General features: G+C 44.1%; 1 protein-coding gene across 1 annotated transcript; it reads right to left on the bottom strand.

The window, feature by feature from the left end:
• Positions 1–21,891: 21,891 nt before the first annotated feature.
• On the bottom strand, positions 21,892–45,845 carry CCND1 (cyclin D1). The gene is made up of 5 exons (XM_089684573.1): positions 45,518–45,845; positions 42,765–42,980; positions 41,540–41,699; positions 30,249–30,397; positions 21,892–26,244 (listed from the first exon to the last, which is right to left on the bottom strand). Exons 1-5 carry the CDS (start codon positions 45,707–45,709, stop codon positions 26,086–26,088), a joined length of 876 nt encoding a protein of 291 aa, XP_089540699.1. The 5' UTR covers positions 45,710–45,845; the 3' UTR covers positions 21,892–26,085.
• Positions 45,846–72,089: the final 26,244 nt, after the last annotated feature.

Here is a 72,089-nt window from a genome sequence, read left to right as displayed (position 1 = left end):
CCGTTGGACCTATCAAATGAGCTGGATGGGATCCCAGAGTGTGTGCTGACATCTCTTGAGCCTCCTCCTAGTGACCGGATGTTGTCTGCAGTGTGAACCAGGCTCTTCTGCCCACTGATGATACACCAGAGTATATGCATACAACGCCTTGTTTGTATGCCCTTGTGGTAAGCGCATCATTTTGTTGGTTTCTTCAGGATTGCATACTGATGCCTTGCTGTTATGAACATTTTTTTTCACTCTAACTGATATGGTTTAATTACCGTATTTGGAACCTGAACAGGCTACTAGCATCATTATTTCATTTATACGGAACTATTGGGAACTCAGCTTTCTTTATATTTTCTGTCTAGCGCTGCATACCGTTTGTATGTGATTTTTAGTTTCAAGGTGTTGAGATTTACCTTGTATGCCAGCTGCTGTGTTGTGGTTTTTCTCATTTTATTTTGCGCTCACTTACCCTATTGTAATAAAGTGCAGTGTCACAAGGTGAAAACCCACCTGGTATAAAGACAGCCTACCTATGAGCAGGAGGCCCTGTTTACTCCTACTCCTATTATATGTCTAGGATACTCCAGTAGAGTTATCTCCTTTCCATAATCCTTGACTGTTGCTGTCCTCCTGGGGATCTTTAGGTGTCTCCATCCAGCATTGTGTGTCCAGCCCCTTCTGGTGCACTCCCAAGCCACCAGGCTGGGAACCCCTCACCACAGCAAGTTCGATGACCCAGAAACTCAAACACAGAGTTCTCCCCAACAGAGTGCCCGAAAGACATAACAAACAGCCATGTTGTTTAAGGTGGTGCTAAACAATATCCTTATTCTCCAAAAATAATCCATACACATCCACAACTTAATGGTCCTGTAATCTACATGTCATGAAATTGGTTCTTACGGTGTTTTTCTGCCACCTTGTAATGTCCTTTTTGAATTCCTGAACCTCTCCTTTTTCCCTCTCACTACCTTTTGTTTGGAGCATGTCAGTTCACATGGTCCATATTTTCTAGTCAATCTTGAGAGCAAGCAAGAGAGGGTAGCTACATTCCTACATAAAGTAGGGCCATAGAGAATGAACATAGAAACCCTCTAACAGGAAGTCATATCACAGCAGCGCAAAAAAAAAAAAAAAAAAAGGAATTTTCTTCCCCTCACCCACTGTCATAATTATACAAAAATGTGGCCATGCAGGGCTACACCCGACTGGCCGTGTCATTCATTCACAGAGTTCTGAGCCATTTCAGCTGACGGCTTGTAGTTCTCAATGAACTACCATGGTGCTGGTGAGCGCTCTAGGTAGTTCATTGTTGCTTCCTGTCATTCAGTAACTGCCTGCCTGTACGAGGTAAAAGCAGACAGATACACTGACAGTCTGCAGGAGCCTGAGATTTTACCTGCAATCTGCTGATCGTTAGCGCAATGCTTTACAGGCTCCTAGTAAAATAAAATAATAAATGCACATTTTTACCTGCAAAAAGATTTTCATTTATTATTTATTTTACAAAGGTGAAATCATCTAGCAAACACAAAGGGGTCAGTTTGTGGGCAGCATAGTGGCTAAATGGTTAGCACTTCTGCCTGGCAATACTAGGGTTGTTGGTTTGAATCCCAGCCAGGGCACCACCTGCCTGGAGATTGCATGTTCTCCCTGTGCCTGCATGGGTTTCCTCCCACACTCCAAAGACATGTTGGTAGGTTAATTGGATCCTGTCTTAATTGGCCCTAGTATGTGTATGAATGTAAGTTAGGGACCTTAGGTTGTATGCCCTTGAGGGTTAGGGACTAGAGGTTGATACCAAGTGAAAATTCAGTGAAAAACACTGTTTGCGTTAATAAAAACATTTATTTATGTAATAATGAATACAAAGCTGCATTTATTGCAGTCTTTTATATCTGTCCAGGGTTCAGCTCTAAACCAGTAAAAGGTGACATCCAATTACACACTGTGAGCTGATGCACTTTGCACACCATAACTGCTCTGCACACTTCTTGTGATCCAGACAGCTCAGCCCAGTTCATGACTTCCACTGCAGCAGGACAGCATGGTTAGGAAGACACCCCCATCCTGGTGATTGGACAATGAAGAAGTAGCAGCACTCTGATAAAGCCATCCTTCTACTCTTTTCTCCTGTTGGTGAGTTCACCAAGGATAAGCAAATCTGGAACCTGAACCTGGATTCAGTTCTCAAATGGTTTTGAAATCTTGCTTAAAGTTTGACATTCGCAAACTTTCAGGCAATCCCCATAGCGGCATTACAATTTCTTTTTTAAAATATACCTTAGATTGTACACCCCTTGAGGGTTAGTGACTGATGTGAATGTACAATATATATGTAAAGCAGTATGTAAATTGACAGTGCTAAATAAGTACCTGAAATAAATAAAAAAATACATTTACAAAAAAATTGCTTTACCAACATGACAAACATTTGCACCACAACAAGAACAACAAAAAAATCAATGTATTTAGTGATATATCACTAAAGATATCACCTCAGTTAAGATGGCCACTCCGCTACTTCCGGTCAACTGAGGTGATATCGGTATTAGCGTTCCCAGAAGCTGCTAGAGAGATGGTGTTATGGGAATATATGTGTTTTTAATGTAATTTAATTATTGTGTCATGCTTGAAAATATGGGATATCCCGGCATCTGGTATAGCGTTTGTGGGATAATCTTCAGGATTGGTGGTTTATTGGATTATTCTCTTAGAAGGCTTTTTGATCACGTATTTAGGGTAAGAGTATTTATTCTAGCCACAGAGAAGTGTTCACGGAGAAGTGTTCGAATAGAAGTGTTCACGCAGTGCTCACGGAGAAATGTTCATATAGAAGTGTTCACGGAGTGCTCAAGGAGAAGTGTTCATATAGAAGTGTTCACGGAGTGCTCATGGAGAAGTGTTCATATAGAAGTGTTCACGGAGTGCTCACGGAGAAGTGTTTATATAGAAGTGTTCATGGACTGCTCACGGAGAAGTGTTCATATAGAAGTGTACACGGAGTGCTCACGGAGAAATATTCATATAGAAGTGTACATGGAGTGCTCACGGAGAAGTGTTCATATAGGAGTGTTCATGGAGTGCTCACGGAGAAGTGTTTATATAGAAGTGTACACGGAGTGCTCACGGAGAAATGTTCATATAGAAGTGTACATGGAATGCTCACGGTGAAGTGTTCATATAGAAGTGTTCATGGAGTGCTCACGGAGAAGTGTTCATATAGAAGTGTTCATGGAGTGCTCACGGAGAAGTTTGGATTGGTGGTTTATTGGATTATTCTCTTAGAAGGCTTTTTGATCACGTATTTAGGGTAAGAGTATTTATTCTAGCCACAGAGAAGTGTTCACGGAGTGCTCACAGAGAAATGTTCATATAGAAGTGTACACGGAGTGCTCACGGAGAAATGTTCATATAGAAGTGTTCACAGAGTGCTCACGGAGAAATGTTCATATAGAAGTGTACACGGAGTGCTCACGGAGAAATGTTCATATAGAAGTGTACACGGAGTGCTCACGGAGAAGTGTTCATATAGAAGTGTTCACGGACTGCTCACGGAGAAGTGTTCATATAGAAGTGTTCACAGAGAGCTCCCGGAGAAATGTTCATATAGAAGTGTACACGGAGTGCTCACGGAGAAATGTTCATATAGAAGTGTACACGGAGTGCTCACGGAGAAGTGTTCATATAGAAGTGTTCACGGACTGCTCACGGAGAAGTGTTCATATAGAAGTGTTCACAGAGAGCTCCCGGAGAAATGTTCATATAGAAGTGTTCACGGAGTGCTCACAGAGAATAGTTCATATAGAAGTGTTCACAGAGTGCTCACGGAGAAGTGTTCACGGAGTGCTCACGGAGAAGTGTTCATATAGAAATGTTCATGGAGTGCTTACAGAGAAGTGTTCATATAGAAATGTACACGGAGTGCCTCACTATTTCACGTGTTTTCACATTGCGTTTTTATATTGTATTTTCACAATTTTTCACATATTAGTTATGTATGTATATCTAGCTCTTATTTCATTTTTTGGAGGTATATGGTGGAAATGGATCATACTTTGGGACTATTACACTGAAGAAATATTTGGGATGATTCACTGACACTAAATAGGATTTATTATTTATATTTTTGGACTTTCAAGTGTGAAAGTGTGACTTTTAAGTGTCAACATATAGGGTATGAATTAATTCACATTTTATTATTGATTTTTGGACACCGATTTTGTATTTATTGAGTGCCATCTAGTGGCCATAATGTGATATTTTCCTGATTGACGTTTTTCAGAAAAAAAATACTGCATCATGGCCACTAGATGGCCAAATAATCAGACAAAATACGGTGATTTTTGTTGCTCGCGTTCATACACCAATTTTTGTTTTCAAACAATATCAGAGTAGGCTGGACTGAGTTTTTCTACATTTGTATATAGAGATTAGTTCTTTCATTCCAAGTTGCACTTATAACCCTCTCATCTACCTCCCCGTGTCCGAATGGCTTTTCTGGGCACTTTTGTCCGGAGATATAAGAATGACATAGTGTTAACCTTCAGCATCCCTGGAGCAGCGCAGGATAATGAGCACTGCCAGCAGTTTCTTGTGAATGTAAGAACTGTGAGTCAGCAACCGTGTAATATTTAGGCTGCTATTGTTCCAACGGAGGGCTTTGCTGCTATTGTCCAGTGTTGGTCCAGCTCACGTTTAGTGGACTGTGGGAACGGATTAGAGTTTCATGCTTTTTCTTCCCCCTCTTGCATAAACTCCTGATCAAAGGCATTCCACAGATGACAAAACACTGTATACTGTGTCACATGGCCTGACCAGACTGAACTAGCAGTAGTTTAAAAACACACGCTGCCATTGTTCCCCCCAGCCTGTACATCTTACAATATAATTGCAAGAAAAGTCCTCAGAGTTTGCAAGAAAGAGAAAAGAATCTGCCTGCTCTGAGATGACCAAGTAAGGGCTTGCAGCTGCCTTCAGCTTGATGAATATGTAGGGGGAAAAAAAAAAATAAAAAGAGTGAAGAGCAGAGTTACCAGCGATTGTCTCAGTAACAGATGGTATACTTTATGACATATGCAAAAGACATGCTAGGCCCCTCGGACAGTAAAAAGAGTAGGTCACTTTGAAAAACTTTCAGATAATCCTAGGGTGCCTCATTGTCCGAGTGTCACTTCGCACTCTGTTTTATTTCCTAAGCTTGGTTTAATTTTTTTCTTTTTTTTTTTGTTTCATGCTGCCTGCATTTAAAGCTAAGCTCCAGGATAAGTAAATATTGCCTAATACAAGAGGTATGTGTATTGTTAGCTGAATCTTGGTGTGCTTTGTATATTTCTATCAGATCTGTGCAGTCTCTGTGTTGGAGCTTCCTGTAATAAAGACCGGTCACTGCTGCGCTTCCTCTTTGTGCAGGGTGACTGGTCTTGTCTCCACCCCTCCTGTAGTTTTCTTCAGGCAGCTTGTAGTGGGTGGGGATTGCTTGGTTCCTCCCACAGCTCTGCCCTCTGCACAGGATATAAACAGCATAGTGATGATGTCACTGCAACTTTTAGATGGCAATAACTGGGTTTGCAAAGGCATTTGTTGCACACAAAGTAGATTTATATCCTATGTGGCTATTGAGAAATAAATTTACAAAAAAAAATGTTTGTGCTCAGATTTCAGCTTTAAATTTAAACTATTAGACACATTGTAATTTTAAAGGTATCCAAAGCCAAAACTTTCTAAATTTCTAAGTAGTGGTGAGGGGTTAGAAGCTGCGTTGGGTTCTTATTGTTATTTGCATCTCAAAGCCCTCTTTACTGTCTTTTGTAGTGGGTAATTTCAGCTCTCTGACCCTTTTTTCTGAACTCTCAGACAAGCCTTATAAATTCTGTAATTTAAATGGATGTAGAGAGGAGGAGACTGCAGATAAACAAGTACAACTTTTGAAGGGAGATTTTTTTGGTCTCTGTGTATCACCTGAGGCCTGTTGCTTTACTGGGTATATGTAAGGGTTTTGACCACTTTAATCATAGAGACACTATATTTAAGCACTCTATAGCGCTCAATAAGCTGAAATGGTGAGAATGAGACTTTGGCGGTTTAAGGCCCGTGACATAAGTTGGATGGTCCCTAGTCTAACCATAGTACTGGGAGATAGGCTGTAGCCAGCCTGTGCACTAAGTGTTATTTTTTTCTGGGTTCTTTGGGTTTCCCTAAGGCCAGGACATTATTGGCTTCTGCCTGCTAATGGGCAGTGTTACCCAGTGAATAGAGTAAGTGTGCCAACAAGATATCTTGTTGTAGGTTATAAAAATGTGTTTTATCCATTAATGTGAGCTGGGGAAGTGGATAACTATTTAGGGAGACCTTCTAAAATGGTCTTTCCCTGAATGACCCTAGTTCTTGCCTACTGGGCTCTTCTTAGGAATGGAGGTCCTTTGACCCCAGGTCTGCTGCCTAGGAAGGACATAGCTCCAGAGCCAAAGCGCTCAAATATATATTTAAAATAAATTAAAAAGTTTATTTATTTATGGTACTTATATAGCGCCATCAATTTACGCAGCACTAAAGTGCTGCGTAAATTGATGGCGCTATATAAGTACCATAAATAAATAAACTTTTTAATTTATTTTAAATATATATATTGTACATTCGCATCAGTCCCTAACCCTCAAGGGGCATACAATCTAAGGTCCCTAACTCACATTCATACATACTAGGGCCAATTTTCTTACCAGCATGTCTTTAGCGTGTGGGAGAAAACTGGAGTACCCAGAGGAAACCCACGCAGGCATAGGGAGAACATGGAAACTCCAGGCAGGTGATGCTGTGGTTGGGATTCAAACCAATGACCCTAGTACTGCCAGGTGGAAGTGCTAACCATTTAGCCACTGTTTGCTTATACCAGGGCCTGGGAACAAAGGAAGGTGGCTACTAAAGGAGAAAACCTTTAGAAAAGTTCTTCTCAGTCCATTGTCAGTCTTGCCTTAAAGGTCCACAACTACAGATTGCCAGTCTTAGCCGAAAAGTTAATTGTTAGCTTGTCAAAGGGGCTGAAGATGTGTTTACTAGAATCTATTACTGTGTGGAAAGAATTTTTGTTGTTGCTTTTGGGTATCCTATAACCCCTAACCCTCTCTCCCCTAGACAATGAGCCAATAAAATCTGCAGAAAGAAGTTTAATGGTGTGGATGTCTGTCTTTTGCCTGCCAATGGTGGGTTGGTGAGTGTTTTGAGGTATCTGTAGGCCAGATCACCACTTAAAAGGCCAAGAGGACCCATAAGACATACCTCCCAACTTTCTGAGATGGGAATGAGGGACATCTATTAGCAAAAGTATGTAGGCAAAGGACACACACCCCACCACGCCCCCTTTAAAGAAAAATTATACAAAAAAATTGTTGGTTAAACCCACAGTTAGTTTTTTGACCACTACTATTCCTTTATATTGGCTTTTGAAAATTACAGATGCAGCAATTTAGAAATAGTGTGAAAAGTTTGAAATTGTATTTAGAAATTTAGAAATTGTATGAAAACACATTTTGATAGATAAATACTGCATTTTATATACAGCTATATAGATCAGACCAAAAATGAGGGACAAATGATGAGGAAAGAGGGACAGAGAGACTTTGTTCCAAATGAGGGACAGTCCCTCGAGATCAGAGACAGTTGGGAGCTATGCCCATAAGATCCAGAAGCTCCTTTAGGGGTGAGTGCTACAGTGGGCTTACAGGAAGAAGAGACCTCAAAGTCAGCATCGCTTTTTGGTTTGATTTTCTCTCACAGCCCAAAAGTCAAATAGGGAACAGAGAATTGGCACATAGTTATTGCCCTCTTTATACTATGCAGCCACAAGGTGCAACAAGGATGGGAGGTTCAAAATATAGGCACCTTACTTCAAAAATTATTAGTCAAGTGCATTGGCTAAATGGTTAGCATTTCCAGCTGGCAGCCCTAGAGTTGTTGGTTTGAATCCCAACCACAGCACCACCTGCCTGGAGTTCTCCCTGTGCCTGTGTGGGTTTCCTCCCACACTCCAAAGACATGCTGGTAGGTTAATTGGCCCTAGTATGTGTGTGTATGTATGAATATGAGTTAGGGACCTCAGATTGTACACTCCTTGAGGGTTAGGGACTGATGTGAATGCACGATATATATATATATATATATATATATATATATATATATATATAAAGTGTTGTGTAAATTGATGGCACTATATAAGTACAGATACCTGTAATAAATAAAATAGTCCTAGCCATATGTTTTAACTGTTTTCTTAGTTATTTGGGTAGAGTTGCCTTTTAAAGCACTCAGGAAGCTTTTTTTCCCCTTTGTCTAAAGCACGATGCTGCCCCATAACCTCTGTCTTCCAAAACTCAGGAGGAGGAAAACAAAAGAGACAAAGAGGAAACCAGCAAAGCAGAGGCAGACAGGCCACAGAGAAAAAATGTGATGCAGGGAATGCTGAGTCACATTGCAGGATTTCAGGCCAAGTAAACTCGGTACAGTTTCAGCAGAGCTACAAAATCCTGGGTAGAGCTCAAGAAAGTGAAGGTAAAAGCTAGGACCAAAGCCAGAGACCTAGAGTAGCACTGATGTTTTTTTAATCTTTACAGTTGGCCTGCTAACTAGAGGACAAACTCGTCTTCTTTTTTCAATCTGCTGCATTCCAAACTGTTGTTACTGTAGCCCATTTGTTTTTAATCATCTGCCAAAGCACCACAAGGCGAAAAAATCTGGATGCGTTTGTTTTTTTTTAACGTGCAGCCCTACAATCTATGCTGTGGTGTGCTGCAATACACGTGCTTAAAGGTACATTTGGGTGCATGAATGACACCAAAAACAATGAAAAAACCACACATTCATTAACACCCAGGTCACATCGGGTGTGACTTGGCATGCGATTTGTATGCCATGCGACTTGAAAATTGTATGCCTCCCTATTGTCCGCTATTAGAGCGGTCATATCGGTGCGGTTCTGACTTGGTTGGGCCTACACCGATTCCTAAAGTAGTACATGCACTACTTTTGGTGCGATTTGCATAGACATCTGTGTCAGACGTCTTGCAAATCGCATCTGAAATCGGCAAGTCAGCCGACTCTGAAATCGTGCAACTTCACTGTAAGTCACACAATTTCAAAATCGGGCTTGATGTGACCGGGGGGGGGTTAAAGGGTTAGCTCATCTTTACTGAAAAACTACCGATACAGATAAGGGACATCTGTAGATAAAAACAAGCTGTACAACTTTAACCAAAGTAGAATAATGCCCTTGATATAAGTGTTGGCCACTTACATAGCTCATGAAGCTTGACTGACCGGTGAACTACCACCATACATTCCCCCCCACTAGTTCCCGCTGTACTTACCTCCATGGATACTGAGCTGTCAGTGCCCATGCAGCCAGTGCAGCAGTTCAGAGATATGAAATCCACACTCTTCTCTGCGCAGGGATTCCTGGACGTATCAGAACGATGCTGATTGGTCAGTGCCATCCAAGAGCATTCCTCTGATCCGTTCTGGAAAACAGAAAAGAAATAAGATGGAAAAGTGCAGGGATTTCAAATCTCCAGACTGCTGCACCATGGGGTGGGGAAGGCGCACAACAAGGGTCTCCAAACTTTCTAAACAAAGGGCCAGTTTACTGTCCTTCAGACTTTAGGGGGGCCGGTCTGTGGCCATTGGGAGTTGAAATTGTCCTGGTGTCGGTGGGTGTAAACAACGCATCTTTGGTATTAGGGGGAGGAATAGTGCCCCATTGCTGGTGCCAGGGGGAGGAATAGTGCCCTATCCTTGGTGTCAGTTTGAGTGCCTCATCATTGGTGTCAGTGGGAGGTATAGTGCCCTGTTGTTGGTGTCAGTGGGAGAAATAGGACCCCTTTGTTGGTGTCAATGGGCTGCATTGCTGATGTCAGTAGCAGGAATTATGCCCCATTGTTGGTGTCAGTGGGAGGAAAAGTGCCTCAAGGGCCGGATAAAGGCAAGCAAGCCCCCGGGCCACAGTTTGGAGACCACTGGTGTACAGTGTAAGTTCATCTTTTAATTTTTCTGAAAAATATCAATTAAACTTTAAAAAATAAATATAAATGTGCACAATGTGCACATGCACTGCATGCTTCATGTAATCCCAGGGAGACACTTCTACGCTGACAACGATGCTCCTGCATGGATATACAGTAAACGAGTGTTGTCACCCTAGGGCAGAAAGTGCCTTACTGGCAGGATCAACAGGTGAAAATTAAACAAAAGAAAGCCTGCATAACAGAAGTCCCTTAATATATGTGAGAGGGGGTTGGCTGCTATAAGGGTTTTTTCACATCTTGGGTTATAAAGTGTTCGTAAAGCATTTATAATAAAATAGTTTTCAGTAACATTCAGAAATAAATATGCAAATTGTTCAGGAGATTATAAAAACGGAATGCAACTTAAAAAAAAGGTATGATTACTAGATTTTTACTTTGAAACAAACTTTTATAGGCTTGTTGAAGTTTACCGAAACATTTTTGTTATATTGGATTTATATAGCGCCAACAGTTTGCACAGTGCTTTACGATATAAAGGGAGTTCTATTATAAACTACAGTTACAATACAACTCAGTTCAATACAATTCAAAACCAGATACAATGCAATTCAAGACCACAGGGTTGGCAGGGCCCTTCTCGCCAGAGTTTCCGATATCATTTTGCACCGGAGCATAGACCTAAGTGGGCTCTTTTCAACCATCTAACCACAATGGCTTTGCAGCTGGATTATGGTGATTGCACTGAAGATCTTTTTAATAAAAGAAATCCTAGATGCTTCCAGTAGAGGGAGCCTCCCTCCATTAAACGATTGTCCTTTGTTGCGGCATACACCTGCCTAGTAACAGCTGAATATTTCTTGCTGGTAAATAAAAGTAACCAGGCAAACTTTATGCCTCAACATTATGTAATCCACTGTTTTATGGAATGAATATGGTCTCTGTTTTATGTAGCTGCTGTAAATTCAACCGTGCAGCCTACAAACATGTTTTTCTCTCTTGGCTTGTCATTGTGAATCTTAAAAATTCCAAAGTAACAAAGAGATTTGGTTGTGCCAAAAAAAAGGCCCAGATTCTGCATATAAATGGCGGAAAGCTGACACCTAAAAATTAATTGAAAGCAGAACTCCAGGCAAAAAATCATACCCTAAGGATCTAAATGATATTCCCGACCTGTATGTCCTATGTTGTTCTAGTTGCAAACATCTTCCATGTGCACAGTTCAACATCCTTCCTTCCCTGAAATCATTGTGATGGCACCCACCAATCTCATGGGTGACTACAGACAACAATGGTTCTTGATGTTCTGTTTTCTTAGTCACTTCTCCACCCTAGCCTGCTTTAGAAGTGAGGGCATGATTGACACGGACATCTGTGCGCTCTCCTCTCCTGCAAGCATGTTCGCAGTGTTTTATCAGAATTGGTGATTGGCAGAAAGATCAGACGGAGTAACTTGCATATTACTAAAGACGTACAAAGTTAGAATAAATAATGTGAAATTGGTTCAGGGTGGCACCATATAACAGATAATAAAGCTGCACAAATATGGACTCTTCACCGTCTTTGTGACTCAATCAGGGTAACATGTTGTTGCGTAGCATAGTCTCTATGAGACTCTATAGCAACAGAGAACCTAGCTGAGAATCACTACTTTAGTAAAACAGTTCATACCAAACACAACTTGATTATCCTCATATCCTCTCTTTAGTAGCTCTGGTAACACAGGCGAATGGCTGGAGAGATCCAAGATGCAAGGACATAGGGCCACTCCTCTAGTACTCAGGTAGCAGTTCGTAAGGTGCTCCCCACAGTAACTGGGTCCTTCAGAGAGTCTACATGCCATTAGGTTCTGGGCCCGATGCCCGCACACCAGTTCTGACAATGTAGGGCCTCTCACCTGGTTGCAGATTGCTTTTCCAGCTACCTCTGCCTTATCAGGTTTTGCTACTCTGAGCTCCCAAGGGACAGAGGCAGACAAGCGTATCTATCCTGGGTGTCTCCAGGAACCCAAGGATTTGAGGAAAATAAGTTAAAGTTTGCTGTATCTGCACCTGAGCATGGTGAGTAAATGGGCATTCCGCTACAGTGTTAGGCAGACAGCACTGTGCAAATAAATATAACCCTGAATGGTTCAGATCTCTCACCTTCCCTTTCTCAGTCTGAGTGCTGCAGTACAGAGGATGGAAGCACACACAGAACACATTAACAGTTCCATGTAAACATGAGAAACAATTTCCACCACAGTCAAATAAATCTTAGTCAACAATATTAAATAATATAGAATTGCCCATATAACAAAACAAACCTAAGAAAGGAAAAGATGTCCATGGAGATGTAATCTGTACTTTGCTAACACAACACAGTAGGATGGGAGCCGGTATAGCTTGAGATGAATTTCAGGGTTGAGTGGACTGGTGATAAGTAAATACATGTGGAAATTTTTATAGGTGAAAGGTGGGAGAGGTGGTTTGAATGACATTAGGCTATATGAGCTTTAGTGTTAGCAGTAGGCAACATAAATTTCAGACTAGGCCATGTGCCCCCCCCCCCGGTGATCATGCCGCCCTAGGCCATGTGCCACAGTCAGAAATCTAGCCCAACTAAGGATGAAAAATCTGGGCTGTGCCTGCAACCTCCTGTAATGGCTGTGACCTCCCATGCTGTCTGCTGGACATTCAGTAAAAATCTATTGTCAGGCCAGCTGCACCTGCCTACTTACATCCCATAGACCTGAATGGGATTTGGCTCCTGCAGTATGGGTACTACCCATTCAAATCTTTAGAATGTGAGTGGCATTGCCAGACCAGCACTAGATTTTTACTAGTTGGGATGCACTGGAGGCGACATCTATTGGAGGAGGCAAGTATGGATCTGTTGAAAAGTGCAGGGGGGGGGCTTGTTAGTACAGTTGTCTGTATTGAGGCGGTAGGGAGGGGGCAGGGGAGATTTTTTTAAAGGTGAACAGGGCAGCACAACAGCTTAGCAAATAGCACTTATGCCTTGCAAAAATTGGGTCCTTTGTTTAAATCCCAGCCAGGACAGTAACTGCATAGTATTTTCTCCCTGCACTTGCATGGGTTGATTTTGGGTACTCCTACTTCCTTGCACACATGCTGGTAGGTTAATTGGCTAGTAGGGCCCTAGTATTTGCTTGGGTCTAAAAATCCCAACTGCAGATTCCTACGCAGTTCCTGGTAACACTCTTTCGAGTGCCTAATTCAGCTCTGTATGCATTTCAGGCATGGAGCCATGAGCCATGAAAGGTAAGGTTCCAAGCAGGGGCGGACTGACCATTTGGAAACTTGGGCACTGTCCGAGGGCCCGGGGTCAGTAGGGGACCCCATGAGATGCCACTGGTACCTTTTTCATAGGCTTTTTTGAGTTTGGGCAAAGACACAGGGGCCCCAGGATCCCCTATTGCCCGGGGGCCCCATGAGTTGTCAGTCCGCCCCTGGTTCCAAGGTTGTATGTGCACCAAAGATTGCAAAGTAGTCATGGCAGTGGGGACGTGATGGGAGATTGTATTCTACCAATGATAAGCTGTCATTGCTGAGAACTTAAATACTGTACCCCACAGGGATAGATGAAAGGTAGGGAGGACAGCTACCCTGGGCTCAGTGCTTTCAGTTGGGGGGTATCAGGTTGCAAGAAGACACTTGGGTCAGCCAGGTACAATATATGTGTTTGTATGTATGTGTGTGTATATATATCCATGTGTATATACAGTACTCCTCCTGATCTCTGCACTGTACTTTACCCACTCTTGACCCCTGCACATTGTATATTACATACACCTTATCCGTGCACTGTGTGAGCTACCCACTCCTGACTCCTGCATTCTGTACATTACCTCATTACTTTTTCTCCTGCTTCTTTTTCTGCACCATGTATGTTATCCACTCCTGACCCCTGCACTAAGTATATTACAGACTCCTGACCCCTGCACTTTGACATTTATCCGACCACTGAACTCTACATTTTATACATAGGTACGATGCTTGGTTATTGGGTGTGGGTAAGATTATTGGTTGTGTGAAACACAGAGGAGGGTGGTGCAGTTTGCCATATTTGCCTTTGGTGTTGGGTGACTTTGTTCTGAAACTGCTTAAATCACAGATTTGTTGCCTGCAGTATGGAGGTAACATTGCTGGGAAACATATCATGAATAAAGTGAGAGACAAACTTTCCAGTAGGTCATACCATCCCCACAAAATGGTTCTGGATCCAAAAATTAATCCATTTTCTTTTTTATTTAAGCTCCTAGATGCGTTCATTTGTCAGAACTCCTGTGAACAAAAAATGAACCGTGAAACCACAGTGCACAGAGGGTACAGTACGGCCAATCCTCTGAATAGAAAGGGCCTATAACCCTGAACGTCCTGGAGTGCAGGGCTCCTGACAGAGACAAGGTATGCCATTGTCTACCTTGGCCCAAGCTTGGTGGACCCCACTCCATAGGGACCAGCTGAGTCCAGTCCACCAAGTACTTGGTGAGGGGTTCTCCCGAAAAGAGAACCCTATGGATGGGGAGAAGCAAAAGACACAAAGGTCACAAAACCTCCCCCTGACATCAGAGCAGGACCCAGATGACCTGCACCTTCCTTTTCTATGCACAAAAAAGAAAAAAAAAGTGACACACTCAAAACAAAAAAGCGCCATGTGCAACACACAGCGGGCCTTTCAGCCCATATAAAAAATTGCCCTGGCTAGCCTAAAGGCGTAGTGCAAGAAAAGCATAATGTGTCATGACCTAGCGTCAGTGAAACACTAATGGTATGGTGCAGCCCAAAAGTGGTTTTCTGCCTGAATTCTATATAGGGCAATCTCTTGGATGAACAGCAAAAGCTGCAAATAAGAACAGTGCCAAAAAAAACAATGAAGTTCCAACCAGCAATAGGGTGCACGTGGGAGGGAAAATAAACAGCATGCACATAAAACATTCATTTCTGTTAGGGAAAGGAGGGAAAGGGACCTGATATAAAACCTGCTTCTAAAAAAGGCACAATCCCCATTCACAGGGGTCCATGCTTTGCCTGTAGAGTGAAATATATCTACATACATCTGCCTAGCAACTGAGCCAGCTCTCATTTGCAACTGTGCTTCTCAACATCCCAGCTGTTCAGGGGCTTGTATTCAGAGCCCACACATTTCTGCTGGTGAGCCATTCACAAAGCCAGCAGCAGTATGAAAAATGTGCATTCTTCCTCTGTGGGCAATTGGACAAGAATCCAGCTGTCACATCCCAAGGGGAATATATATATATATATATATATATATATATATATGTAAGTATATAAGTATATTTATATTTATTCTGAGGGCTATGTGGGTATTGGTCTATCAGTTGTCTAAGTCAGGGGTCTCCAAACCTTCTAAACAAAGGGCCAGTTCACTGTCCTTCAGACTTTAGGGGGGCCAGACTGTGGTCATTGGGAGTATAAATTGTACTGCCGTCACTGGGAGAAAACAATGTATCTTTGGCATTAGGGGGTGGAATAGTGCCCCATCGTTGGTGTCAATGGGAGGAATAGTGCCCCACCGTTGGTGTCAATGGGAGGAATAGTGCCCCACCATTGGTGTCAATGGGAGGAAAAGTGCCCCATCCTTGGTGTCAATGGGAGGAATAGTGCCCCATCATTGGTGTCAATGGGAGAAATAGTGCCCCATCATTGGTGTCAATGGGAGGAATAGTGCCCCATCATTGGTGTCAATGGGAGGAATAGTGCCCCATCGTTGGTGTCGCTGGGAGGAATAGTGCCCCATCATTGGTGTCAATGGGAGGAATAGTGCCCCATTGTTGGTATCAATGGGAGAAATAGTGCCCCATCACTAGTATCAATGGAAGGAATAGTTCCCCATCATTGGTGTCAATGGGAGGAATAATGCTCCATCATTGGTGTCAATGGGAGAAATAGTGCCCCATTATTGGTGTCAATGGGAGGAATAGTTCCCCATCATTGGTGTCAATGGGAGGAATAGTGCCCCATCATTGGTGTCAATGGGAGGAATAGTGCCCCATCGTTGGTGTCAATGGGAGAAATAGTGCCCCGTTGTTGATGTCAGAAATCTAGCCCAACTAAGGATGAAAAATCTGGGCTGTGCCTGCAACCTTCTGTAATGGCTGTGACCTCCCATGCTGTCTGCTGGACGTTCAGTAAAAATCTATTGCTAGGCCAGCTGCGTCCGCCTACTTTTATCCTATAGACCTGAATGGGATTTGGCTCCTGCAGTATGGGTACTACCCATTCAAATCTTTAGAATGTGAGTGACATGGCCAGCCCAGCACTAGATTTTTACCAACTGGGATGCACTGGAGGCGACATCCATTGGAGGAGGCAAGTATGGATCTGTTGAAAGCTGCAAGGGGGGGGGAGGGGTTTGTACAGTTGTCTGCATTGAGGTAGTAGGGAAGGGGCTGGGGAGATTTTTTTTAAAGGTGAACATGTACTCGACCAGGGCAGCACAACAGCTTAGCAAATAGCACTTATGCCTTGCAGAAATTGGGTCCTTTGTTTAAATCCCAGCCAGGACAGTATCTGCACAGTAATTATGCACCTTTGTTGGTATCAGTGGCAGGAATAATGTCTTGCATCAGTGGGAAAAAAAGTGCTTGAAGGGCCAGATAAAAGCAAACAAAGGGCCACATCCGGCCCCTGGGCCGCAGTTTGGAGACCACTGGTCTAAGTGGTTCTTTTACTTGAATCTTTTCCCTGTGCACACTCTAACCTTCTATTCATTATATGGTCGGGTTGGTTCTAAACAGTCATAGCTTTTGTCAATTTTTAGCAAAAAGGTCCATCCTCGAAGCTGTACTGAAAAGACCAGTAAATCCAAATTACACTTTAAAATACACAAAATAATCATATAATCCTAATAAAATGATATTAATTTGGCTAAAGCACAATCATAAACAATTAACAGTTTTAGTCCTTTCCCGCCTGCCCTGGTGTCTCGGGGGGATGGAAAGGTCTGCCTAAACATGTGACCACTGTGATTGGCTGTCACATTGGCCACATGATCAGGAGACGGTCCCGATCATTAGTGCAGCCTGAGAGCTGTCTTTGACAGCTCAGTCTCTGTGCTCCTTCCTACTTCCTTAGTGACATGTAAGCACTATTCAGTCAAAGAGTAATGTGAACGCAGGCACTACCGCACATGTTAGCTCATTGCAGTGTCATTCAACACAGCTGCAAGGCACATGCTTTGCAGAGCTCCACGTCACACCGTAACACAATACTGTGCATTGTAGTGCACTGAAAAACATGGCACATGTCTAATTTTTATGGAGGTTTTGGTGCATTCCAGCCCATTCCTTCCAACAGACTGTCTTAATGCAACACGTTAAAGTAGAACTATGGGCAAAACTTTTTTTTCCATTTTGGAGAAAGTCAGGGAGGGTTATAACCTCTATCAGATTTTATTTCACCATCTGTGCCCATTGTAGAGATTTACCTTCACTTCCTGTCCCAAAACCAAACAGGAAGTGAGCGGAAATCCCTGCAAATTAAGGGAATGCCTTGGGGACCCCCAGGTCACCAGAACTAGTGTCCCCATTGGAAGAGTTCTCCTCTATCACTTTTCAGGGGCCAACCCATAATTTGGGATTTTCATTTATTTTCACATTCAATGATAATGGTAAACATGACAATTGGAGAGGGTGAATCTCCCTGACGGGGACACGGACAGCAATGAAACCTGATATCCAATACTAAAAAAAAAAAAGTGAAAAAGAAAAACAGGCATTAACGCAATGCACTGGCACAAACAGGTGTGAATAGGCCCCAAGAGAATTCTTACTGCACAGGGGAATGATGAGTGGGCAGTTACTTGAAGCTGGGGAAGCCTTAGGAAGTGAAACCAATCTCAAAGGGGTGCAAAGAAGAAGCATTTCTGGCTCATGGGGCTAAAGTTCAGGCCTCATGCCTCCATGATCTTATGCCAGACATGCACTTCTAAAAGTGTAAAGGTTAACTCCATGCATGCCGCAAAAATAGAGAGTTGAAATTCATTTATGGGGGCTATTGTACTTGTATTTCTGTTCATCCAGTCCTGAGATCTATACAGACCTGCCTGATGGTACGAGCAGCCGAGTGAACTGACTTTTCTTTGTTTTAGGCGAAGTGGTTGTAAAGGCAAGACATTTTTCATATTTTACTGCATTAGGGTACAAAATGTCACTGGGTTTGAACGCGCCCCCCATCCTAAATACATTCCTGAGGGCTCACTCGATCCAGTGATGTGCCCGTCTGTAATGGCTCTCTATTCTCTCCCTGCATTCACAGGACACTGAGGCATTGGCTCCTGCTGCTGTCAGTCAAATACTATGATAAGCGAGTGGGGGCAGGATCAAGCTTCACTGTGTGTTTGTCTATGGACACACACAGCTCGGGCTCGGGAGTGAGCCCACACATGCATCCCTATTGCAAGTGGCAGCAGCAGACCCCAGAAGAGGAGGTTCGGGGCCGCTTTTTGCAATACCATTGCACAGACCAGGTAATATATGTATGTTATTAAAAAAATATATATATATATTGTATGTGTTGGCCTTTATAACTGCTTTATGCAACAAAGCTAGGTCACCACCCAGGGGCGAACTGACAACTCATGGGGCCCCCGGGTATTAGGGGATCATGGGGCGCCTGTGTCTTTGCCCAAACTCAAAAAAGCCTATGAAAAAGGTACCAGGGGCATCTCATGGGGCGCCATACTGACCCCGGGCCCTCGGGCAGTGCCTGAGTTTTCAAATGGTCAGTCCACCCGTCACCACCCCATCCCCCAGCTTGTGATTGGATATTGAAGCAGAGGCAGACTGATAAACTCTCTCCCCCTGCCAGTGAGGTTGGTTTACTAAAGGCAAACTGTTTACTATTGCAAGGGAATTTTTCCCAGAGCTCAGTGCATGTGGTGAACTTTCACTTTCTGAAGAATACCGGAGATGGGATGGGGGACAGGACCTCATTTGCTATGTTCTGGGGAAACTTCCCTTGCAAAGTGAACACTCTATTTGCCTTTGGTTAATCAGCCCCAATATATGTTCTTTGTCAGCAAATGTAAGTGCAGGACACCTGATTGGTCCCATGTACTGACACTTCCTCTCCCAGTTTAGGTATGGCTGTACAGGGACTAAGAAAAGTCAAATTCAAGTTTGAACTCGTTTAATTTACAGCTCATATGAGGATTCACTGGAAATTTGCATACCACATGTCCTACTGACTTTTTCCCAGTGTGATTTAACAAGGGACCCCAAAAACCAAGCGAATTCTAGTGGGATTAAAAGGGACCCCTAAGATCAATTCAGCAGGGAGGAAACAACCACCTACTTTGCTCCCTCAGGGAGACCCACCAGCAGCCCAGTGCCTGCCAGCATTGGGTTATGTCACTGGGTAAATTTTCACTAATTTGGTTTGATACCTAGATGAATGTTCACCAAATAACTTTGGGTGAAATGATTGATAAACCTCCTAGATTGTAAGCTCCAAGGAGCAGGGCCCTCCTAACCCTCTTGCATTGAACTGTATTGTTGCTGTATTGTCTCCTGTTATATTGTAAAGCGCTGAGCAAACTGTTGGAGCTATATAAATCCTGTATAATAATACTAATAATAATAAACATAACCTAAAATGTATCTAAACCCAGAACCAAAAAAAAAAAATAGATATTTCAGTTTGCCAGTCCATAGCCCCGGCCCACACTGGTGCTACTTGGCATGAGACGTAGTCTCACGAAAAGCCAAAACACATTAATTTAAATGGTGGTTGTTCCAATCAATGCAACTCAAGTCACATTGCAACTTTTAAAAGGGTTCCTTCATTACTCTGATGCAACTTCAATGCAACTCGAGTCCCATAGAGACTCTCAAGTCGCAAGAAATTCACACTGGAAATCACACAACAATGGGGTTGCAGCACTGTGAATCGAGGTTAAGATGTGGTGGCTGCACGTGTTTTCTTTTTTTTTCCCCAGACTTTTTTCACCTAGTGATCCCACCAGTACCATACTTCCTGTCCTAGGTTGACATTGCTCAAAGTACTTTAGTTATGAAGTGTTCTCACCTTAGAACGGGAAGTCTGTTAGGACTGCAGAACACCTCACCTTCTCAGATGGTTCCTGTAATTCATAAAGACTGGCACAGATTTTGCAAAAGCGTCATGCATGTGTTCTAAAAGTGGCTTGACACACCAAAAATTATATACCTGTCTAGAACTTTTAGAAGACATGCAAGGCACTTTCGCAAAATCTATCTCAGTATGCTGAGAGTGCTGGTCTTAATTACATAGTTTGTCTGGCTCAAAAAAGACAAAAGTCCATCCAGTTCAACCAATAAAAAAAAAAAAAAAAAGTTATAATCCTATACCCACAGTTGATCCAGAGGAAGGCAAAAAACCCAGCAAAGCATGATCCAATTTCTCCTGCTGGGAAAAAAAATTCCTTCTTGATCCCCAGAGAGGCAATCGGAGCTTCACTTTTGTAAGATAGGACCTGTCAGCATTTTATCTTGAATTTGTTGCAAGTGTTGCACCACAATGTGAAAGCAGAGCAAACTAGAACTACCTGATTTTGGCGCACGAGTCGCTGTCAGAACCAAAATGGTTTCAGATATTTTTAATCACCTCTACATCTGAAGCCATCCGGCTTGGTACACGAACCCTTGTTTCCAGGTTGCTAGAAAGTGCCCCAGTTCTGCGAATATAGCGCCTTAAAGGATAAGTTCACCCTGTTCCACCCACACGGATGAGCCATTTATTCAGTGTTCTGTGAACTACAAGTCCCGACTGCCTTAGCGGCTGTCAGTGTGTAGATTTCAATAAACTACCATGGAGCTGTGTGACATCCCGTACGGGCAAGAAGATATATTGACAGATCTGCATGGCTTCAGCGATCTGCTGATTGCTGGTGCAATGCTTTTACAGGCTCCTGGAGCCCAATTTTTTTTTATTGTTTTTTGCAAGTAAAAAAAACGTAAGTGCATTTATTCTTTTTGTGCAAAAGGTGAACTTATCCTTTAAGTCTTGGGTACATCCAAGTAGGAGTAGGCATACTAGTCTAAAGTTAAAGGCGGCTCCCAGGGCTCAACAAATCTCAGGTGCCAGGTCGCCGTGGCAGAAATTGCATCCTGGCATCTGGGTTCACACACTGCCTCACATTGTCAATACAGAAATGCCTCCCATTGACTTCAATGCAAAAACTCCTGTCAATAGCAATCATATGTGAACACTTCTCTCCGCTTGCCACTCCACTCTCACTTCCTAGTCTGGAACGCACCGATACAAACTCGCACAGGACCCTTTTCATAATGGTACTCCAAACACAATGATTGTGGATCACATCTGTGTTAACCAGCTCAATAGAAACACAAAATATCTAGCTTGTCTGCGAATCTGCATCCAGAATGGCATATGTGTGAACCAGGGCAGCTCCAGTCACACCTGGGTGTTTTGGGTTCGTGGCAGAATCTATTGCAAAACTCAGGTTCAGGTTTCACTTTTAGGACCCATTCACATGTGCGGTTTTATGTTCAGATCAGCAGATCCGCTCACAGATCCCCTGCTGATCAGGAGAGCAGCGAAGATGACAGGTCCATGCCCATTCAGTTTCTGCAGAGCAACCCCAGCTTTGCTCTATGCTGTCCATTTACACCTGGGTGCCTCTGATCAGGTCAGCACAAACGGAAGAGGGTGCAGTCCTCTTTAATGGGCCTTCAGGTAGACAGGTGTAAATGGGCACAAATCTATTTACATCTGCCAGTCTGTAGGAATGCATGGATCATCGATCAGGTCCACCTGAAAAAAAATGACAGGTGGACTCGATTGGATCGCCCATGTGATACTTTTGTAAATACGCTAAATAAAGAATATTAAAAACTTAAAAAAAAAAAAGAAGGCAAGAGAAAGGCTTTTAAATCGCAATTTATTTCTAGATTTTAATTCGCATTATAGTTTTCATACGACTCATAGTTGGCGAGTAATGTGTTACATGCAGGTCTGGCGGTGACAATGTGCGTTTCAGACCAGCCATCATGAACAGACAAAGAAAAAAAAAATGCACAAAGATGAATGATACTAAATGACATTTGAGAACTGTAGAAAAAAAAAACAAAAACCATGACATTACTCTTAGTACATGAATCGACCTTAGGCTTTGGCCTTTTAGGAGTTACAACGTTTAAACAATGTTTTTTGTGCTTCCCAATTAACCAACAACAGAACTGGGAGCCACCAAAGTTATCACATTTTGGTCCAGGAAAAGAATTGGTATGGATGACATGGACAGAAGAGTTCTTGAGGTAAACAGTGAAACAAATATTAGAAAGAAACAGAAGTTCCTGGAATTTGGACAAGATGTGTCAAGTACTCTTGGACCCTGACAGTAAAATGTTTGAAGTGAATCCATAAATCTATGGACTTTATTTTATTTCTCGCAAAATTTGGATTTGGTTTAGCAGCGTGCAGAATCCAGCTAATCCATTCTTCTGAATAACAGCATTAGCCAGTTTTGCTATGTATTCTATGCCATTACAAAAAAACAAAACAAAAAAAAAAAAAATACTTTGAGTGCAGTTTTAGCACCAAGCGCCTCCCAGCCAGTTTTGCAGCAAAGATATGCTACTTTGCAGCCACTCAGAAACTGGGAGGTAATAAGTGACGTGCAGATTTCCAAACAAGGAACCTCAGCCAAAAGGTTCAATCAAGTGGTCTAGCCTTTTTTAAACATTTAACATTCTATGAACAAACTAACATTTTATTTTTCCAACAGAGGTGCTATGACAGCCATTCCAGCAGATTTTGTATTCATCATTGACATCAAACCTTTGTTAGCCCGGATGTAGATAAATATTTTAAACTTCCTCTACTGTTGCAGAATTCTAAATCCCAAAACACACCCTTGGGGTTATTAACTGCCTTTGGGCTATTCAATCCAACCAATCACAGAACATCCCTCAGAATCAAAAGGTTCTTTGAAAACATAATTCTACCAAAATTTGCCAGACACGTTCAAAAAAAGCAAACTTTCCAAATTGGTAAGGCACAGTTACTAATCTTTTTTTTTTAATACCTGAACAGGCTGGAGGTCGTAAGGCAGCAGTTTAGATTTTGCTGGTTGCCCTAGTAGGACTAGAAAGGTCATCTTTGTAAAAACGTACCACTAGGCAGTAGGAGGGCTTCCCATGGCAATAAGCAAAAATTGTTTAATCTTCTGTTGAGACCAATGGACCCTTTAAAAGGCCTGCACATGCATAACAGAAGAACAGAAGAACTGGCTTCCATTTATAAAATTTGCAATCTTACCACCCTCTCTTTAACTGTGCCTGAATGGAGAAGTGATGATTTATGTTAAGGTTTTTAAGACTGAGAACCCTGTAAAGGGTTTAAAGCAAAAGCTGATCCCCCTTGGTCACACTTCTCCCAACAAATAGTTAATATCGAAACCAACTTTGCATACACATTCCAATACAAATGAGAGCTGATCTGAAAGGTCTGTAATTTTTTTCCTTCCAAAATATACTAAAAATAAAAAAAATACATTAAAAAAATGTTTTTTTTTTAAAATAACGCAACTTCTGGCACCCAACACAACTTGCAGGTCTAAGAATGACTGGGACAATTTAGACCTTGTCTAACGTGACAACAATGTGACATGAGGTATTGTGAAATAGGAACCTTTTTTTGGAATAGAGCAGTAATCACATTAAAGTAAAATTGACCACATACAAAATCTAAAAGAAAAAAAACAAAACTAAAACAAAAAACATGGAAGTCAACAATATAATTTTCTATGAGAAAATTAAATTCTAGAAAATGGCAGTATATATCATAACAAAACAAAAAAGACTACAACATTATAGCAGCAAAATAAAACAATGACAAAAAGATACAGAAAAGCACTGTATGTTTTTTTCCAACTTTTTTTTTTTTTTTTTTAAACTTTGCTGGGAACTTAAATCCATAGCAGCTTTAATAAAGATGGGAGACTAGTCTCCATTTACATGTTTTTTCCATTTTTTTTTCCTTTTTTGTTTTTTTTACACAATCAAAACCATAAGGGCACCTTACATACTCAGTACATTTCCCCTCTGTGAAGTCTGTCTTTTCCCTTCAATCTAAATTTTTTTAATTATATATAAATAGAAAACGTTTGAGAGGTTCAATGTGCAAATTTCATATTTTTCTATTTTTTTGTGTGTTTTAGCTAAGAACAAAATAAAGTGGGTGGAAACAAGTCAAGACAACCAATTTCAAGTACGCCATTGTCCACAATTCATTTACAGTGCTTTGCGTAACGACAATGTAAAGCCATTGTCAAGGGAACCTCTAATTTATTTATTTTTTCTCTCCCGCAACAGAATGGGACCCACAAAAAAAACAAACATTTAAAGTGGAAATTGCATTATGTCTTGTTTAAAGGTGATACTGGCCTTGTGAGGATTTCTCGCAATAAATATTTATTTAGCCTTAGCCATAAATTATATAGTTTAGTGTTAAAAAAAAAAAAAAAAGTTCCATTTAACATTAACTTTAGATAAAGCCATAGTTCTAACTTGCCCTTATGTGACGTTATAAAGTTAAACACAGCGGACTCCCGGAACATTGGTAGGCTTCCTTATATTTCACAAGAAGCACGCAAAAGGGAATCTATGTACTGTGCCAATGCAAAATATGTCTAACCACACTTCTAATACCTGGATAGGTAGCCTGTGGCTTTCAGGCTAAAAAATGAAGTGCACTTGTCAGCTATATAATGGGAAAGGGAACCATTTTGTAAGTTGGTCCCCGCAAACTTCACTATTCCCTAGTGAATTGATAGGCTGCATCTTCACAAAACAAGGACTGCTTAAGAGGTGCCTATTAACTCCCAGAATACTTCAAGCCACAGATTGCCTAAGCCAAGTTGAGCTTAATAGTAGTTATCACTTGCCATGCCATTCAAGACGCAAATACCAAAAAATATCAATGTAGTTCCAAACCATTCCATTTGTTTTTTGTTGATTCCCACATACAAAAACCTATCACTAAAACTTAAAAAGGACCCAAAGTGCTTTGAAATGGAATGGTTTTAGAATCTTAAAAAAACAAAAAACAAAAACAAAAAAAAAAAAAAACACAAAACTAGGACTGTGGATTGAACCCAATAGTTTAGGCTTGCATCCTCTAGGGTGATAACCAGTTTTGGTTTCTTTGTTTTTTGTTTTTTTGTTGAAAGACTGAGGCAGCTACAAAAATACAAAGATTATAAAAATATATTATGTTCACTATGTCCGTATCTCTTTATAATAGAGTAAAAATATGGGCAGTAAACTAGAGCCTTGAGACAATGCAAGGTGGGGGGGAACGAAAAACAAACAAAAAAATTAAAACTGGGAGCACCCAACAAGCCTCAGGTATAGACAATCCACATTGATACATAAATGATTAACATAGTAATGCACTATACTAAGATATACTATTGTATGGGTTACAATAACCATTTATAAAGTGAAGAGGATACAAAACTAAGGAGGTTAAAAAAAAAAAAATTGTAAAGAGAGAATATAAAGTGACTACATGCAATAGCAAGCAGAATACAGAAACGCTTAGACTGCGCAAAAGCGATAGGCATTTTAAGAAAATATAGAAATGTTTGTTATTAATCTAACTAGAAGCCTCTTCTACATTAAAAATGGCTGTTTACACATAAGGACACCAAATTTTAGTACCTCCCCTGGAGACATTTGTCTTGTGTTAATGCCTATTTTTACAACATACAGACATAAACACCTTTAATATAAAACTAGCTCATTAATGTCTTATAAAAATCCTTTTTTTCTAGCACAACACCGGTGAAGGATTATGCAAATACTATTTTCTCTTTTTGTGTTTTTTGTATGAGTTTTTTGGGGTATTATTTTAGGTCACAGGTATATAGGAGAAACAGCGGGTTTTTAACCCTTGGTTGGTATGAATGTCCATAGGTTTGGCTCTTTGTCTTTTTCCCCATAATGGGGGGTGTGTGGGAGATATTCACACTGCAGAGCTTTTTCCACACATTAGGCTCCGTAGAAAAGGAAAAGCCACCTAGTGAGTCTCTGTTGGATCAGCTTAATCCACCATCAGATGTTCACATCTCTGACGTCAGTTGGGGTGCAGGAAAGATCCGTTTCCTCCACCCCGGACTTTGTGTCTGAGGTGATGTTGATCTGTTGGGATGCTTGACGCAAACTTGACTCCAGGAGTAACTCAATCTGTTCTTGGCAGGCCCGCAAACAGTCCTAGGATGAGAAAGAGAAAAAAAGAAAGAAAAACCCATTAGTGGCTATTCAACATTTGTTGCAAAGTTATGTCACCCACCGTGTTCAACCCCCTTAACCCTGGAAAGGAAATCTGTCCAATGTTCTACCATACCCTGCAAGCCATAGTAACGGATGGCATCTTGCAACGTTATCAACAAGATATTATCTCTCTAGTTAAACATTTCTCTTGAATCAGCCTTAATACATTAGACAACCTATTCTCTAGTAGAGTGGACAATCCTATGTTAGTTGTGTGATTGACCATCTCAACAGTCAAAAACAAGTTGTCCATAAATTGCCCAATTCAAACAGTGGTCCAGTTTTTCACCTGTTTTAAGAGAGCTTATCGCAATGCTAGATAAAATTTGTTGGGTGAATCAATGTATCAAGTGTTTCATTCATTGATGCTTTCCCCAAACATGTACAATTTTCCAGAGCTGTGATAACCAGATTCTCCAGGATAATAAAAACTCTGATGAGACTTTAAGCAAACTGTGAACTTTAATTTATTTCTCTATTAGGCCTTGTTGATGTGTTCAGTCCTATTTACAAATTATCAGTTTCATGTCCAAAAGTATTAATGTATACTTGGAATTAGGTCAACAGAAAATTGACCAAAAAAGAAGCCTGGCTCTCAGGTTCTTCTGATGGCATTTTTTGAGGGTTCAAGAGGACGGTCCAGGATTTCCACTGACTAAGCCCAGCTATCTGAAGCTTAAGCCCAGCTTAGGTTCATTAGGTTTCGTCATGGAGAGACAAATGAGGGTTGTATGAGCTTTGTGTGCAGCTCTGATACCAACCCTTTAGACCAGCGGTTCTCAACCTGGGGGTCGAATGACGCTTTCACAGGGGGCGCCTAAGACCATCGGAAAACACATATTTCCGATGGTGTTAGGAACCGAGACACCGCTGCTCTATCCGTCTCCAGGTGTGGGCGGGATGACATGCCGCCCCTGTCATCTGGACACACCCTCGGGATCAATCCTCGCCGGTGATTGGCCGCCGGAACTGTAGCTCAGGAGAGGCACACAGGCGGCCAATCACCAGCGATGAGGTGGAGCTTGGAGAGGAGGAGCCGAGCGGAACCGCGAAGATCGAGCGGGTGCAGAGGAGGAGAGCGGCCGGAGAAGGAAGACAGCTGACAGGTAAGTGTCTGTACCATGGGGGAGGGAGGGAGCGAGCGAGCCCAGGCTGGAGCAGGGGTCAGCAAGGTAAGTATCATTGGTGTCAGTGGGAGGAATAGTGCCCCATCATTGGATTCACTAATACCAACGATGGGGCACGATTCCTCCCCCCACTGACACCAACGATGGGGCACGATTCCTCCCCCCACTGACACCGATGGGGCACTATTCCTCCCCCCACTGACACCAACGATGGGGCACTATTCCTCCCCCCACTGACACCAACGATGGGGCACTATTCCTCCCCCCACTGACACCAACGATGGGGCACTATTCCTCCCCCCACTGACACCAACGATGGGGCACTATTCCTCCCCCCACTTACACCAACGATGGGGCACTATTCCTCCCCCCACTGACACCAACGATGGGGCACTATTCCTCCCCCACTGACACCAACGATGGGGCACTATTCCTCCCACTGACACCAACAATGGGGCGCTATTCCTCCCACTGATACCAACGATGGGGCGCTATTCCTCCCACTGATACCAACGATGGGGCGCTATTCCTCCCACTGATACCAATGTTGGGGCGCTTTTCCTCCCACTGACACCAGTGATGGGGCACTATTCCCCCCACTGACACCAATGATGGGGCACTATTCCCCCCACTGACACCAGTGATGGGGCACTATTCCCCCCACTGACACCAGTGATGGGGCACTATTCCCCCCACTGACACCAATGATGGGGCACTATTCCCCCCACTGACACCAATGATGGGGCACTATTCCCCCCACTGACACCAGTGATGGGGCACTATTCCCCCCACTGACACCAGTGATGGGGCACTATTCCCCCCACTGACACCAGTGATGGGGCACTATTCCCCCCACTGACACCAGTGATGGGGCACTATTCCCCCCACTGACACCAGTGATGGGGCACTATTCCCCCCACTGACACCAATGATGGGGCACTATTCCCCCCACTGACACCAATGATGGGGCACTATTCCCCCCACTGACACCAATGATGGGGCACTATTCCCCCCACTGACACCAATGATGGGGCACTATTCCCCCCACTGACACCAATGATGGGGCACTATTCCCCCCACTGACACCAATGACGGGGCACTATTCCCCCCACTGACACCAATGACGGGGCACTATTCCCCCCACTGACACCTATGACGGGGCACTATTCCCCCCACTGACACCTATGACGGGGCACTATTCCTCCCACTGACACCAATGATGGGGCACTATTCCTACCGCTGACACCAATGATGGGGCACTATTCCTCCCACTGATACCAATGATGGGGCACTATTCCTCCCACTGACATCAGTGATGGGACACTATTCCTCCCACTGACACCAATGACGTGGCACTACTCCTCCCACTGCAAAATTACAGTTATGAAGTAGCAACGAAAATAATTTTATGGTTGGGGGTCACCACAACATGAGGAACTGTATTAAGGGGTCGCGGCATTAGAAAGGTTGAGAACCACTGCTTTAGACACTAGAGCATTTCCAGGAGAGCTGCTTCCACAGATTAAAGCTCTTGAATTACCTATGGTGGGACCTATCCCAACAAGTAGTCTTTATCAGAAACCAAATGTCGGTGAAGGGCTTTGCTTCACACTTACTTTGCTGTCCTCTAGAGAAAGTTAACGAACCAAGGGTTCACCATCACTGAGCAGTAACCATCACTTCAGAAGGAACCAGAAAGATTTTCACCCTCTCCTGTCAAACCTCTATTATAAACTTCAAAATGCCCTAGCAAAGTTGTTAGCTCCAACTGAACTGATAAGAAAACAAAACAAGTGTTTCTGATCCTTGCAAATATAAATAGTAAAGGCAAGAGGTTAATTTTAACAAAAGGCCACCGCAAGTACTCTATAAATGACCCTAAATGATATTTACCAGAGAGCTAATGAGAAGGAATGGATGTGTGCCTAATGTGGAAAAACTACAGGAGTTCTCAGAAAGAACGTTTTTTCAGCTTATGTACCTACTGATCGGAACTTGTCAATAGGTTGGTTTGTGGTGTTAATGACTTTTTTTGTTCGGCCAACTCACTGGTCAACCAACATCTGCTAGTTAAGTTCACTCGGAGCAATTTCGGGTTAATTACTTTGAAATAACTAGTACTCCTGAGAATTGAGAATGCTTGTTTTGCAGGGAGAGATGTTTTAGCTTGTTGGGGGAGCTGTGGATTGACTACATTGCACCCCTTCAAAGGCAACTTTAACCAGTCATGTGGGTGCTGCATTCTGCAAAGGTAGAAGGAATCACTGTTTGCCATGCTGGTGCTCTCTTAACGACAGTCAACTCCTCTCAGTGAAAGATCTGGGCTACTTTACACAGCCTAAAGTGATGCTAAAGTTTTTTTTGTTGTTTTTTTTAATAACAAACTATGTCTATACTCACCTGCTCTGTGCAGTGATTTTGCACAGAGCAGCCCTTATCCTCTTCTTTTCAGGTCCCCGCCAGTGCTCCTGGCTCCTCCCCCTCAAGCAATGCCCCCAGGAAAAGCCACTCTCCCTGGGGTCACATCTGCATACACATCCCCAAGCAGCTCCTCTATGCGCCCATAAGACACAGAGCCATGCCTTGGCCCCACCCCCTTTCTCTCTTCATTGGGCGCTGCACACAGGTTTTTATCTTTATGCATCGAATACATGAAGGTAACAAAAAAAAAAAAACCTTAAGCCTTAAAAAGTATAAAAGGGCAGTATTACAACTATGTAGGATGCCACATGGTTATTAACACAATAAAGGGTTCTGTAGTTCTTTAATGCATGCCAATTACTGATGATACATTCAGCTGCTATAATATCTACTTACCGGATCACATTTGATGATTTGTGATAAGAAGACTGTAAGGCACTGAGAGGAGAGGTTGCTGTCTGTGTTCCCCAAATTGAGACCCTGCATGGCGGCTGCTACGCTTCCAGCTGCGATCATTGAAGGAGGGTGTGATATGAACTTTACATCTGCAAAAAAAAAAAAGAATGAAAAATAAAGTTTAGAATACTGCTACAGCTCAAGACTAGGGTAAGGAGAAACAATGGATACAATGATAGTTACTTCTCTAATCAAAGCTAATGACTGAACCAACATAAACTGTGTCACTGCCTATTTTTAGGCAAATTTGGTCAACACCCAGTAAAAAAAAAATGTGTTTATTGAAACCTGAACTAAAAATACATAGGCTGCCAGGACTAGCCACTGCTTCTAAAAATACTAGCTGATTGGCCATCATGATGGTACCAATGGGCTTTGCCCGATTCAGCTGAGACTCATGTCAAGCTTGTAGGAGTAATTACAAGGACTGTCCAGATTACATCTTTTTTCAGTTGATGGTATCAATGTCTGCTATTGCCTGAAAGAATTTTACAAGCGGCCAAAATAAAAAGATGACCCACAACTGCAATTACCTCAAGTCAGGATGAGCATATTCTAATGTGCTAAAGCAATACTGACAACAGAAAAACAAGATGCAACGTAGTTTACATAGCAATAGTTTGTTTTAGGACAGTATGCCATCTACTTAGTTAATTATTTAAATGAGTAATCATTATATTTGATTATTAATTCTCCTACATTTGCTGGCTGAAAGTCCATTTTGTTATTAGAAATTACAGCATACACCAGTATCTTCAGGTCATATACTTGACCTGCCTGGAGTCTGCATGTTCTCCCTGTGCTAGTATGCGTTTTCTTTGGGTATTCTGGCTTCTTCCAACACTATAAAGACATGCTGGTAGGTTATTTGGCTCCTATCAAAAATAGGCCCCAGTATGATATTCTACTGAGCAGGCTCAAATTGGCTGCCATCTACCTCAACAGCACATAAAATGCTTTGAGTCCCCAGGAATAAAAGTGCTATAGATATAAAGTTTGGATTAAAACTTTATTGCTTAAGGTGATTGTAGCCTCAAGTCTACTGAAGTAGTGCTTGGACTTTGAAGGGGGTACACCCCAAAAGTTTGGATGCTAGTACAAAAAAAAAAAAAAAAAAAAAAAAAAAAAAAAAAAAAAAAAGAAGAAGAAGAAGCATCAATTAACTTGATTAAAAAGGAAAAAAATACCTGGCTGACTTGAAACCTTTAAATGTGCATGAAAAAGAAGGGAGAAAAAAACTCTCTCTCTGACAGTGTTCATGTCATGACCATGATCTCAGGGAACTGTACAGAAAAATCCCTCATTTCTTCTTTAGAAACAGGAATGTGTGAACGAGGTGCCATTTTACCATATTGATGTCGCAGGAATGCAGTTGGATAAAGCACCATATGCTGAAGTCACGAGGATCTATAGTCTGGTAACATCCAGACAACTGGAAGGCACCCACCCTTCCCTGTGCCCCCTGCACTGGGCACAGTAAAAGTCAGAATACTTTCATGTAACACAATCAAGTCACTTTGGTTTCTTTGCACAAAAGAATTTGCTCTGTGCAGCTTTTCAAAGTGACCTGCCAATGCTCTTTCGCCGCTCCCAGGCATATTACAGCCACGGCTTCTAGGATTAAGGGGCTCAATTGTCTCCGGAGGCTCCCGAAGTGACAGCAAGCAGTTAGTAATAAATATCCTAAGGCTTTCACAATCCGGCGCTTGCCTATTCTAACCGAGATCACACCTACGAGATCCTTTGTAAGTGTGGAGCTGCCAGTCACTGGCGCCCATCCATCACGACAACAGAGGCTCAATGAAATGCGCCAGAGTCAGGCGGCACTCTGCTACATTCTGATGTGACAATGGTGCCAGGACACCGGGACCCCGTCCAAGCTGCATTGCTGTAGGTCTATACAAAAGTGGTCTCGTGTTTCTTGGAGAGGACGGACTGCCCATTCAGCAGCCGCATCATTCTCTCAAGAATAATCCACTTTTTTTTCTTTTCTTTTTTATAGCCCTTTTTCTCTTTCCTCTTCAGACACAAAAAACTACTCTACCCTTCGTATTAGGAACAGCAGCTTGTCAGTGAAAAAAAACAAAAAAAAAAACAAACAAAAAAAAAAACTGCAGCTACATTTTTTGGCTCCAAATCATAATATCGGTAGTTAGGTTAAAAAACAAATAAAAAAGCAAAAATACCACACTACACCTCTGACAAATACAATCTGAGCAACTGACCTGGAACAAACATGCAGAAAAAACCAAGTCAGAACTACAGATCCGCATGCCTGTTCATCAGCAACTCAAAGCAATGAAGCCATTACATCACTGGGATACCAATGCAAACCGTCAGTTTTCTATAATCCATCAGAAAGTTTCCAAAATGTTCAAGAGTCTTCTTGTCATAAAATACTACACAATCCAATCAAATCTGCCCAAACCTGACACATGATTTGAAACCATCATGTGCTCATACTTGTTGAAACAGCTTCTAAATTAGATTGATAAAAGCCATTCCTTTTTCTTCAGTGACACCAACTGCCTATGTGAGCCCATCCATGAACTCCTATACGAAAAATTATAGATATCAACAATGGAGGCTGTTCAAACCAATTTGCCTATTACAAAAGATTTGGTTAAAAAAAAAAAAAACAAAAACACATTGATCAATGGTGTGCCATAGCTTTCAACAACCAATCAGAAATCACATCCAATGGGAAGTAGTGGAATCTAGCTGGATGCTATGGCTTACTTCACATCACGGTTTATTAAATAAAGTTTGCACCGGTTTATGTTGTAAATTAGTGCCAAAAAGGATGCTGATGAAGTGCTCAAATCTAAAAGCAACCAAAACAGAAAATCAGTTGTGAAGAGGCAGGCTGCCTTGGTAGATCTTTCTCCCCACTGCTGATAGTTCTTTTGCCATGCTTCCCTGCCACTCTATTCGTCCGCTGGAGTCCTTGGAAATGCTCAGTATGGAGGAGAGCATGTGACCTTCTCATCACAGTGCTCCGCATCTAAATCGGCCAATCACCAGGCTCAAGCACCGTCACAGATGTGGGAGGACGATTATTAGTCTTGTGTAAGCTCTGACATACCTAGAAAAGGAGTTTACAAAAAATGTGGGCTCCTAGAGAAGAGAAACTACGAAATCCATCATTTTGCCCTTGGTGGGAAAAGCAACAAACTCACTTTAACTCAACCGATTACTTTAAAACTAAAAGACATTTGGATGCCATTGGCTAGATCACATCTGTACTCATTCCCCCCATTCCACAGCACAAGGGCACTCTGAGCTCCTTTTACTGGAACAGGATGGGACAATGCAGCTTAAAGAGCTGTCCCGTGCAGCACTGTTTGCAGAGTCATTTCCTAAGTTTGCTTTAGGAACCTGCTCTGAAGAATGGACTGTTGACACAAAGCTCCGGCAGTTTCTCAGTGTTAGGTGCTGTCTGCCTGTTTGCTGTTCCTTTAAGTTCTTTTATGCATTAAAATGAGGGATTGTTGTCTTCCTTAATCATGGGTACTTTAAAAATAATAACGCGGACACTGATAGGATCTCTGAGCTGTTAAATCATAGCTCAGTGCACTCTTGTATGTTCAATGCCTTCTAGCTACTACTGTATTCAATCCTCAAAAACATACAGTGATGGACCTTCTCTAGGTTTGAGTTTATGCTTTCTGTAGACAAAACTAGATGTTGTATATATTCTGGAAACATCATTTGTTATCAGTACTAGCTACAATATGGGACCAAAAGGTGTGTTGACACCTAACATATCCATATGGACTTGTTGGATGAACATCCCATCCCAAAACCATGGTCACTGATATAGAATTGGCCCAACCTTTGGGGCTTTAACAGCCCTCACTCTTCTGGAAGATTTTCCATGAAAATTTGTAAAGAGTGTGTGTAAATGTATGTTTATTAGCCAAAAAGCATTTGTCAGGGCAAGCACCGATGTTCGAAAAGAAGACCTAGTTTTTAAAAAGGCATTCCCAATTCATCCCAAGGATGTTCAATTGGGTTAAAGGCAACCAGATGTTCCTCCACAGAAAACTCCTTAAACCACATCTTTATAGAGTCGCCTTTGTGTCCAGGGGTACAGCCATGCTGGAAGAGGAAGAATCTTCCCCAAATTGTTGCTAAAAAAGGTTGGAAGTGAAAAATGGTCTATAAAAGTCTTTGTGAATGTCCACATATAAATGTATGTCCTTTAAAGGTCTAAATGATCCCAACAATGCCTTTATCTGCTATAAAAAAACCCAAAATATATCAGATAAAAGATAATAAAAGTAGTTTGCACAATGTCAAAAAGCCATGCAAAATCTTCACAAAACAGAAAATAAATATTGGCTGATTTCATATTAACTTCTACTGAGAATAGGTCAAATCAAGACACACTTTCAGAAAAAGAGAGAAGGGAGGGGTGCAGTATTATTAATAGGGTCTCCTTGAGCTGTCTACAGCCCATAACTGCTCCAGACAAGAAGCACGTCCAAGCTGTTTTGTTACATTTAGCACGGAATAATCTGTGGCAGAGGCCACTAATTTCAGCATATTAATCAAGGGGGCCTCTGGCTCTGCAGTTGGAGTGTGTCAGTATTGTCAGACTCCATTGCTTCATCTTGCGCTATTGAACGCTCTGGAACAAGAGAGAAGCTCTGAGATGAATTGAACCTGACACGGACACAAAAGAGAAGGGGCCTACACACATCCCCGGCAGCCTATCTGAGACTTCATCCAAAAAGAATAAACAAGCTCAGCGTTGATAAAGAATAGAGTGCCAGCCACCATGAAGGGACACAAAGCAGCACCCAGGCTGTGCAACGCTAAGGTGGGGAAGAGGAGGGAGGGGAGGCTTCCAAATTTTGTGAACACCCCCCCACCACTACCCCTCCTGTAAAAAGGAGCTGTTCAGTCCATCTGAGCGCCGAGGCTATGAATGAGAATCTTTTCATGCAGCCAAATCAAACTTGAAGACATCAATCACTGCAGAGAGAGACAACAGGCAGCGACTAGCCTCCTAACTCATGGCAATTGTACGGGCTGCCTGTTGCTCTATGGTGGTTCCCGCGTTTATGTTTGGACAGCATGAACAACACAATCAGCCAGCCTTCATTACAAGCATGCAGGCATTAAGGAAAGGCAATAGGTTCTACACGTTAAATTACACATACCTAAACAGAAAAAAAAAAATTGATATCCTCACATTCTACAGGGTGGATTCGTAAACTGGAAAAGCTCCAAATCCCTAGCTAGTGTCACAAGATTCCATCTCTGAAAAGAGAATTTCCAGACACCAGTTTCAGTGTAAACTCAACTCATCCACACTGCAAACTGAAGCTAGCCTTACTAGCAGCAAACGCGCCCAAGAAGACAACTGGTGGCTAACCTTTGTCTACTTCTACTGAGGACAATAGAAGCACATGTCCTAGGACTCTTTGAAATGCCCCATGGCTTCAAATTGTATCGAGAACGTGCTAGAAAAACCTTTTTGGCATTCTATACCATATCCTGCCAAACAGATAAAATACGTGCCCTGTAAAACGTGGAGGAAAAGAAAAACCATTTACTTTTTCAAAAACTTGTCCAAGCAAGCATTGTTAGAATGCCAAGTCATAACTGCCACAAGCAATTCTGACAGTATTTATCATTTTCTATTAAAAAACAAATAGTATTTCTCCAAGAAAAGTAAATCCCAATCTTTGAAAGTGGGTCATTGCCTTAAGAAACTTTTTTTTTTTTTTTTGTAACTGATATGAAATTATTGTGTATGCAGGTCCAATGTTCTCCTCACCCACACAGTAGACAGATCTGACCTGCTGATATAAAACTTGTTCTACTCAGTCTGGCTACTTCTAGGGAAAGGTACACAATTTTCTCTCCGTGTCACAATGCATTAGGGATTGATTTACTAAAGCTGGAGAGTGCAAAATCTGTTGCAACGGTGCATGGTAGCCAATCAGCTTCTAACTTCAGCTTGTTCAATTTAGCTTTGGCAAAAAAAAAACCAAACCTGGAAGCTGACTGGTTTCTATACAGAGTTGCACCAGACTTGGCACTCTCCAGTTTTAGTAAATCAACCCAAGTGTTTGGAGCCCAGTGAAAAGTGACAAACACCCAACACCAAAACACCCTAGTTACATTTGAGGAAAATATTCCAAACAACAGAAACGTCCAATGTAATATATGCACACACAAAGCAATCAAGTATGGTAACATCTCCTTCAACAAAGATAGGAATTAGGGCATAGCATATTATATATGAGGGCCACTGAAGTAAAATTGGTCTAAACACAGAGGAACCACTGAAATAACTTTCCAGTCTCTTGGGATACCTGCTATAAAAAGGAGTACATCTACAACTCATGCTACATTAGAGTGATGGTCAGTGGGTAGAATGCTCCTTGTACTTTTGGTCACTAGGAAGAATTACCCTCTTACAGATAGCTGAAAAGATTAGTGGTGTCAGTTGGAACTTATCCGAGAGGCAGAAATTGCTCATTGCTCAAGGAACCCCTAGCAACCTCCAGAGACACCCTAGGAGTTCGATGGAACCCTGGCTGAGAAACCCTAATCTAGGACAACCAATAAAGTTTCTGTACACTTCCTCAGTAGGGTTGCCCAATATGTAGGACATGCACAGAACCATCTAAGACATGGTCTCCAAACTGCGGCCCGAGGGCCGAATGTGGCCCTTTGCTTGCTTTTATCCGACCTTGGGGCACTTTTGTCCACGGATGCCAACAGTGGGACATAATTCCATCTACTGACACCAATGAAGGAGCTCAATTCCTCCCAATGACACCAACAATGGGGCCCAATGACACCAATGGTAGGACAGAATTCCTGCCAATGACACCACTGATGGGGCGCCATTCTTCTCAGGACCTTTTTTACGCCCAATGGCCAGTCTGGCCCTCCTAAAGTCTGAAGGACCATAAACTGGCCCTTTGTTTATAAAGTTTGGAGACCTCTAATCTAGGACAACCAATATCACCTACATGCTTCAGTATACTTCCCCACAGAAGTGGCACAGATGAACACCTGAGCTATCCAAGACGTTAAAACACATGACACGTCTGGTGAAGTAATGGATCCAACTGTCAGGCTTGTAGCCCCAAGACCTAACGCTCAACAGAAGCAACTGTTTAAGAGGAATTGATCTTATGAAGCCAAGTCCACAGTAAGTGATATTTCTACTTCTCTGCTTTGATTGATGGCTAACATGATACCGCTACATCATAAAAAGGAAGCATGTAGTTAGTGAGGAATCACAAGTTCCAGAAAGACTTATGGGGATTATTTACGAAAACTGGGGAGTGCAAAATCTGGTGCAGCTCTGCATAGAAACCAATCAGCTTCCAGGTTTTATTGCCAGGGCTTAATGGAACAAGGTGAAGTTAGAAGCTGATGGGCTGCCATGCACAGCTGCACCAGATTCTGAGTGCTCCAGTTTTAATAAATCTCCCCCATAGCTCTTTGGCAGCTGCAGCCCAAAAGCCCACCAAACCTGTAATTTAAAGAACTACAGAAGAATCAGTTTTCATAAGAATTTGGTGGAAAAAAAATCTGGGTTACAATTTTTTTGTAGGATCACCACGAGATTGGCAGAACTTTAAAAGGAGGATGCAGGTTGCTCAAGAGAAAACCCTTCTCCTAAGTGATCCCATTTAAACAGAATATATCTGAATTCAAACTACAAAGAACAATGAAGTTGTTCAAATTACAGTCACCCATAGCAATCAGATGAAACCAGAGATCAGTACAGAAAAGGTGGCCGATTTCTCTATTGATGCATATTGCTCTTATTAAATAAGGCCTGTTGCTCTTACTACATCTAAAGAGTCTATTATACAGCACATTGCTGGGAACTGCTGGGAAGTACGGGAAACCTGAAGACAAAGTATGCACCTTAGCTTTAAAACAACAGCGAAACAGATCAAAGTACCGGAATCTCAACAAGCTGGCAACCTTTGAACGGCTCCACATTCAGCAGGTTCACCGGTCAGAACAACACAAAAACAGATCACACGGCTGGCCGGGGCAAGGCATGATAATGCACATCCAACACAGCTCCTGGGAATGCAAGGCAAACCTGCAGCACTCACAGGGTTAACAGAAGCGCCCAGGAAAAATTCTCAACTGCACATCATTGGACACATCCAGTCCTATTAGACTGATTGAAACCGACATGCATTTTGGCACCCAGTGTCTCACAGCGCCAAAACATGTTTTGTTACATTCCAAGGCGGATAATTTGTGACCTGTTTGTCACCGTAATAATAGACGTGAATTGTAATTTGTGCCGCACAGCATATAAATCATTAACAAAGTCAATTATCAGGGGGATAAATATTTTAAAATCTAGGAGGGGGCACCTGCTTATGGCACTGCTCAGATGGCACAGAGTACATGGGATATATGGATTATATGTTCTCTGTAAGACATGTCACAGAGAACAGGTTCCAGTGTGTGTCAAGACTGATGGCAATCAATCATTCACTACAATGATGAGAATGACAACTAAAACTTTTTTTGGTGTAGGAAACATCAGGTTTAACCAGGCGATCTACTGAGCAAAAGGGCATGAAAACACAATATGGCTACTACTGGGCCCAGCTGCAGAGGGGGCCCTAACTAATTTATTCAGGTGGAAGGAGATTGCTCAAGGTATGATAAACTGAATTCAGTAGCCCCTATTAACTCTCAAATCCAAAAAAGGTACCTAATGGGGCCCATAAAGTTCCCTCCACAACACTGCACACATAACTGGGAAGGGGGGGGGGGGATATAGTCATGCTAGTTTTAATTACTAATCAACTAATCAACACGGTAATGGGGGGGGGGGGTTCCTGGGTATCTATTATTATTATTATACAGTATTTATAAAGCGCCAATGGTTCACTCAGCGTTGTACATTACAAAGGGGGACAGAACATGTGACAGAACAATACCAATACAATGCAAAACATGAGGGGATCGAGGGCCCTGCTCTTTCGAGCTTACAATCTAGGAGCTATTCTGTAACATGCAACCCATAAGGACAAGTTATCATTCTAAAGCCCCAGGCATTGTGGGGGTTATTTACTAAAAATGGTATTTAGCAAAATCTGGTGCAGCTCTGCATAGAAACCAATAACCTTCCAGAGTTTAATGTCAAAGCTTTGGGGCAGTACAGGGGCTAAATGCTTAGCACTTCCACCTGGCAGAACTAGGGTTGTTGGTTCGAATCCCAACCAGAGCTCCACCTGCCTGGAGTTTGCATGTTCTCCCTGTGTCTGCATGGGTTACCTCCGGGAACTCCAGTTTCCTCTCACACCCCAAAGACATGCTGGTAGGTTAATTGGATCCTGTCTAAATTGGCTCATGAATGTAAGTTAGGGACCTTAGACTGTACACCCCTTGAGGGTTAGAGACTGATGTGAATGTACAATATATATGTAAAGTGCTGCGAAAAATTGATGGCGCTATATAAGTACCTGAAATAAATAAGCTTAATTGAACAAGCTGAAGTTAGAAGCCGATTGGCTACCATGCACAGCTGCACCAGTTTTAATAAATCTCCCCCATAGCTCTTTGGACCAGTTTTAGCAAATCCACCCCATTATCTGTAAACTCACATAATAAATGTACCTGGAAGAAACTTGTGATTAACACAGTGCCCCTCTTGCTAGTCCTCTTTTTAATCCTTGCATCAAAGGTTCTACCTACGATTAATGTGTGGTTTCCCCAGCCACAACCTTCCCCCCCCTAACCGTGCCTCCAGCATAAGGCACAAAGCGTTAGCTGTGCAACTAGCAGAGATGTCAGCAGAAGACGTCAGCAGTGGGTGTCGGTTTCACCACCAGCGCTGGGAAAGTGTGACCGCACAGAGGCACATGCGCTGACCATTAGCACACAATGACATGCTTGGCTGAGCCGACAACTCTCAGTGACTGGGGGGTGAGCGCTACAACATGGCTTGTTTATCCAGCACACAATGTGTGGCATCCCTGCTGGTAAACAAAAGCGCCATGATGCCATCCTGATGCCAATTACATCCAATTAAATAAAGCAGCATGGGCCACCTATATTACAGAGCTGCTGTTTATGCACTTGCAAAATGAATGAAGATCCGATTAAATATTTTGTACTCACTTCATTCTTGCACTCAACAATATCTGGTGTGTGCCAAAGGCTGGCCATACATTATACAATTTTCTTGAGATTTTTGCTTTAGATTTACCAAAAACCATATAATAGGAGGTCAAACCCAAACAACACTTTCAGTTGTATCCAATTAGTCTGGCCCTTGCACTACATAGTTGAAGGTAAATCTAAAGGAATTTGGGCAGAAATTGGACAGAAAATTGTATAGTGTATGGCCAGCTTTAGTTATGTGGGAGCATTCCAAATTTTGATGCAATTTTTTTTTTTTTTAAGGATTCTGCTGACAATCAGAAAAGCAGCCTGGTTAACTATGCAATAGCAGACACATTCACGTGACCTGTGCAAGCACCTGGTTCAAATTTCAGTTGACCACTAACCGCAGTTTTGCATGCTGCAAGTCTAGTACTTGGACACATGGAGGCTTGCTTTTAGACAGATGGGGGAGATTTACTAAAAATGGAGTACTCAAAATCTGGTGCAGCTGTGCATGGTAGCCAATCAGCTTCTAACTTCAGCTTGTTCAATAAACTTTGACAATAAAACCTTGAAACCGATTGAACAGAGCTGCATCAGATTTCACATGCTCCAGTTTTAGTAAATCTCCCCCATGATGTCCTACAAAGACAGGGGCATCTTGCTGACTAGTCGTTTGGCAGGCTCCTCGACCATCCACCCCACAAAGTATTATTAATAGGGAATGCACCCCCACAACTTAAGTAAAAGGTTCTCTTTTGGATGTATCCGCAAAGTTTGTCAGAAAAATTAAGTAATGCATTCATTACACAAAACGTCCAGAAACCTTTGTACTCTGTATGGTCTCTATTCCATCCTCACTAGTGCCTTTGTACCCCAGAGCATGTAGTGGATGGAACACAAGAAAAACTTTTTTCCTCCCCAAGTTAAAAATATGCACCATGGCATACATAAACTTACCTTTTCCAGGACATTTTTTAACCCCCAAAAAAGCCAGTAATCCACATTGTAACATGAGGGGGTTAAATGGGCGCTTTACAGTGAGAGTGGTTATAGAAGGGTGGGCACCAGCGACAGGGGGGCATTTTCCAGAACAAGCCTTATAACACCCGTACCTGTAGCGCAGAGAGCCACAAAAGTCTGGGCGTGTTTGCGGATGATTTGCTTGGTGTCCTCAGTCAGTGACATTTTGTTAAGAAAATGTTCAATAAAGTCGTGAGGGGTGACAGAAGCCATGTCCCATTTCAGCTTATTCAGGATTACCAGCTCCATTAACTGTGGGGGAAAAAAAGAGAAAGAAAAAAAAAAAGGGGGGAAAAAAAACTAATGGTGAGAACTGGCTTTAGTCACTGAATACGTCACATGTCAGCAAGATGTTAAAAGAGAAATATAAATTGTACACACAAAGACAATACATGCATGCTGATAACAATATCAGGATAATTGACAAAAGATGTCCGCAGGACCTATTTGGCTTAAATTCTTATCCTCCAGCTGATAAGATAAGTAGCTAAAGAAGCACCATCAGCCCTCTGGCAGCTAGCCAAGCACTGACGATACAAAAAAGGTAGTTACCGTTTAAATTTAAACCAACACATTAACTGATGGAATAATTCAGCTCACTGTGTGTCAGTTATTAATTCACATATCAGTTGGAATCACCAATTCAGAAGCAGATAGCATTTCACATACAGCAGCTTTCCAGAAACTCTAATATTTTCAATGTTTCTCATTTGTATAAAGCTCAACATAATGGCATCTATACAGCTCTCTGTCCAACCCCCAAGTCCCAATTAGGGCTAAACTATAACTATGATGGGCAGCATTAAGCAGCGAGTGGATTTTGCAGCTGTTGTGCAACTACAAGGCTCAGCCACCCCTGAAAGTCAATGGCTGGCATGGCAGGCTCTGGATCTGCAGGATCTGCAGTTCTACAACATCTGGAAACCTACTGACTTCCCAGCAGAATTGGCCAGTTCCTGTGCAGTGTGTACACCTGATTCACTGCTAGGGGGCGCCAGATACAAAGTGAATGCCCCTGCATGTGTTAGCAGCATGCTGTATAAATGTTACATTGTTCAGGATTTCATAGGAAATGGCATGTAGCGTCTTTTCCCCAAAAAAATGTGTGCGCAAGAAGCATCGTGACACACTGCAAATACCTGTAGCACAAGAATTTACAGGGATCACACAGCGGGTTTTTTTTTTTTATCTCCAACTCAAGACAGATGCTCTGATCATAAAACAGACACCAAATACATCAATTTGCAGAGGGGGGGCTGATAAACAGATGTGCAGGCCTGCGATTGAATCCATTATGTACAGTAAACAGGAAATTACCAGTAATTCCTCTGGTCTGATGGAATTATCTGTGTAAATACAAAGTTTCTCTGCAGTTAAAGGGATGGTCTCCTTCATTTTGGACGCCAAAAACATGCACGTCGCCCCCAGGAGCTGCAGTCTGCTCTTCTTCAGCGGCTCCACGGACAAAAATCGATCCAGATAGTTCATGGCAAGGGGGAACACTTCCTCTTCGCACTTCTGTTCCTCGCAGACCTTGGGAGAAGGAAAAGCGCAAGTTACCAAACGGGTTCCAGAGAGAAAGGACGAATAATAGCCGGCAATCAACAACAGGAAGGGATTGTCAGGTTAAGAGTGAAAGAATATGTGAGCAATGAGAAACGTCTACATATGGCTGCAGACCGAGAGAGCCGGGGCTGTCCTGGAACTAGAGAGCACAGCAGGCATGCTGGGACTTGTAGTGCCACGGCAGCTGGAAAGGCTTGCTGCAGAACAATGCAGTGCTTTCCATGCGGTGTGAAGGCAAATCTTGACTATGGTAGATGAGACTGTATAACTGTACAGTTAGGGGCCAAAGGATCAGAAACCTCTCTAACCAAACGTCAATATATATATATATATATATATATATATATATATTTTACACACAAAGAGTTTATCTCCTTTCCTTAGCCTGGGCTTCATGCACATGATGCAAAAAGACATGACCTAGGGTCTTAAGCATAGCATACAAATTATATATATATATATATACACACACACACACACACACACACATACACATACATACACGTAGAAACATACATATACACACACACATACACATACATACACGTAGAAACATACATATACACACACACACACACACACTTGCATAAAGGCAGAAATATATATAAGAATGGGGCAAGGTCTATCGTGGGTACAGATAGATCGATATACCCCTTTTTTTGGCAATAGCAAGCTTTTTTTTTTTTTTTTATGTGAGATAGACATAAATACACATACAAAGTCACTGTTCTAGATAACAAAAAATTTGTACATGCACAATTGAGAACTTGTTGAGCCACGTTTACTGTGTCCTTGTGTGTGCAAGCATAGACTGACCCAAAATACTGGGACCCCCATTAACTGAGATCCTCAAACACTGAGGTCCCCAAAGCCCTTTCTTGTGTGAGCAAACAGGCTGTCCCCAGATACTGGGACCCCCCTAATACGGAGATCCTCAAATACTCATGTAAGCTCAGTGTAGGGTGTCCCCAAATACTGGAAATCCCCCCCCCTTCCAAATACTGGGATTCTCATAACTATGTGCTGTCCCCAAATACTGAAATTCTGGGGCCCCTCAAATACAATCTTTTGCATGCAAACATAGGCTGTCCCCAAATACTGAGATCATCACATACCTATGTGTGCACAAGTGTAGGCTGTCCCCAAATACTATGCCCCCCCCCCAAATACTATCTTATGTATGCAAACATAGGCCGTCCCCAAATACGGAAATCCTGGGGCCCCAAGATCCCATCCTTGTGTGTGCGCGCAACAGTAATACTGAGATCCTGGGGCCCCCACAACCCAACCTTGTGTGTGTGCACGCAAGTGTAATATGGAGATCATGGGGCCCCCAGATCCCATCCTTGTGTGTGCTCAAGGGTAATACTGAGATCCTGGGGACCCCAGATCTCATCCTTGTGTGTGCTCAAGTATAATACTGAGATCCTGGGGCCCCCAGATCCCAACCTTGTGTGTGCGCGCAAGGGTAATACGGAGATCCTGGGGCCCCAAGATCCCATCCTTGTGTGTGCTCATGTGTAGGCTGTCCCCAAACCAGAACTCTGGCCCACCTGGCGGAGGGAAGAGAAAGGGCCATGCGCTACAACATGATCCGCAGATAATGGACAGACTCTTACCCAGGATTTTATATATAGATCCCCCCTTCTGCATAGATCTCTAGATCCACTCTAGGAACCAAACAGTAAGATGTGGATGGATGAAGAGGTCTGCCATCTGTGGATCTCATAGATCCTGATATAGATGGGAGGAAGTGATCTATAGATAGATGGAAGTGATCTATAGATAGATGGGAGGAAGTGATCTATAGATGGGAAAAAGTGATCTATAGATAGATGGGAGGAAGTGATCTATAGATAGATGGGAGGAAGTGATCTATAGATAGATGGGAGGAAGTGATCTATAGATGGGAAAAAGTGATCTATAGATAGATGGGAGGAAGTGATCTATAGATAGATGGGAGGAAGTGATCTATAGATAGATGGGAGGAAGTGATCTATAGATAGATGGGAAGAAGTGATCTATAGATAGAATGGTGCCTGCAGTAGCAGAGCGGTGCTCTCTAGATGGGGGGGGTGCAGACAATCCAGAGTCCTGGCCTCCATTCTTCTCCATGCCGGGTGGTCCGGTGTGCTGATCTGGGGGGTCCTGAGATTGGAGGACACTCGGTCTCTGCACACACACAAGGACTTGTATTTTCTTGGGGGTGCAGTATTTGGGGGCTCAGTGTTTGGAAGAGGGGTGCAGCATTTTGGGGTCTAAATATATGAGGGTGCAGAATCAGATATATTTTGGGGTCTCAGCATTCAAGGGGTGCAATAAAGGTAGGTGAAGTATATGAGGGGTGTCAGTATATGGGGTTCAGTCTATATTTGCACACCGTGTCTGCTCAGTTCCCCCAAAGGGGGGCGGGGGGTCAGGGATGGACATGTGGAAGGACCCCCGCCCCCCTGCAGTGTGGCCCCCGGAGGAGTCCATGTTGGGCCCCCGGTCCGGTGACGCACCTCCAGCATCCATGTGGCGACGATCTTCCTCATGTAGGGGAGAACCTCCCTCTGCACACACTTGAAGTAGTTGGCGGACGGGCAGGCGGTCTCCTCGGCTTTCAGCATGGTCCGGAGGACTCGGTCAGTGAGGAGGTTCCGGTCCAGGTGAGCCCTCCGGATGGTGTCCACCTCACAGCACAGCAGCTCCATGTCGGTGTGATCCCCGCTGAGGAGCCCGGCGTGTCCCCGGACCGGGAGGAGGAGGAGGATGTTCTGAGCGGAGATGAAAGAAGAATGAGAGAGAAAGACGAGCCGGGCCCGGGAGAGGCTTAAACAGAGCCGGAGAACCGCCCTCCACCCTGCCCCTGCCCCTCCTCCTCCTCCATCCCCGACCACAGCCGGCCCGGGGGAGGAGAGACACTGAATACAGGCAGACCGCCACCGGGGGACAATGCGAGGGGACACCAGTGTGGGGGGACAATGCGAGGGGACACCAGTGTGAGGGGACAATATTAGGGGAACACCAGTGTGGGGGGACAATATGGGGGGACACCAGTGTGGGGGGACAATATTATTATAATACAGGATTTATATAGCGCCAACAGTTTGCAATATAAGGGAGACAGTACAATTACAATACATTTCAGTACAGAAGGAATGGGACACCCACGTGAGAGGACAATATTAGGGGGACACCCACGTGAGGGGACAATATTAGGGGGACACCCACGTGAGGGGACAATATTGGGGGGGACACCAGCGTGAGGGGACACTATTGGGGGGGACACCAGCGTGAGGGGACACTATTGGGGGGGACACCAGTGTGAGGGGACATTTGGGGGGGGGGGGACACCAGTGTGAGGGGACAATATGGGGGGGGGACACCAGTGTGAGGGGACAATATGGGGAGGGGGGGACACCAGTGTGAGGGGACACTATTAGTGGGACCACCAGTGTGAGGGGACACTATTAGTGGGACCACCAGTGTGAGGGGACACTATTAGTGGGACCACCAGTGTGAGGGGACACTATTAGTGGGACCACCAGTGTGAGGGGACACTATTAGTGGGACACCAGTGTGAGGGGACACTATTAGTGGGACACCAGTGTGAGGGGACACTATTAGGACGGGACACCAGTGTGAGGGGACACTATTAGGACGGGACACCAGTGTGAGGGGACACTATTAGGACGGGACACCAGTGTGAGGGGACACTATTAGGACGGGACACCAGTGTGAGGGGACACTATTAGGACGGGACACCAGTGTGAGGGGACACTATTAGGACAGGACACCAGTGTGAGGGGACACTATTAGGACGGGACACCAGTGTGAGGGGACACTATGGGGGGGGGTACACCAGTGTGAGGGGACAATATGGGGGGGGGTACACCAGTGTGAGGGGACAATATGGGGGGGACACCAGTGTGAGGGGACAATATGGGTGGGGGGACACCAGTGTGAGGGGACAATATGGGGGAGGGGACACCAGTGTGAGGGGACAATATGGGGGGGACACCAGTGTGAGGGGACAATAATAGGGGAACACCAGTGTGAGGGGACAATATTAGGGGAACACCAGTGTGAGGGGACAATATTAGGGGAACACCAGTGTGAGGGGACAATAATAGGAGGACACCAGTGTGAGGGGACAATAATAGGGGAACACCAGTGTGAGGGGACAATAATAGGGGAACACCAGTGTGAGGGGACAATAATAGGGGAACACCAGTGTGAGGGGACAATAATAGGGGGACACCAGTGTGAGGGGACAATAATAGGGGGACACCAGTGTGAGGGGACAATAATAGGGGGACACCAGTGTGAGGGGACAATAATAGGGGAACACCAGTGTGAGGGGACAATAATAGGGGGACACCAGTGTGAGGGGACAATAATAGGGGGACACCAGTGTGAGGAGACAATATGGGGGGGGACACCAGTGTGAGGAGACAATATGGGGGGGGACACCAGTGTGAGGAGACAATATGGGGGGGGACACCAGTGTGAGGAGACAATATGGGGGGGGACACCAGTGTGAGGGGACAATATGGGGGGGACACCAGTGTGAGGGGACAATATGGGGGGGACACCAGTGTGAGGGGACAATATGGGGGGGACACCAGTGTGAGGGGACAATATGGGGGGGACACCAGTGTGAGGGGACAATATGGGGGGGGGGGACGACACCAGTGTGAGGGGACAATATGGGAGGGGACGACACCAGTGTGAGGGGACAATATGGGGGGGGAAGACACCAGTGTGAGGGGACAATATGGGGGGGGGGGGGGGACACCAGTGTGAGGGGACAATATTAGGGGAACACCAGTGTGAGGGGACAATATGGGGGGGACACCAGTGTGAGGGGACAATATGGGGGGGGACACCAGTGTGAGGGGACAATATGGGGGGGGACACCAGTGTGAGGGGACAATATGGGGGGGGACACCAGTGTGAGGGGACAATATGGGGGGGACACCAGTGTGAGGGGACAATATGGGGGGGACACCAGTGTGAGGGGACAATATGGGGGGGGACACCAGTGTGAGGGGACAATATGGGGGGGGGACACCAGTGTGAGGGGACAATATGGGGGGACGGGACACCAGTGTGAGGGGACAATATGGGGGGGGGGACACCAGTGTGAGGGGACAATATGGGGGAGGGGACACCAGTGTGAGGGGACAATATGGGGGGGGGACACCAGTGTGAGAGGACAATATGGGGGGGGGGGGGGACACCAGTGTGAGGGGACAATATGGGGGGGGCACCAGTGTGAGGGGACAATATGGGGGGGGCACCAGTGTGAGGGGACAATTTGGGGGGGGGGGGGGGACACCAGTGTGAGGGGACAATATTAGGGGAACACCAGTGTGAGGGGACAATATTAGGGGAACACCAGTGTGAGGGGACACTATTAGTGGGACACCAGTGTGAGGGGACAATAATAGGGGAACACCAGTGTGAGGGGACAATAATAGGGGGACACCAGTGTGAGGGGACAATAATAGGGGGACACCAGTGTGAGGGGACAATAATAGGGGGACACCAGTGTGAGGGGACAATAATAGGGGGACACCAGTGTGAGGGGACAATATTAGGGTGACACCAGTGTGAGGGGACAATATTAGGACGACACCAGTGTGAGGGGACAATATGGGGGGGACGGGAACAATGTGATTGTCAAAGCAGATATTATAGAGCAGTGAGAGGTGTTCTAGTTACATAGAAAACTAAATTTAACAAATATTAAAAAATGAATATATTGAAAATGTGAGCCATGTTTCTGGGTGACTATGGGGTACCATACAGTCCAGTATGGGGGGACACGTGCCTGGTTACTGGGGGACTTTGCAGTGTATCCGGTGGGGGCTCAGTATTGTGCATTGGATCCGGTGGGGGTACAGTAGTGTGCAGTGTATCCGCTGGGGGGGTTCTCAGTATTTTGCAGTGCACCTGGTAGGGGTGCAGTATATCTGGTGGGGGCTCAGTGTTGTGCAGTGTACCTGGTGGGTGGTGTAGTAGTGTGCAGTGTATCTGATGGGGGGTGCAGTATTGTGCAGTGCACCTGGTGGGGGGTGTAGTAGTGCGCATTGTATTCAGTGGGGGGTGCAGTGTACCCGGTGAGGGGCTCAGTATTGTGCAGTGTATCCGGTGGGGGGGTGCAGTAGTGTGCAGTGCACCTGGCGGGGGGTGCAGTGCACCTGGTGGGGGGTGCAGTAGTGTGCAGTGCACCTGGTGGGGGTGCAGTAGTGTGCAGTGTATCCAGTGGGGGGTGCAGTAGTGTGCAGTGCACCTGGTGGGGAGTGCAGTAGTGTGCAGTGCACCTGGTGGGGAGTGCAGTAGTGTGCAGTGCACCTGGCGGGGGGTGCAGTAGTGTGCAGTGCACCTGGTGGGGGTGCAGTAGTGTGCAGTGTATCCAGTGGGGGGTGCAGTAGTGTGCAGTGCACCTGGTGGGGAGTGCAGTAGTGTGCAGTGCACCTGGTGGGGAGTGCAGTAGTGTGCAGTGCACCTGGTGGGGGGGTGCAGTAGTGTGCAGTGCACCTGGTGGGGGGGTGCAGTAGTGTGCAGTGCACCTGGTGGGGGGGTGCAGTAGTGTGCAGTGTACCTGGTGGGGGGGTGCAGTAGTGTGCAGTGCACCTGGTGGGGGGGTGCAGTAGTGTGCAGTGCACCTGGTGGGGGGTGCAGTAGTGTGCAGTGCACCTGGTGGGGGGTGCAGTCACTGTGCAGAGTCATGCATAGCTGGCCTACAATGGGGCACAGTCCTGTAGAATGTGAGGTGCATTCAATGGCTGGAGCACACTGCACTGTCCAGTATGAGGTGTATTGTGTGCTCGGGATATTGGGGAGCAGTCCTGTAGAATGTGAGGTGTCATCTATGACTGGGAGGGAATGCAGTAAGAGGGGTCATACATACCTGGGCTATGAGGGGGCGCAGTGTTCCAGTATGAGGAGTATTGTATGCCCAGGATAGCGGGGGGATACAGTGCAATATGTGGTATAGTACAGACCCTGGATATTGTGGGTTATGAGGTACCTCACATGTCCAGGTTACCAGGGGGTGCAGTGCTGTGTAATGTGAGGTGCCATGGATTCCTAGGCTGCAGTGATAATAGGAGGTACAGTGTCTGCTGACATTTTGCCATGTTAGCATTGAGGGGAGTCATAGAGGGACATTTGGGGGATGCAGGGGGTAAGGATTTCAGTCCAGGGACCCCAGCACGTCTTGTACCCGGGCCCACATGCCAAGGGATATGCCTGCTCTTGGAGAGGAGCCCCTCGCATCTACCTTCTGGAACAATCCTGCATACCCCATGTACAGGCGTTGCAGGTTCAGTGCGGTCCATACATTCCCACAGTGCGCACGTGCAAAATAAAACATGGGGGCAGATGGTGTGCAGGTAATGTCAAACGCGAGCGTGCCATGAACTGCATGCCCTATGAATTTCAGGCGTCAATAATTGTCACTTTTTTTCTAATGTTTTATCATTTTCTTGTCCTGTGATTTTAGTTTCTTAAAGGGAAGTGTTGTTGTCACCGTCTCGGAGGACCATGATACTGTCATAGACAAACAAAGCACAGTTTAGGTTCACGAATAAAATCTTATATCTACCCCAATATCAATGACTGGCGCTGCTCAGGCCATCTGTGCCTGCAAAGAGAAACAGAATTGGTCTCCGTGATTAAATTCTACTTAAAATAGGTTCGTGATTGAAAACCAGGCGGGCTGTACATGCCACCGGGTACAAGAACATTGATTACACGCTAAGATGATTGTGGGGTGTGGCTTTCCTTGAATGGCTTTTTTACTTCCTCTCCCAAGTGGTGCCAGCCGCCAGGACAGGAAGTGAGGGAAAAAATTCCCTATGGGGACACAGCCATTTCTGTAGTTCACCATGAATAGGCCATTCCACCTAAAACTGATATTTCAGCTTTCATCAGAGACTGTGGGATTACCTGCATAATTATTGGTTTTGTTTATACCTTCAGGCTTTCTGTAGATTCATCCCCGCAGTTGGGTTCCCAGGTCTGCTTGCTTGTATGAGAGGGTCCTACAGTGTGGATCATCGAGAGGAAGCGTGCAAACACCCCAAGGTGAGGGGAAGTGCCCTACATTCCAAAGCAGGTGGATAAATGGCACAGAGATCCCACTGCCGGGGTCCCCATGAGATATTTTGTCCAGGTAGTGACCAGGTAAATATAATTATTATTATTATACAGTATTTATATAGCGCCAAAAAGTTTGCTGAGCGCTGTACATTATAGTGGGGGACAGAACATGAGACAATACAGTAACAATACAATACACGAGGGGTTCGAGGGCCCTGCTCCTTGGAGCTTACAATCTAGGAGGGAGGGGATAGTGGTGCAGGAGGAAATGGCTGTGGGGGATGGAGTGGTAGGAGGAGTGGAGGAGATCGGCTGTTAGGTGAGGGCGGGGTAGGCTTCCCTGAAGAGATGGGTTTTCAGGGTGCGCCTAAAGGTGAGGAGGGTAGGTGACAGTCTGATTGGGGTAGTGAGTTCCAGAGGATGGGAGAAGTCCTGCAGTCGGGCATGGGAGAAGGAGACCAGGGAGCTAGAGAGTAGGAGGTCTTGTGAGGAGCGAAGAGTACGTGTTGGGTGGTATTTGGATATCAGGTCGGTGAGGTAGTTTGGGGCAGTATTATGAATAGCTTTGTAGGTCAGTGTTAGTCATTTTATGTGTTGGGCAATCGTAAGTCAGTGGAGGGAATGACAGAGCTTTTTGGTGCGCTAGTCCTTTAGGGCCAGTTTACATGTATGCATTGCAGGGGCGTGCACATTAAGCCCGGGTACACACTGATGTGGTGTGGAATGCACAGCGTTTTCAGTGCGAATTCCGCACCGCATCAGAATCGCACCCCATTCATGCGAACCGCTGCGGGTATGTATGTTAAGCTAACAACACCCTGAAAGCGGTCTGCAAAACGTGGTGCAATGGACAGAATCGGATCGCATAGGTGTGAATACCCATGCGATCCGATTCTAGTGCGGACCAAAAAAAAAAAAAAAAAGGGTCCTGCGCCTTTTTAGTGCGGTGCGATTAGAGCCATACAAAATGTATGGCTCCAATCGCACCGTATACAAATCGCATGTGATTTCCACAGGAGTGCTGTTCCTGTGCGAATCACATGCGATATTCCACACCGCATATATGTGAACCCAGGCTAAAGGACAAGCTCACCTTTAGGAACATGTCACATGTTCCACCCGTTTTTAGGGTGGAGGATGTAACATGTTCCCATAGCTGCATCCACGCACACACACACACACACACACACACAATACGAGGAGAAGTTTCCCCATATGGTCAGATTTAAATACAGCATGGCTGTGCGGAGCCCCGCCCACATGGCCTCATCATTCTTTCACAGACATCCATGAATGAATGAATTGCAAGTCCCTACAGCCTTAGCAGCTGCAGGCTTGTAGTTTTCAATGAACTACTTTTTGTCCAAAAGGTGAACTTATCCTTTAAGCCATTTTAATGGACAATCAAAGCACCGAAAGTCCAACAAAAGGGGCATTGTCATCCCCTCATAGAAAAGAAAAAAAAAATTGGTGCATTGGCAAGTGTTGCAGCATGGGTTGCTTTGGTGCGTTGGGCTGCCATACAAAATTAATGGCACAACATGTCAATGCATGTAACCTGTTGTAGCTGCATGCTGTGGTAAATCTTGTGTTATAAGATAAGTTCACCTTTTGGAGAAAAATAATAAATGCACATTTTTTTGCAGGTAAAAAAAAATGTGAATTATATTTGTCCAAAGGAGTCTGGAAAGCATTGCACCAGCAATCAGTAGATCGCTGGTGCCATGCAGGTCTCCTGCAGACCTGTCCGAGTATCTGCTTGCCGTATGGGATGTCTGAGCAAGCAGATATTCTGACAGGAAGCTTAAGCCCTGGTTCACACTGATGCGGTATGGAATTCGCCGCGTTTTCAGTGCGAATTCGCACCAAATAACAATCGCACCCCGTTCACATGAACCGATGTGGGTGTGTATGTTAAGTTAACAACATCCCGACATCGGTCTGCAAAACGCGGTGCGATGTGCTGAATCTGATCGCATAGGTGTGAATACCTATGCGATCCAATTCTAGTGCGAACCAAAAAAGGGTCTTGCACGTTTTTGGCGCGGGTGCGGTGCGATTAGAGTCATACAAAATGTACGGCTCTAATCGTACCACATACAAATCGCATGTGATTTGTACAGGAACGCGGTGCGGTTTCGGTGCGAATCACATGGGATTTACCTCACCGCTGTAGTGTGAACCTAGGCTTAATGGACTACCATGGCGCTCCACAGTGCCGTGGTAGTTCATTGAAAACTACAAGCCGACAGCCACTAAGGTTGTCGGGATTTGCAGTTCATTCGCGGAAATCCGTGAATGATTGATGCGGCCTTGTGGGCGGAGCCCCGCACGGCCGCACTGTTTTCAAATCTGACTGTATGGGGAAACTTCTCCCTGTATTATCTGTCAGAGGGAGGGGGTGGCAGCGGGCATGGCTGCAGCTATGGGAACATGTTACATGTTGCACCCTAAAAACAACGGGTGGAATATGTAACATGTTCCTAAAGGTGAACTTACCCTTTAAAGCGGAACTAAACTCTGTCAATCAATATGAACTATTTGCAAGTCTTTTCTTGCTAGCTTTAGTAAAGAGATGGGAAGATATATTATATTTACTTGTTTTAACCTTGGTTAACATTATTTATTTCAGGTACTTATATAGCACCATCAATTTACACAGCACTTTACATACATATATTGTACATTCACATCAGTCCCTGTGGAACCCTCAAGGGGCATACAATCTAAGGTCCCTAACTCACATTCATACATACACATACTAGGGACAATTTAGACAGGAGACAATTAACCTACCAGCATGTCTTTGGAGTGTGGGAGGAAACCGGAGTACCCTGAGGAAACCCACGCAGGCACAGGGAGAACATGCAAACTCCAGGCAGGTGGTGCCGTGGTTGGGATTCAAACCAACGACCCTAGTACTGCCAGGCGGAAGTGCTAACCATTTAGCCATTGTGCTGCCCCATTATGAACTGCATATGAATTGCACATTAACCACACCACATTCCTGTGCAATTCACATGCAATTCAGTGTGGTGTGATTTGCACCCACCCATTTTGAATGGGCTCAAATAGCACCAAAGTCGTGCATACACCAGTTTTGTAACCACACTGCAACCAGATCCCGTGGTTGTTTTGTACCATGTGATCCGGCGCAGGCAAATGCACAGGGTTTGTGACCTGCGTTTGGGGCGTCCTTAAGATTGCACTTTCACCCGAAATCTGAATGTGGTGCAGGAAAGCACACGGATCATGAGTTTCCTGCTCCGCATTCTAGTGTAAACCAAATTTTTTTTTTTCAGTTGTTTCTGGCCTAGGCTAAAATTATGTCTTACATCCCAGGAGTCGTCACGAGCATTGTATTTCCCTTCATCTGGAGGAGCTTTCTCAGCTAAGCACACCCTCCTACCTGCATGCCTGAACTAAAGGCAGATGGATTCCAGGAAGTAAATGCGAAATTAATCATCTGCCCTTACCTAAGATGGCCGCAGCTAGAAATCCCAGGGTGGGGGCTGTTTTTCAAAGTGATTTCTCAACAAAACAAAGATTTGGCGGTATGGATGAATGGGTGAGTTTGCTGAATATTACAAATAAATTAAAATTTATTTCAGTTTGTGCTGCTCAAGTATAGTTTATCTCAGCATTAATGCAACGTGCATTACCACAAATACATTACCACCACGCTGCACAAATGTAAACACCCTACAAAAAAAGAAAAGAAAAAAAAAAAAAAAGACCTCTTTTGTGGCCATTTTGGTGTTATGTAAGATTACTGTAAGTTTTATCTTGACTGGCCACAGGCAGAATCTAAATAGCTGCATACAGACAAATATTTTCAGGGATGGTTTTTGCGTGCAAGCTTTGTGAAGTGAGAGTGCAGTTGCAGAGTGGGAAGCTCTGACTTCCCTGTTTGCTTTGTTTTTGTGAATGAGACAGTCTGAGTCATTTTAATAGACCTGGGAGAACTGCACAGATCCTCTCCAGTAATAACTGGAAATTGACACCCTGTTACTGCGGATTGTGCTGTGATCGCCCACGGATTGGAAAGCTGACAGATTTGTGCAGCTCGCCCGAGACGACAACTTGTCGCCGAACAGATCTCCATACCTGCCTCCTTAGTACACACCCTGCAGAAATATTTGTCATTTACACAAGGCATTATATAGCTTGGAGATACGGCCCATATTGCCAGCTCAGCTGCACCTTTGACTGGTTCTTATGTTCGCACGTTGTCACCGTACTTTGTAGTTCCGGCTTTACAATTAAAGTAGATGTAAACCCAGTTGGTGCATTCACACCAGCCCCATTGAGCAGCATTACCCAATGCAGAAACAAACCTATAGCTTTGCATTGGACCTTTTAATACCAACACGCTGCATTGGTGCGCATTGCGATAAAATGACACCAGCGTCATTTTATCACATTGCAAAGCAGAACATTTCAAAATGCTGCTGGGCATAAAATTAAGAGTAAAATAGCAATCACTACAATGCCTTAATTGCAATTCATCACTGCACACAGCAGCATGTGTTCACAGGTTACATGCTATTATTATTATACAGTATTTATATAGTGCCAAAAAGTTTGCTCAGCGCTGTACATTATAGTGGGGGACAGTACATGAGACAATACAATACACAAAGGGTTCGAGGGCCCTGCTCCTTGGAGCTTACAATCTAGGAGACAATGCTATGAATTGTCGTAGCATAAATCAGCCCTAAACAGGGGCGGACTGACAACTCACAGGGCCCCCGAGCAATAGGGGATCATGGGGCTCCTGTGTCCTTGCCCAAACTCAAAAAAGCCTATGAAAAAGGTACCAGGGGAATCTCATGGGGCCCCCTATTGACCCCGGCCCTCGGGCAGTGCCTGAGTTTCCATATGGTCAGTCCGGCCCTAAATGAATGACATTTAGTTCACTAAAGCCCTATGAATAAGTAACAATTGACATTTTTAAAAATAAAATCTTTTTCACCATTTTTTACATCCTTTGTTGCATTTCAGTGCTGCTGATCTTCTGCAGCCACTCCTTGGCTAGCTGCACAGTATTTCTCAGGGTGGGTCTCCTGGTGATAACAATGGCCACACCTGCCTAATGGGTGTTTAAACAGCAATATGGTAGTCTCCATTGGAAGCCCATGTGGCTGGATGACAACACAAGAGAACAATTGGAAGACAGGGAAAAAGCTCTATAACAGGAAGTGCTTGAACAAGGACCTTCATGGCAGCATCAATAGGTGTTATTTTATTGAAAACTGCAGAATTAAAAATTACTTTTCAAATTAAAAGGGGGTCTGTTTACAAGGGCCCTTTCACACTGATCCATTTTTGATGCATTTGTGGGGTAAAAAAAGCTGAAGAAAAATGCATTCCTTTAAATGCTATGGAGCTCTTCACACCAGTGTGCTGTGGGAGCGGTGCACTTTTAAAAGTCCTGCATGCTGCATCTTTGGTGTGCTTTTCAAAAGCACGCAAAAACAGTTCTCCCATTGAGGTGCGTTTTTAAGTCACGCGTTCATGGGTGAATGATTGCAGTCAGGAGTCCAGAAAAGAAATGCATTTTTACTGCGCTTTTTCAACAGATCACTGTGAAAGGGCCCTAAGACCTGGTTCACACCAAATGTGATTATAAAACGTGTGAAACTTGAGTATAAGTTGTGTGAATCTTGGGTAAAAACCCACCTCTTCTGCATATGCACCGACATATGTGAAATGTTAACGTGCCACACGTTGAGCCCGGGTTCACACTGATGCGGTGCAGAATTTGCAGCGTTTTCTGTGCGAAATCCGGACCGCAACACAATCGCACCCCGTCCATGCGAACCTCTGAAGGTGTGTATGTTAACACTCCAAATTGGTTAGCAAAACACGGTGTGATGTGCAGAAGTGGATCGCATAGGTTTGAATACCCATGTGATCCTAAAAATACCCCAAAAAAAAGGTCCTGCACCTTTTTGGTGCGGATGCGGTGAAATTTGAGCCATACAAAATGTACGGCTCAAATCGCAGTGCACAGAATTCGCATGTGATTTGCACAGGAATGCAGTACGGTTCCTGTGTGAATCACATGCGGTATGCCGCACTGCATATGTGTGAACCGCGCTGAAGCAACAGGTTGAAATCAATGGCTTTTTGATGCAGCAAAATCAGACATAACATTTTTGCTACAATGCCCCGCAACACACTACAGTGCAAGCGTGTTGCCTTTGTGTGTTAGGGTGCTATTCAAAACAAATGTCATGGCAATGCGTCAACGTATGTAACGTGAGCCGATGACCTAGGACACGCATGCAGATAAGGATGTTCCCAATTCACATACTTTTTCCAAAATGTATAACTCAAAAAATATTGAGGATAAAAGGTCAGCCTGGCAAGTAAGCATTTTCAGGGAAGCAGGAATGGCAAGCCTCTTTATTTCTCTCAGTCCCTGCCCCCAAAAGGAACTTCTAGTCTATAGTCCCTGCATGGACAAACACACACAAATGTATGCTATGACTAATCTGTGTGGAAGGCAATTATCCTACCAGTACATTTCTGTCTTCTGGGAGGAAACTTGCATGAACATAGAAGGAACATGCAGACACCATGCAAGCAGTTGACTGCAAACATAGGATCCATGAATGTTAAAACTGTAATAAACGACTTGAATGTGTGTTTTTATTTTTTTTAATCAAAAGTAAATGAAAGTATGATTTCTTACTACGTATTATTTATTTCAGGTACTTATATAGCGCCGTCAATTTACGCAGCTCTTTGCATACATATATTGTAAATTCACATCAGTCCCTAACCCTCAAGGGGCGTACAATCTAAAGTCCCTAACTCACATTCATACATACACATACTAGGGACAATTTAGACAGGAGCCAATTAACCTACCAGCATATCCAGGCAGACCAAGCTATACATATCTGGAGTCATATCCAGAGCTAAGCTTTTTCCTATATTCACAGCTGTTTCTATATGATTAGTGAATAGGCAATATGTCCTAAGGATCGATTATTCTGTAGTTGCTTTTTGCATTTTAAAATAGAAGAAAAGCCTTAAAGGATAAGTTCACCTTTTGGATAAAAATAATAAATGCACTTTTTTTGCAAGTAAAAAAAAATGTGCATTTATTATTTTTTGTCCAAAGGAGCCTGTAAAGCATTGCACCAGCGAACAGTGCATCGCTGATGCCATGCAGGTCTCCTGCAGACCTGTCAGAATATCTGCTTGCTGTACGGGATGTATGAGCAAGCAGATATACTGACAGGAAGCTTCAATGAACTACCACAGTGCTCCACAGCGCCGTGGTAGTTCACTGAAAACTACAAGCCCACAGCCGCTAAGGCTGCCGGGATTTGTAGGCACTCATTCACAGAACTCTGTGAACAGGGGCGGACTGACAACTCATGGGGCCCCCCGGGCAATAGGGGATCATAGGGCCCCTGTGTCCTTGCCCAAACTCAAAAAAGCCTATGAAAAAGGTACCAGGGGCATCTCATGGGGCCCCCTACTGACCCCTGGGCAGTGCCTGAGTTTCCAAATGGTCAGTCCGCCCCTGTCTGTGAATGAGTGATGCGTTCGTGTGGCCGCCCTGTTTTCAAATCTGACAGATAGTACAGGGAGAAGTTTCCTCGTACTATCTGTCAGAGTGAGGGGGGGCGGCTATGGGAACATGTTACATGTTCCACCCTAAAAACGGGTGGAACATGTAACATGTTCCAAAGGTGAACTTATCCTTTAAGCTGGCCATAGATAGCCGGCTGATAAAAAAAAAATATGGATTACCCCAGCCACACATCTGAGGTGGATGGAGGAATCCTCCCACTGCGCTATTAATTTCTGACAGTGGGGGTGGGGACTCTTCCACTGTCAGAATACACTGATCAGTGCTGCAACTGATTGGCTGCAGGCGCTGGTCAAATAAAAAATTTCTTATGTCCTTTTGAGGGAAGCAGATTGTTGGATTGACTTCTCACTAGCGGGAAGAGCCATAGATGGATCGAAATCTGACTGGTCTCTGCTGAACCAGCGGAATTTTGATCTGTCTATGGACAGCTTTACCCTCCTTTACATTCCTTCCCCTCTCCTCCTACCCACCCCGCATTTCTTTTTATCCAGTCCAGTGAGGTCATGTGATCCTGCAGCTCAGGTTTTCCTGCGTCAGCTGCTGCTGCATTGTACAGGAGGGATCGCAGCAGCCTGTGTTGCCCCTCTAAGGCTGGCCACACACTATACAATTTTCTTGAGAATTTTGCTTTAGATATGCCAAAAACCATATAATACGAGGTCAAACCCAAACAACACTTTCGGTTGTATCCAGTTTACATAGTTGAAGGTAAATCTAAAGGAAATTGGACAAAAAAGTGTATAATGTATGGCCAGCCTAAGGCTGCATTCCCTCTGGAGCGTTTTGTTTCTTGAAGCTCCAAAAACGCTCAAACTTAAAAAATCAATTGTTCTCTATGGTGCCTGTTTGCAGGATCGAGTGTGAACAGGCACCATAGGAAACAATAGATTTTTTAGGTTTCAGGTTTTTTAGAGCTTTGAGCTTCAAGCTACAAAACACTCAAGTGTGAATGCAGCCTTAGAAGTGATCTGCAGTGGATTGCTTTTCAAGGGGCAGTTGACAGGTGAAGGTGACTGGGAGGCAATATATTGTCTCCTTTCTGCCTGTATTAATCTTGAAAAGCCTGCACCACATAGCTTCAACCATGTGCATTACATGCAGGTGCAGGGTGGTTGCAGCACCATGGGGATATAATTTTTACATTTTTGCCACAGCGTGTGCTTCTTTGAAGGGTTAAGGGAGGGGACAGTCAGGAGGCAGTAAAATCGCAGCTCAACCACTGGCATGTGTAAACTAGGCCTTAGAGGTCTGTGTCACCCTTGTTTCTACAAGTTGCTAATACCAGCAATTAACATAGATTTGTAGCCAGCTACGTAATTCCTGTACAATGGTAGCTGGCGATCAGTTGCTAAAAAATTATTTTTTTTTTGCAACTACAGGCCGAACTTGTACTATATTATTATGTTAGTGCAACAAACTGCTCTCCTTCAGCTGTAGCAATTGCCACTGACTGGTGATCTCAACTGAGCTTCAAAGCGCTGTAATAATAGCGGTTACAAAAAAATTAATAACATTGCAAGCAATTGCTGAAAAAAAGAATTTCTGCGACAGAATTCCCAGTGTGACCTGGACCTTTGCTGGGTGCATGCAGACAATTCTTGCTAGTACAATCATACTACTAAGGGCTCGTTCACACTTGACTTTATTTCTAACTCTTGCCAAACGCCCCTATAGCGTTTGACAGGCATTTGGGAAGCGTTTTTAACACTCCTGAAACACTCCCCAAACGCCCTATGCGCAGTTTTGAGGCGGTTAATAGGCGTTTACCAAGCGTTAAAACCGCACCACAAACGCCTATAATGAAGTTAAATGGTATTAACGCTCTGCAACCGTCTTGCAACCGCGTCACAAACGCCTGCCAGGTGTTTGAGGAGCGGCACCATAGACTTGAATGGGAGGCTTCAACTCCTCCTGACTCATACTAGCCTTGTTAGCAAGCGGCAGACAAGCGTTCGGGAAGCGTTTTTACAGTTTCCCAAACGCCTGGGAAAATTCTGCACATTGCAGCACATGGTGCTGTTCAAACGGGAGCGTTAGCGTTGCGGAAAAACGGACTCCTCTGGTCAAGTCAGGAGGAGTTGAAGCCTCCTATTCAAGTCTATGGCCCGGCCGGCGTTTGCGCTGCGTTAACACCATTCAAACTTCATTATAGGCGTTTGTGGGGCATTTTTTACGCTTGGCAAACGCCTATGCCGCGCATGCGCTGTTTGCGGAGCGTTAAAAACGCCCCGCAAACGCCGGACCAACGCTTGTCAAACGCTAAAGGGGCGTTTGGCAAGCGTTGGAAAAACAGTCAAATGTGAACGAGCCCCAAGAGGCGTCAGTTTTGCCACGAGGCTAACGCTTCAGTGTGAACAGCACTGTGTACTGCCATGTGCAGAATTTTCATAGGCGTTTGAGAAGCGTTAAAAACGCTTCCCAAACGCCTGTAAGACGCCTGCTGACAAAGCTAGTGTGAACTGAGCCTAAGATCACCTGCAATTTTTTCACTAGCGGTCGCTACACATGGAGTTACGATTTGATCACACAAATTTGCAGCCATGTGCTTTCATTGACAAGTAGTCGCTACAACATGCTACACTCCATTGGTCGCTGTGTGTAGCGATTGTTGGCTAAGGGCGCGATCAGTGGCAGTAATCACTCCAGCAAAAACCTGCTGTGCGTGTCTTTTTTTTTTTTTCTTCTTTTAGACTCAAAAATATCTACAATTCTGAGAATGTGGTGAAGTGTTGCATCATACAGCGAAAAGGAAAAAGTTTTTTTTTTGCTACTGTAATGACCAGTCTAAGAAAAGCAATGCCTATTAGGTTTTCAGAGAAGTCAGGCTAGTGATAAAGCTGGTTATCAAGGTATAATCTGGTTATCAGGGTGTGAGCACAGCAGCCTCCCCCTGTGTGTGGTCAGCCCTCCTGTGTGATCACATACTACAATAATGAAGGGAACTCCCTATAATGAACAACTGTTCTTGGAAGACTCATCACTCCGGCAGCCAATAGGAAGGCAGATCTGTTACCAGGCAGATCTGAGAAGTTAGGGCAGTGACTGCACAAGTTTGCAGCAAACAGGCTTAGCCAAAGGTTACACAAAGACTGAATAGTTCAGATGTTAATTTGTTTTCTCTTTACACAATGAGATACATATGACTGGGGTTAAGGTGTTTGTGCTGAAAAGGGTTTATGCAAAGCCTGATTTATAATATTCCTATCTGGAAACTATTTACCTGATTGTCCAACTGAACAATCACATGAAAGTTCTTTTCATCCTAATGTAAAATGCTTTACCATTGTCCCATAGGTCGCAGTGCCAAAATTGTTTTTGTTTTCCAATAATTTCTGATGTTATGCCAGAAAGAAACCTTTAAATGTGAAAAAATATTAGCCACAGTATGGCAAAAGGTTCATATATTCTTTTGAGGGTCTTTATCGATTTATAGCGCAATAAAGAGTGTTTAACGCACGTTAAAATGGACCTTTCATGACACTTCTGCAAGGCCTCCGTTGTCCCATTAGGTTTTCAGAGAAGGCACAGGGCCAACACACAGGGCTTTAAAAAAGCCATTTTCAAACAAAGAAATTGCCTCCCACTAAAAAAAAAAGAGATACCCAGGCCTCTGATGTTGATGGATGGAACAAGTGATGTCACCGTGCCTTCCACTGGAGCTGGTAGCTTGAATACCCGCAGGAGTGTACTCTTGCAATGGGCTGGAGTGCATTCTTATTTGATTTAGCATTTCCAGCTCTGCCGAAAAATACGGTGATGTGGTGATGTATGGGCAGCACAGTGGCTAAATGGTAAGCACTGGCAGTGCTAGAGTCGTTGGTTCAAATCCAATGGGCAGCACAGTGGCTAAATGGTTAGCACTGGCAGTGCTAGAGTCGTTGGTTCAAATCCAATGGGCAGCACAGTGGCTAAATGGTTAGCACTTCCGCACGACAGTACTAGGGTCGTTGGTTTGAATCCCAGCCACGGCACCACGTGCCTGGAGTTTGCATGTTCTCCCCGTGCCTGTGTGGGTTTCCTCCGGGTACTCCGGTTTCCTCCCACACTCCAAAGACATGCTGGTAGGTTAATTGGCTCCTGTCTAAATTGTCCCTAGTATGTGTATGTATGAATGTGAGTTAGGGACTTTAGATTGCACACCCCTTGAGGGTTAGGGACTGATGTGAATGTACAATATAGATGTGTAAAGTGCTGCGTAAATTGACAGCGCTATATAAGTACCTGAAATAAATAAAATCCCAACCACAGCATCACCTGCCTGGAGTTTGCATGTTCCCCCTGTGCCTGCATGGGTTTCCTCCCACACTCCAAAGACATGCTTGTAGGTTAATTGGCTCCTGTCTAAATTGGCCCTAGTATGTGTATGTATGAATGTGAGTTAGGGACCTTAGATTGTACGCCCCTTGAGGGTTAGGGACTGATGTGAATGTACAATTCTCCTGACCGTTTGTATCGCTTTCTGTACCCCCGTTAGGGAGCTTCACCCTCTCTATTTGTCCATTATCATTGAAAGTGAAATGAAAAGAAAATCCCAAATATTGGGTTGTCCCTAGAAAAGATATAGAGGGGTAATCCTCCAATGTGGACCTGGGGGGCCCCAGTGGATTCCCTTAATTGCACTGCAACACTGAGAAATGTTGTGTTTTTTTTTTTTTTTGTATCTGTTGGGGTACATTGACAACCCATTCATAATTGATAGACTGGCTTAAAGTAGAAAAATAGGCAAAACTTTTTTTTTTTCATTTTGGACAGAGCAAGGAAGGATTATAACCCCTGTCAGTTTTTTTTGTTGTCATTTGTATCCCATTGGGGAGATTTGCCTTCACTTCCTGTCCCTTAACCAAAACAGAAAGTGAGAATAAATCCCTGCAAATTAGGGAAATCCCTTGGGCCCCCCTTGGTCACCAGAACTAGTGTCCCCATTGGAATATTTCCCCTTAATTACTGTTCTTTTACTTTCACTTTTGATGATAATGGTAAACAGGACAAACTGAGAGGGTGAATCTCCTTAACGGGGGCACAGACAGCAATACAAAATGACAGGGGTTCTAATCCCTCTCCACTCTGCAAAATTCAAAAAGTTTTGCCTTTAGTTATTCTTTAACCCCTTGACGCCGATCGAATGCAAATATGTGGCCTCTTGGCGTCTGGACCTTGACACCGAGCTGCCACATATTTGCGTGCAATTAGAAAATACATATGTGCTGAGAGCGCACGCCCCTGTGTGCTCCCAGCACATATGTCCGCTACTCCTGGAAAGGTCCCGATCTCCCCTTTCAATCGGGACGTTTTCTGATCATGTGACGGCGAATCACGGCAGTCACATGACCCTAAAACCCTGCCCCCTGGCTTCTGAAACTCTTAAAGGGCCAGGAGGCACCGGCGCCAAGAGGTTAAGTTCAAGTCATGAGAACTGACAAGGACACTATGGGTTAGGGCATTTCTGGCACTTGTAGAAAATTTTCCTAGCTTGAAAAATGAAAACTAATGCAGCCACCATGTCTTAGAATTGGTGATATATTAAATTTTTGCTCTTGGGTTCAGATGTAGGTTAATTGGATCCTGTCTAAATTGGCCCTAGTATGTGTATATATGAATGGGAGTTAGGGACTGTAGATTGTGTGCCCCTTGAGGGTTAGGGACTGATGTGAATGTACAAGCTATATGTAAATATCACCCAAACCGTACACTCCACTCCTCGCAAGACCTCCTACTCTCTAGCTCCCATATCTCCTCCTCCCAAGCTCGTCTCCAAGACTTCTCCAGGGCTTCACCCATCCTCTGGAACTCCCTACCCCAATCTATCAGACTGTCACCTACTCTACTTACCTTTAGGCGATCATTGAAAACCTTTCTCTTCAGGGAAGCCTATCCCGCCCTTTGCTAATACTGGAATCCTCTACTCTTCCAACCACTCAATCCCCCACAGTTTTACCTATTGTACCGCTAGCCCCTCCCTCCTAGATTGTAAGCTCCAGAGAGCAGGGCCCTCAAATCCCTCTTGTATTGTTACTGTATTGTCTCCCACTATAATGTAAAGCGCTGAGCAAACTGTTGGCGCTATATAAATCCTGTATAATAATAATAATAATAATAATAAAGCGTTGTGTAAATAGACGGCGCTATAAAAGTAGCTGAAATAAAAAGAATAAATAAATAAAACTCATATTCCAATTCCCACCTACATCACAGAAACTAGATAACAAGGATCAGTTCACTTTAACCTAGGGGCGGACTGACAACTCATGGGGCCCCCGGGCAATAGGGGATCATGGGGCCCCTGTGTCCTTGCCCAAACTCAAAAATGCCTATGAAAAAGGTACCAGGGGCATCTCATGGGGCCCCCTACTGACCCCGGGCCCTCGGGCACTGGCCGAGTTTCCAAATGGTCAGTCTGCCCCTGCTTTAACTTAAATGTGCAAATACGCTTCAAAACTGATGTGCATCCCTCATGTCTACCAGTCCATCCCCCTACGTTTCAACTCTGAAAGGAAGTTTGGAGCCATGTCGTTCAATAAACACAAGCAGTTAGTGAGCTGTGTTCCCTCTTCTAGCTCTGACACTTTGGCACTCAATCATTTTGCTCGCTGCCCTTGTCAGGAATGTTTGACAAGTTGGTTGTGGCCTAGAAGCACTGGGTGTTGCATCTGGCGGATGTGTCCAACCCCTGTGCATGTTTGATATCAGCATACAATGCGTGTATGTATATATCTGTACAGTCATTTTGGACTCTCTGTGATTCTATGAGCCAGCTCTCCGGACGTAAAAGCCTTTCCCTGCCCTCAAAGAGCTTACTATCTAAGGATTCTATCTCACATTCATACATATACTAGGGTCAGTTTAGACAAGGGCCAGTTAATCTATCGGCATGTCTTTGGGAGTGAGGGAGGAAACCAAAGTACCTCATTCTCCAAAACACAGCAAAGCATTCTCAGTTTGATCGTTTTTTTGTGGTATGTAAAACTTGTCAAGTTGGTTTTCCAATTCCTGGATCAGAAATAGTATGCACAAACAGTGTAATTATTGATAATTGTTGTTTTAGAGCGGTATCCCTTCCCTGTGGAAGAATCTGCACTAAAGTATGTGAAACACGTTAGATGTTATTTATTTATTTATTTCAGGTACTTATATAGCGGCGTCAATCTACGTAGCACTTTACATATATATTGTACATTCACATCAGTCCCTAACCCTCAAGGGGTGTACAATCTAAGGTCCCTAACTCACATTCATACATACACATACTAGGGCCAATTTAGACAGGATCCAATTAACCTACCAGCATGTCTTTGGAGAGTGGGAGGAAACCGGAGTACACGACTGAATGCACTTGTAGTTCCCTCAAATATAGTTAATCTGGCTGAAAAAAAACAAAAGTCCATCCAATTCAACCATTAAATTAAAAAAAAAAAAAAAGTGATAATTCTATCCCCACAGTTGATCCAGAGGAAGGTAAAAAAAACCGAGCAAAGCATGATCCAATTTGCTCCTGCTGGGAAAACAATTCCTTCCTGATCCCCCGAGAGGCAATCGGATATTCCTTGGATCAACTTTACCTATAAATGTTAGTATCCAGTTATATTCTGTGTATCTAGGAAAGAATCCAGGACTTTTTTAAAGCAATCCACTGAGCTGGCCAGAACCAACTCTTGAGGGAGTCTATTCCACATTTTCACAGCTCTTACTGTGAAGAAGCCTTTCCGTGGTTGGAGATTAAATGAGGTTGCAAGATGAATATCAGCTTCAAGAGATATCCCTAATTTTCCTATTATTATTATTATTATACAGTATTTATATAGCGCCAAAGGGTTTGCTCAGCGCTGTACAGTAGCAAGGGGGGACAGAACATGAGACAAGACAGTAACAATACAATACACGAGGGGTTCGAGGGCCCTGCTCTTCCTAAGCAATAATTACTAATATTGTCAAGCAAGTATGCTTTCAAGAATTGTTATATTCTATGGGGGAAATATGTACTGATGTGTTAAATAAAATGTCAAATCTTCTTTTTAAAAAATTGCCTGACTTATATATTTTGTTTCCTTAAAAATCCCACCAAATACAAGGTATAAATCTCTTCATTACCAAAGCACCTAGAGTCAACCCACGCAGGCACAGGGAGAACATGCAAACTCCAGGCAGGTAGTGCTGTGGCTGGGATTTAAACTGACGACCCTAGTGCCACTAGGCAGAAGTGCTAATCACTTAGCCACTGTGCTGCTTTTTCCATAGGATTTTCATGGCAATGTTTTTATGAAATAGGTTGTGGGGTCTTTCCTCAACCCTCCCCAATTGTTCCACTTGGGAATGGCCACCAGAAAATAATAACACATGTGCATAGCCAATTTGTACACAATTACTAGGGCCAATTTAAACAGGAGACAACTAATACTTCAGCATGTCTTCGGAGTGTGGGAGAACACCGGATTACCCAGAGGAACCCAACACAAATTCAGGGAGTTCATGCAAACTCCATGCAGTTTAAAAATATGACCTGAAGATACCAATATATGCAGTAATTTTTCATTAAAGCAATAAACTCAAGCCAGCAAGTGTGAGAAAATGAATAACCACAAATAATAACTACTAATTAAATAAAAATGAAAGGGTTTGTAAAGGGTAATTTTATTTATTAAAATAATAAACATGTTATGTAAAGTATTCACCTCACGGTGGTGCATGGTTCGCTTTAAGAGCTCCACATCTGCTTACTGATGAATAATCTCTGTATTTCTCACTCCACTCCACCAGGTATCATCACCATAGAAAAATAAAAAATAAACCTCCAAGGTTGCAGTAACCAGTACAAAATACTTTTTTTAAAAGTGAAATGCCACTCACATGGTAAAATAAATGAAAATGCTCATCTCAGACTTATATGGACAGCCATAAGGTGTGGTAATATGCTAAACTATTTCACCACCGCCGGACCTCTGGGATCGCGTTGCCGCGTAACTTCTGGTTCTGGTCCTGGCGTCCCATCCGGTCGCCGCACAGCCATGTCCTGGCAGGTTTAGTCACTTCCGACTTCTGTGACCCCTGTGACAAAGTCAGAAATGATGAAATGCGTCGGTACGTGGCTGTGTGGAAACCGGATGTGATGTCAGGAACTGGACGTTACGCTGCAAGGCGATCTGTGGTTTTATTTAATTTTTTTCATGAATCACATGTAACCCATTTGGCACGGAGTTATTTGCACCTTATGTAATAACCATGTTATACTTACCTACTTTGTACAATAGTATTGCACGGAGTGGCCCAGAACCTCCTCTTTTGGGGTCCCACGCTGGCACTCTTGGCTTCAACGCAATCTGTGGTTTTATTTTATTTGATACACTGCAACGCGATCTGCGGTTTTATTTTATTTTTTTCATGGATCACACATAACCCATTTAGCGTGGAGGCATTTGCACCTTATGTAATAAACATGTTATACTAACTTGTACAATAGCATTGCACAGAGTGGCCCAGAACATCCTCTTTTGGGGTCCCCCCGCTGGCACTCTTGGCTTCTCTTCTCTGTGTGCCACCATGGGTGCACACTTGCACACTCACTCCCAAGCCAGGCCGTGTGCATCCATTGACACACACTGGGCACTCTTGGCTTCTCCTCTTCTCTGTGTGCCACCATGGGGGCACACTTGTGGGCTCACTCCCAAACCAGGCTGTGTGCATGCATTGACGCACACTGGGCACTCTTGGCTTCTCCTCTTCTCTGTGTGCCACCATGGGGGCACACTTGCGGACTCACTCCCAAGCCAGGCCGTGTGCATCCATTGACACACACTGGGCACTCTTGGCTTCTCTTCTCTGTGTGCCACCATGGGGGCACACATGCAGACTCACTCCCAAACCAGGCTGTGTGCATCCATAGACAATCTGGGCACTCTTGGCTTCTCCTCTTCTCTGTGTGCCACCATAGGGGCACACTTGCGGACTCACTCCCAAGCCAGGCCGTGTGCATCCATTGACACACACTGGGCACTCTTGGCTTCTCCTCTTCTCTGTGTGCCACCATGGGGGCACACTTGTGGGCTCACTCCCAAACCAGGCTGTGTGCATCCATTGACACACACTGGGCACTCTTGACTTCTCCTCTTCTCTGTGTGCCACCATGGGGGCACACTTGTGGACTCACTCCCAAGCCAGGCCGTGTGCATCCATTGACACACACTGGGCACTCTTGGCTTCTCCTCTTCTCTGTGTGCCACCATGGGGGCACACATGCAGACTCACTCCCAAACCAGGCTGTGTGCATCCATTGACACACACTTGGCACTCTTGGCTTTTCTTCTTCTCTGTGTGCCACCGTGGGGGCACACTTGCGGACTCACTCCCAAGCCAGGCTGTGTGCATCCATGGACACACACTGGGTACCCTTGGCTTCTCCTCTTCTCGGTGTGCCACCATGGGGGCACACTTGTGGACTGACTCCCAAGCCAGGCCGTGTGCATCTATTGACACACACTGGGCACTTTTAGCTTCTCCTCTTCTCTGTGTGCCACATGTGGGCACACTTGCAGACTCACTCCCAAGCCAGGCTGTGTGCATCCATTGACACACAGTGGGCACTCTTGGCTTCTCCTCTTCTCTGTGTGCCACCATGGGGGCACACTTGTGGACTCACTCCCAAGCCAGGCCGTGTGCATCTATTGACACACACTGGGTGGCTGAGCCCCTCTTCACACTCCCCATTCACAGGATTTAAATGACAGCAGCAATGGCTGCCTCTGTGTCCTGTGAGGAGAGGGACACAGACCAGCACTGCTGCATATGGGCACAGCACTGGCTTACGATAGGTAAAAAAAATGTTCTTCCTTTAGAACCACTTTTAAAACTGCATAGATAGAGTACTCAAGGGAAACCCAAGCAACACCAAGGGATAACATGCAAACTCCATGCAGCTAGTGACCTGACCAAAATCCGCATACAACACTATGCAATAACATAGCAAACATAAATGTCAAGTGCCTCAAGTTTTGTACAGGTCAGGCCACTTTTACATTCTTATTTGTAACTGTTATTTATTAGGTCCGTAATATACGCTACCCTATATTTAAGGCTTTCTTGTGCCTTCAAAGGCCAGTTCTGGAAAAGAGGAGTTCCGGCACTTCCCATTAAATTTCCTTGATCGACCTTTTTATGGTACCACCATTGTGTAATGTCATTAAAGAGTGAACTATTTACTGCAGGTGTATAGCAGCTTCTCCAGCGTGTCAGTTGAGTCTTCTCACTCTGTTTCCTGCTTTGTGGCAGGATTCTTACCGAGGGTTTGGCCATGCTATGTGCTGCAGGCACTGACCTTGGATTCTCACTATTCTTGCTACAACTTGCTGCCCTTAGGTTCTCCTGTCTTCTCACTGCTTTTTCAGCAGCATGCCGACCTTGATCATACCTTTTAGTGGTGCGTGTGGCATGCTTATGGCTTCTGGTTTTGTCTGTTTAATGTTCAACTTTTGTAGTACAAAAAACAGCTGCTGCCAATCTTGTGGTCCTTCGTTCCTATGGCCCTTAAGCTATGGCTTTGCTGCCCTCGGTGTTGCTGAGCGGATTATTTATTTCAGGTACTTATATAGCGCCGTCAATTTACGCAGCGCTTTACTTATATATTGTATATTCACATCAGTCCCTAACCCTCAAGGGGCGTACAATCTAAGGTCCCTAACTTACATTAATACATACACATACCAGGGCCAATTTAGACAGGATCCAATGAACCTACCAGCATGTCTTTAGAGTGTGGGAGGAAACCCACGCAGGCACAGGGAGAACATGCAAACTCCAGGCAGGAGGTGCCATGGCTGGGATTCGAACCAACGACCCTAGCACTGCAAGGCGGAAGTGCTAACCATTTAGCATGGTTTCAGTTTGCTTGGTGTACATTTTTGAATATGGGATGGAGCTGGAATTCTTGGGTTATCTGCTCGAAGCTTAAAGCTGAACTCCAGGCAAACCGCTAAATACACAGGTGAAATACATATAAAGGAAGTTGTTTTATCTGACCAAAAGATTTGCATATCTGTCTATCCAGTCCTGAGATTTACACAGCCCTGCCAAACAGGCACATAACTCCACTTTCTCCGTTACAGTTACCAATCGTATAAGTTGTGAAGCGCACCTAGGGCCTGCTTATTCATCAGTGATGGAGCAGAAGGAGACTGATGAGGTCATCACTCTACTCCTTCCTCAGGATGCTCCTTGTCATGACATTTGCATTCAGAACACCTAACTGGTTCCCATACCTGCCCCATGCTCTCCCAGTCTGAGTGCTGCTATGTAGGAGGCTACAAGGTGCAGATGCCTTGTCAAATGTAAGTACTCTCACTAGTTTCTTTTTATTTTAATGCTTTATTAATGTGCATGTTATTATTACTACAGGTACTTATATAGTGCCATCAATTTATGCAGTGCTTTACATATATATATTGTACATTCACACCAGTCCCTAACCCTCAAGGAGGGTACAATCTAAGGTCCCTAACTTACATCCATACACATACTAGGGACAAGTTAGACAGGAGCCAATTAACCTACATCTGAACCCAAGAGCAAAAATGTAATATATCACCAATTCTAAAAAATGGTGGCTGCATTAACCTACCTACATTTTTTTTTAACTTTTGGAGTGTGGAAGGAAGCCAGAGTACCCAGAGGAAACCCACGCAGGCACAGGGAGAACATGCAAACCCCAGGCAGGTGGTGCCGTGGTGATTCAAACTAACAATCCTAGTACTGCCAGGCAGAATTGATAACCATTTAGCCACTGTGCTGCCCTATATATAGCTGCATTCACTCTTGTCTTTTATATGTGCCTGGAGTTCGGCTTTAAATTGGGTAAAAACCCTACCTGGAAGACAATTGGCTTGCTAAAGCATTAGCATTCATAAAATACAGTTTTCACCCTTATATGTTTGTTTTTCATCTCAGTGCTTCTGATCTTTTTGCAGCCTCTTTTCATTCATGTCCTGTCTACATTCACGTGCTCCAGTGGTAGCTGCATGTCATTGCTTACAGCGGGCTTTCCATTGGTGACAATAGCAGAACATTCCTGCACAGTGAACCTTGGCGTGTCTGCTTAAAGGATAAGTTCACCTTTTGGGAAAAAAAAAACGTGCAGTTATTATTTTTTTTCCCTAAGAAGCCTGGAAAGTATCGCACCCATGATCAGTGGATCGGGGGTGCAATGCCAGATTCCTGCAGCCAAGCTGTGCAGCTTTCAGCCCATACCTGCGTACAGGCTGACTGTTTACAAGCTGCAGGGCTTGTGAATGAACTATAAGGGCTCATTCACACTTGACTTTATTTCTAACGCTTGCCAAACGCCCCTATAGCGTTTGACAGGCGATTGGGAAACGTTTTTAACG

The sequence above is a fragment of the Staurois parvus genome, unplaced genomic scaffold (genome assembly GCF_062004578.1).
Source record: "Staurois parvus isolate SC_StPar_1 unplaced genomic scaffold, SC_StPar_1.0 ptg000350l, whole genome shotgun sequence".
NCBI classification, from domain to species: Eukaryota; Metazoa; Chordata; class Amphibia; order Anura; family Ranidae; genus Staurois; species Staurois parvus.
Note: the sequence above shows the minus strand (reverse complement) of the source record. Positions and strands in the feature narration are given on the sequence as shown.

Excerpts from the sequence above, each read along its gene's own strand:
- CCND1 (XM_089684573.1), bottom strand. The coding sequence starts at position 45,709 with ATGGAGCTGCTGTGCTGTGAGGTGGACACCATCCGGAGGGCTCACCTG. Across the intron at positions 42,981-45,517 it reads TCGCCACATGGATGCTGGAG|GTCTGCGAGGAACAGAAGTG; the intron begins GTGCGTCACCGG and ends CCTTCTCCCAAG. Across the intron at positions 30,398-41,539 it reads TGTGGCTCTCTGCGCTACAG|ATGTAAAGTTCATATCACAC; the intron begins GTACGGGTGTTA and ends TTTTTTTTGCAG.